Source organism: Camelus dromedarius, chromosome 2 (genome assembly GCF_036321535.1).
Source record: "Camelus dromedarius isolate mCamDro1 chromosome 2, mCamDro1.pat, whole genome shotgun sequence".
NCBI lineage: Eukaryota > Metazoa > Chordata > Mammalia > Artiodactyla > Camelidae > Camelus > Camelus dromedarius.
In genome coordinates, this window is record NC_087437.1 from 23,902,042 (window position 1) to 23,974,130 (window position 72,089).

A 72,089-nucleotide genomic window follows, 5' to 3' on the forward strand; every position below is an offset into this window, starting at 1 on the left:
GGGTTTACTTCTGTTTCATGCTGCAAGATGGTAACTAATGAGCCCAAATTTTAGTGAGAGTCTTCTATTAGCTTTTCCTCCTTGATGGACCTGAAATTTATCATATGTTTTTAATACTTATGCAGCAAAGTTTTCCAGTGTTTGCAGAAGCTTCTGCTTGTGGTTTAACTTTCTGACTGCTGATTATCTGCTGCAAGAGGGGTAGGACAACTGTAGTGATCCACTACCTTCTATTTTCAATGTTATTTTTCAAACTCCTCCTTGGTGAATTTTTTTTTTTTTGAATCTCTAGATGTTTCTGTTCTCTTTTAAATGGAAGAAATCTCTTATACCTTGCTTAGGGTGGTATATACCATTGCCACATTCTCTCCATGGAGATGGTGAAGGAGGGTGGGTGAATATGCCTCCGAATATCAGCTTTCAAGCATTTCTCATTTTGATTTCCGATTTTCAACTTTCTTCTCCCTTTTATTTGAAATCACTAAGTCCTTAGTCTCTGGGATTCTGTAGAGGTAAATTGGATCTCCTTATTCTGACATCCCTCTTTACACACTTCTGACTTCCCGTGTCTTGCAGTAGTTACCACATCTGCCTCTTTGTTCCGTTTTCTTAAATTTGTCAAGATTTTATTCCCCTGTGTATATTAACATCTTTTTTGTTGTCTGTGTGATTTTTATAGCTTTGGGTTTTTGGTTTGTTTTGTCTTCTTTTAACTGTTTTTGCTTCAATTTTTACTAGGCTCTCTGAAGAAAAGTACTTTTAATTAGAAAATATCTAGGCATAGTATAAACTATTAGTTGCCGACTTAGAACTCAGCATCCTCTTTTACATGGTAAATAGTGGTTTTCAAATTTTAGCATGCATCAGAACCACCTGAAATTCTTGTGGAAACTCAGTTTGTGAAGCCCTACCGTGAATTTTTCTGAATCAGTAGGTTTGGAATAGAGCTCGATAATTTGCTTTTCCAATAAGTTCCCATGTGATGCTGATAATATTGTTCTCTGGACCTGACTTTGAGAACCACTTGGTAAGGGAATCCTATTTTGGTCAAGTACTGGGGAACAATGTATTCATGGAACAAGCGTCCTAACCCAAAGGATGAATTTCCATTAGTAGATAATCGTAGTGACACCAGCCTGCCTCCTTTGCCTGTGATTGGTGCACATGTGGGAATATTACTCAGATTTGGTAGAATAAAAGAAAATAAAGATCATTTTAGTGACAATTCCAGATACACAAGAGTACTATCCTGAAAATTAGTGAGATAATGTTTAATGAAATTAGAAAGGAGGAGATGTGTTCCAGAGGCAGGAAAAATAAAAAGATAGGTGCTGCTTAGAGACAACAGGTTTGGGAGAGGGAAAGGGAAGGGAATTATTTTAAGAATGTCTCCATTTTTAACAACTGGGTAGCTGATGGTGCAGATATGTAGAGATCACAGAATGATATTAAGAATGGAATCTAGTTAGATTTGTTGGGTGTGAGATGGCTGTGGGACATGAAAGTGGAGCCAATGGGTAGATAGTTACGATATTCCTACCTACTTGTTGAGAGAACTTGAAATATATCCAGTAATTGAAGTTACCGAAACAGGTGGACCCACACCATTGAAATTTTGCAGCATGAGCAGTGGGTCTGGAATGCAAATGAGAGACACCAGGATTTCAAGAGCATGAGCTCTGTATCCTTTGCTTAAAGAAAACTGAAAGGAAGGAAGAACAAAGAAGGCTATGTAAAACAGAAGTGTAATGTTCCTGAAACTAAGGGGGAGGAGACTTTTATTGAGGAGATGATCGATGGCCTCACAGCTGCAGGAAGTGAAAGAGGTTGCGGTTGTGATTGTGAAGGCCGAGTCATGCGCTGAGGTCTTAAGATCGTTTCCTTTTGACTGAATGACAAGAAGGAAGTGCTCATACAGACTTTCTGGCAGTGTCTAATTTATTGTGCCCTCCACTTCGTCAGTTCCAGAGGGAAAGGGAAGTCACTAAGCAGAAAATAAATCCCACATTCTTATCTATAATCCGAAGCCTTGTAGGTGGATATTAGCAAAGTGGAAAGAAAGTAGGATCTTACTCTGTAATTTCATGTTCCTGTGGTGTACTAGGTAGGAGAGAGGGAGAGGGAGACGGGGAGAGAGGTGCTGAGAGCTGTTTCAGGGAGCAGCGAACATCTGGCCAGGCTGCTGCATCAGGTCACCTTGAGAGGTGGCACAGAACTAAATCTTTTCATGAGGCTTCCACTTGTAGCTATAGCTTTTTCAGTCATCATCTGATGAGCTTATCTGTTCTGGTTCTCTTTGCACGAGTCAAACAATGTTCACTTATCCAAAATCCAAACTAGCAAAACAAAACCAAATAGTTCAATTGGGGGCCTAAATTTTCTACTTATTTAGACATTTTAAATAACCATCTAAAGACATAATCATTAGGTTTAAAAGAAAATCCAGGAAATCTAAGCACAAAAGAGTTTTTTTTTTTTTTTCTTTTTTAATATACATTTGTCCTGGCTGTCAAAGATGTAAAAGTTTCCATAGGGTCTAACAAGTAAAAGGCCATTACGAATCTCAGCAAGGACAATTTTATTGAAATGTTGGGGATGGAAACTACATTTCAGGGATTTGCAGAATAAAAAGGAAGGCAGTTTAATACAGACAATAAAGTTTATGATTTTTTTAAAGTAAATAAAATGACTGCTAATCAAGCTTACTTAAAAGTAATTGTAAGCAAATACAAGATTATTAACCTTGACGATGCAATGGAAAACCCTAAAGGGGATCAAGTTCATTGGACTAACCCTTTGTTAACTGAAAACATAAACTTTCTTGGATGTATCAGGATCAAAAACAAGAGAAGAGACATTTTAATTAAACTCTAAGAACAATCAGAAACCCTGTTAACTGAAAAACTTCATATTCAGATTAAAAGGGCTCATGTTTATGAAGTACAACTATTCAGGTACTGAGTCAGGGGCTGAGCTTGAGTATCATACTCCTTTATGTATGCCAAGTCTGAACAGAACAGTAGTACATTACAAACAAAAAACCATAGAAGGTTAGTAATGCTTTCATTTCCTTATTTTCCCATAAATCATTCTAATAATAATGTCATATGACAGTCTGAGTTCAGTATAGTTACTATATTGAATAAGATCAATAGATAAAAATCTCAGTTACTTAATTACTTTATCATGTTTGCCCTTTGCTTGCTTTTCTTCTGATCACATTACAGCTTATTTGTGTCGCCTACAATGGAGTCACCAGTGGAATGAACATTGAAAACAAGCAGTAACACGTGGCAGCCACTTATAGTTTGGTCAGATGTTCGCTCTGCTTTCACCAGTTCAGTATGGGTGGTAATTCAACATTTTATCCTCATTTTTAAAAAGAGAAAACAAAGAAAACTTTAGTCTTGATCTTTCCAGTAATGATGTGCTATTAGTTATGTTTGTGTGTGTGTGTGTGGTGCAAGGAAGAAATTGCTTGGTACTGAAGCAATTTGAAAATTTGCAAACTGAGATGGTGAACTGAATTCATTTGCAAAGTAATATTATTTAAATTCGTACCAGAGAAGGATTTGCATTTATTTATTTGGTCATATATTCATTTGTAAAGAGATGACAGTGAAGACAAATTTTCATAGCCATGAGTGATAAGCTAAATATAGTGGTATTTCAAGGGATGTGATTTGCACTTATTAGTCTGGTAAACAGATTCCAAACCATCCCTTCAGTGAGGACTAAGTTTCTAATTCACTCTTTAGGCTTATAAGGTTAATGTAAATTAGTGCATTAAGAAATTAGGGATAATCTGGTTGTGTAGATGAGAAATTCAAACAATTCAGGATAGATGCTAATAGATTTTTTAAGCTCATAGTTGAATGAAATTTTTAAACTGGAAGTATATATCCATCATTTATCTTTTTTTTTTTCTTTTGAATCATCTCATGAGGATAAATTTCCAGGTGGATTTTGGGGTCAAAGTGCTTGATCATTTTAATTCTCTTCATATATCTTGCTAAAATCTTTTCCAAAAGAGTTGTACCAAATTAGCTTCCACCTGAACATGTATTTATATTTCTACTTAAAGAATGAAATATATGAATAACAGGTTTTTTTTAAATGAAAACTGATACACATAGTGTTCATTAAGTTTTAATTTAGACGGCTAAATCCAATTCTAATGATACAAAATAGTTTTGATGAATGTCGTCTATATCTATATAATTTTAGAATAATGAATTCAATTAAAAACTTTCTTCAGATACATAAACAAACTTTATTTTGGTATGCCTAATATTCATATAAGGCAATTAGAAAAGCATAAATATTTTGAAAAGGAAAGTCAAACAATTCTATGTAGTTGTCATTTATATAAGAATATGACTTAATATAAAGAAAAATTAGGATAGCAAATTCCCAATGGTTTGTGCTCTTGTTTTTTACTATCTTACTGTCTTCAAAACTCATGTTGTAATATGTTGGAAAACAAGAAGATTATTTATTGTGATTTAAGAGAGGACTCACGTTCAGTGTTCAAAAAATGCTCATAAGGGACCTATGCAGGACTGATATGAAGGAGAAAAGTAACAAGGTGCCAAGTCCAAGTGATGATTCTAGGGTGATCCATTATAAACCTAGGGTTTTCTTGACACTTCCATATTTAGATATTCTTAGAATTTTTGTGTTCAAAGAAATGTGAGATCCTTTAGATCAATTTATTTTTGAAGATGAGGAAACCAAGGTGCTAAAAGTTCAATTTGGCAAAGTAATATATAGAATTAGTGCCATGTGTATAAATAACAAACAAATTCTACAGATTCATGTTCAGCGTTTTTTTTTTCAATCAAATTGCAAAGTGATATTATATAGAAATTTTATAAAATATATAAATAAGAATATATACCAATCACTAATAAGCTTATCACACATTAATAACCACTATAATGTAATGTATTTCTTTCCAGTCGTCTTTGTATGTGTAAGTATATGTGTATTTTTAATAAAATCAGGCTCAGACAGTTGACACAATTTAATATCCTGTTTTCATTTAGTGTATAGAGATTATTTCCTTCAAAAATCTATTCAAAGTTTGCATAATATCAGGTAATAATTGTCATGATTATATTTTATTATTTATTAGTATATAAAAGTCTACATCAAACATGTGAGCCTCTAGAGTGTGTTGAGTGGGTTAGAGTGCCAGGTATGAAATTATTAAGTATCAGCACTATTGGCCCTTGCCACTGAATATGTGTACAGAGTGAGACTAGTTTACGTGGTAGTGAGTATTCAGATATTTAATTTATGCCATTTATGTTATTTGCTTGTAAATAGAATGTAAGAGGAAATATGCAGCAACACACTTTCTGTATTTCAGTAGCTAGTTGGGCAGTAATACTAGTTTCAGGTAAAACATTACATGGCATAGCCAAGGCTGGTAGTTAGCAGTTACAGTGTGTAGCCTTCTGCAATTCTACTCATAGGTTGGGCATTTATATTAGATTCTTATTGCTGCTGTAACAAATTACAATAAAATTAGCAGCTTAAAATAACACAAATTGTATTTCATAGTCTGTAAGTCGGAAGTCAGGGTTGGCTTGACTGGGTTCTCTGGTCTAAGTCTCAAAGGCTGAATCAAGAGCTCTTAACTGGAAGCTCTGGAAAGAATCCACCTCCAAACTCATTCAGGTTGTTGGTGAAATTCATTTCATTGTGGTTGTAAAGTGAGGTCCTGGTTTCTTTGTTGGCTGTCAGCCCAGTCCCTGCCCTTAGCTCCACATAGGTCCATCCATACATCTCAGGCCATCAATTGTGTGTTGAATCCTCCTCATGCTGAGAATCTGACCTCCATCTCTGCTGCATCTTTCTTACTGCCTCTTCTTCCTCTTCTGCTTCTTAGGCCTCATGTGATTGCACTGGGCTCACCTGGATAATCCAGGAGACTCCCTATCTTAAGATGAGCTGATTAGTAACCTTAATAACTTCCCCAGCCCAACCTAGACAAGTATTTGATCAACTAACCAGAGGATGGAAAACTGGGGGAGAAACCTTTAGAAATCCATCAACCTTAGCATTTATTCTGATTACTTTGGTCTCATGCCATCCCAGTTACACTTTTGGTAATCATTCCTGAATCTAAACTAATACAGACAGCAGTGAGATGTGGCATAACCTTACCAGTCAGCCCAATTCCTTTTCTCACTAATCTTGGTTGAGAAAGCACCACTTACTCCTCTGTCATGGTAGGTATTAAGGTCCAAACTTGGTAGTTGTGGCTGGTTTGTGGACCAGTCCTGATCTCCACTCAGTACTTTCCAAGAAGTTCTGCAAGGCTGACTCTCTCTGAGAGGCCAGACTCTCAGAAATCAAGCAAATTAAACTTTATCATCTGTTGATACTTTAAGCTTTGAGATTTGGAAGAAAGCTGCTTGTTTATTTGATATTATCCTTGGGCTCAAAGATAATTAAGAAATACAGGTCTTCTTTAGCTCCAAATGACGTCAATAGGTCTCAGTATGGTGTGCTGTGGAGGAAATTATTTTTTTAATTGAAGTATAGTTGACATACAGTGTTGTGTTAGTTTCTGGTGTACAGCATAGTGATTCAGTTATATATATATGTATATACTTCCTTTTCATATTCTTTTTCAATATAGGTTATTATAAGATATTAAATATAGTTCCCTGTGCTATACAGTAGGACCTTGTTGTTTATCTATTTTATATCTAGTAGTTAGTATCTGCAAATCCTGAGAACTCCCAGTTTATCCCTCCCTACCCCCTTTCCCCTCTGAACCATGATTTTGTTTTCTATCAGTTTCTGTTTAGAAAATAACTTCATTTGTGTCATTCTTTTTAGATTCCACATATAAGAGATATCATATGGTATTTTTCTTTCTCTTTCTGGCTTATTTCACTTAGCATATAATCTCTCAGTCCATCCATGTTGCTGAAAATGGCATTATTTCATTCTTTTTTATGGCTGAGTAGTATTCCATTATGTATACATACCACATCTTCTCAATATTGCTAATTATCAGAGAAATGCAAATGAAAACTACAATGAGATATCATTCAATATTTGATTTGAGTTTCCTTAATTCTGAAACTGTCTTTTTAGTTTGTGCACAAAAACCTTTTACTAATGACTACTTTGGTGATTAATTGGTTTTACTTCTGTTGTTTTTGTATAGCCAAAGTAAACTTGGATTCCCTTCTTAACAGGATGTTCAAATTCACCTTTTTCTTTCCTTTCAATTCTATTCCTTTTCCTTCCCCTCTGTCCTCTCACATCTTTCTTCCCTATTTTCTTTCTTGGTATTTTTTTGTTTTTTAAAATTTGTGAGAAATTTTTCTCAATTTATCTTTCATGCCCAAACTTAATTTAAAACTTTTGCTATTATGATTCAAGGAATTAAAAAAAAATTTTGCTATTATGTTTTCAACTTCTGCCCCGCCATCCTAAATGTTCTTCCTTATAGTTTCCCATTCTTGTTTTACAGATTATATTTATGTCTCAGAGGATATTAATTATGGGTGTGGGAATTTTTCTCTGTTTTTTTCAGCAATGCCTCTTCTTTTTTCCCAGTTTTGCTTTCCTTTTTGTTTGTTTTTGTCTCTCTTGTCTGAAGCCTTCCTTAAGTGTCTGATGATTCTTAGATAACCCACTTATATATATGCCAGAGGCAGTAAAAATAGCAGATTTCAGTGGCAGGCCTTGTTGATTTGTTTGCCTCACTGTCTGGTTAATGGGTTGAAAGCTGCATTTGTTTTCTTTCAGGTACCCCAAAAATCTAGTTTTTTCCCTTTGACTATTCAGTTTCTCCAGGGAACAATTTTCTCACCATCTGCATGGAAGTTGTTGTGAAACTATTGTACCATTCTTGCTTATTGGATGATAGAAAGTAATTGGAGGGCTCACTTTTATATGAGAGAGAGAGCCTGAGAGAGGGAAGAAAGAATGAGACTGAAAGAGAAAAGTGAACTTGGCCTGGAGGTGCAGTAGAGCTGCCCCATCTGCCAGGTCTACTACCAGCCCATGGCCCTTGGCAGCTACGGGTACACGTTCTATGGAAAGTAACTCCAACCATGCCTACACGTGCAGCCTCCTTTGTACTCCCACCCCCAAAAAGAAAAATATACTTGGACATTTTACTAGGAGAGGTACACAGGTTTACCTTGTTCACTAAAAAAGGAGGTAACCATTGCAGCCAGGGTTGGACTCACCAACAGACCAAGCTACCTAGTACCTAGTTAAGTGGTTACCAACCTCTTTATGCAAGGGACAGATAAAAGTGGCTAAAAACCAACTTCCATGCAGTGTCTAGTCATTGAAATCACAGCCAGTAGAGCTGCCCAGAAACACACCCTCAGTCAAACAGTGCTGAGCTGGCACTACTGATTGAAATCCTCTCCTCTCCTAGGACAGGTATGTCTAGTACAAGCCTTTATCATCCGTCTACCAGGCTCAGGGTTATTTAAAAATGAAAACAGCCATAGAATCTCTCTCCAGCATCTGGCTAGCATAGCAGGATTCTGAGAGAGCTGTTCTTTCACAAACACCCTCACTCTGTACTGCGTACTCCTACAAGTCCTTTCGTCTGGGTGTAAGGAAAACACACGTAACACATGTTGTCCACTCTAAAAGGATCTTCTCAGATGCTAGTGTTTGACCTAACTAACTGGATAGAGAGAGAGATGATATAAAGCTGTAGATTTGTGAAAGGGCAACAATTAAATTATTAGTTCTAGGATGACTGTGGTTTCTACTGCTACCATTATTATTATGACTGCTTCTACTAACAACTTTGATAGTTCAGAGTTCTTATCTTAATTACATACAATGAAATTAGAAATGTCATTTTTTTCACACTGTTGAGGCCAAAAAATTATAGAGGAAAACGCTGATGAAATTTAAATGAGCCTTTTCAAAAAATTAGAAAACTGAAAAAACGGAGAATTTGCAAGGAGACTTATATTTCACATATTATTAAAATCATACTCTAGTGTGTCAGAACAGAGCTTTTTTCATTGTCTTCCAACATATAAAAATTTTATCAGCTCTGTATGAGATGAATGCTGGGTTGCTAGAATAATTTTTTGAGGATTAAGGATTAGTTAATTAAAATATAGCTAACTCTTTGTCCTTCATAAGCTTAATGGCAGAATAACATGGAATAAAATGATTTACTAGAAATCAGTGATTTTTTTTTAAAAAAACTCCCCAAGTAATCTTTTCTGGGGATGTGCCTGAATGTTCTTCATAATGCAACAGAAACAAAGGTGCTAATATTTATCTTTAACGACTTCACACTAAGTCTGGGGAGGATATGTTTAAGAGGCAAGTCTGCCATCATTTTCTTCCCTGTTTACCATCTCGGCCCTCAGGAAAGGAGGTGACCTGAGGTCAAATCTCCTTGGAAGTATATTGATGACAAGTCCAGTGCTGTTTGCTAGTGGGAGAGTCCTTATCTATGCAAAGCTTACCGTAGGATGGAGCTGGTTCGTCTAGGATCTGCACTGTGAGAAAATGTAGAATTTGTGGATTTAGGGGGCACATTTCCCTGGAAAATGTCAAACAAGCTATGTAACTATTTGGGTATAAAATGGAGATGTTTCAAACCAAACAACTCCATTCTGTTAAGTAATGTAGCGGCATAAATCACCTAGCAGTCTGTCATGTTATTTTTGGCCAGAGTGTGGCCTGAAGGGGCAGCAAAGAGCCCAGGGAGTTGTGTCAGGGTTCCTGGCCCTCTTTCTGCTTTACCTCTGGTGGAGACTGGACTTTTTGTATCTTGAAAATTTCTAGTCAAGTTTGATACTGGGTAAGATCTCTTATTTGTATGGGTCTGATTTTACATTTGGATTCTTCCTGTTATCTCACTTATTATTTAGTAACATTACAGTTAGTAACTATGTATTTGTAGTTTTAATGAACATAGTCTGTCACCTGACTACTATAGTCCAACTTTTACCACTGAAGAGGAACAAGTAAGTAAGTTAATTTAGGTTGAGCTGGTGTGTTTTGAGAGATATCTGAATATCTAGGTAAATTTTTACTTGTGGGACTTGGAACAGAGCAGCGCCGGTATCCGCCCAGGTCCCCTCCTGTTGACTGGATCCTGGGGGTTCCCGCGTTTCTCTAGGCCTACCTCCTCTGTCTTAGGAATGCTCAATAAGGAGGCCCACTGAGGATGAAAGGTGACATCTAGGGAATGAGGGAAGCTTCTCCAAGGAGATCTCAGTCTGCCTGACTAGGATTGTTGGACAGTAAAGTGGCTCAGAATTAATTCAGATAATGAGGTTCTTTGGAAGGGAGATATCTCCAACCTAGCAGCTCAGCTTTGCTCTTGTTTTACTATGGAAAGTAGCCATGATTCTAATGTGTAAGTTTCTCAGTTTAGTTGAGTTTACAGGATGTGTTTGTTTGAAAGGCTCATTCTGCGGCAAAATATAAGAAGTCCTCTTTCATTATGCCCGTCAGGGAAAAGAATCTCTATATGAGATAAATGTAGTCTACCACTTCGGCACAGCTACCTTGCCTTTTCCTTAGCCACCTAGTGTAGGTCACACAGGAAATGAAAGGAAAGGATGAGGACAGATCCGTCAGTAGACGCCTTCATCTTTTATGGCTCCCAGAAACTAGGTGGCATCATTAGTACTTCTCCACCCTCATTCTCAAAAAGAAAAATTTTTCTAAGTTGATGACCTCATGCCTGAATGGGTACACACACACACACACACACACACACACACAGATGCACACACAAATATATGTATAGATGCATGTATGTTCACAGCTACATTCATTGACCTAATTGGCCAATGGACTACGCCAAAGTCTCACACTCCTTAACATTCACTACTAGTTGTTCACATATGTCTAAATATGGTGCGTGAACATTGCTGACTTGGTGCTGACTCGAGGGTGAAAACTCTGCAGGGAAGATAGTGTACTCCAGCACCACCTCTCTGCCTCGGTTTCCTCATATTTTGTCTCATCTCTTAAGTGGAGATAATATTATAAAGATACTAGAGTCAGAGTAGTTACTATAGAGTGCTTGGTAGGTTCCCTAATACATAGTAACTCTTTCTCATTTTTGTTAGGCCCTATTTTGGAATGAGAATTTTCCCATTAAATGAGCCATGTATATAGTGGGCGAAAGTACAGCAAACTAGACAAACCAGGGGGTAAATGTATCACCTTGGAAAGATGAACACAATGCACTAACCAGCCACATTCCTTACATGTAACTTGAATTATACTCCCTTCAATCTTTATTTGCTTTGACATCAATCTTAGCAATATTTTTTTATCTCTCTCCTCAGGCGAGGACAACAGAAGAAAAAATAAATGATACTATGTCATACTAGAAAGCTTTTGCATAGAGAAGGAAATTACTAAAAAGAAAAAAAGGCAACATACTATGAGAGAAAATATTTGCAAATGATGTATCTGATCAGGGGTTAATATTCAAAATATATAAAGAACTCATACATTTTAATATTAAAAAAAACCCATAACAATCTGTTTAAAAAATTAGCAGAGGACCTGAGTAGACATTTTTCCAAGGAAGATGTACAGATGGCCAACAGACACATGAAAAGATGCTCAACATCACTGATCAGGGAAATCACAAATTAAAACTACAATGAGATGTCACCTCGCACTATTGTCAAGAATACAAGAAAAAAAACTTGTTGGCAAGGATTTAGAGAAAAGGGATCCCTCATGCACCGTTGGTGGGATTGTAAATCAATGTAGCCATTACAGAAATTATATGGAGATTCTTCAAAGAATGAAAACAGAACTTCCGTATGATCTAGTAAATACACTTCTGAATATTTATCTGAAGAAAATGAAAGCACTAATTCAAAGAAGTATATTCACCCTTATGTTCATTGCAGCAATATTTACAATAGCTAAGATATGGAAGCAACTTAAACTTAAATGTCCATTTGATGGGTGAATGAATAAAGAAAATATGGTATCTTTATACAATGGAATATTAGCCAGAAAAAGAAAAAAAAATCTTGCCATTTGTGGTAACATTGATGGACCTAGAGGCTATTATGCTAAGTGGAATTAAGTCAGACTAGAAAGATAAACACCATATGGTTTCACTTATATGTGGAATCTAAAAAAACAAAGAACAAAACAAAACAGAAACATACTCATAGATACAGAGAACAAATTGGTAGCTGCCAGAGAGGGGAGGGTTGGAGGGTGGGAAGAAATAGGTTAAGCGGATTACGAGGTACAAACTTCCAGTTATAAAGTAAATAAGCCACTGGGATATAATGTAGAGCACAGGGAACATAGTCAATAATGTTCCAATAACTTTGTATGGTGACATATGGTTACTAGACTTATTCGTAATGTATAGAAATGTCAAATCACTATGTTCTACTCCTGAAACTAACGTAATATTGTATGTCAACTATACTTCAATAAAAAAGAGAAATTAAAAAATGAAAAAATGTAAGAAGTGACTCATAAACAGAAGATAAATAGTTATAATGTACAATATAGCATGGTAATTTTCATGATAACTATACATTTTGACATGAAGAGGATGGAGAAAGTAATATAGACTGAGCAAAAATCAGAGGAGGATTTTGAGGCAGAAGCAGTTTTGGCATTCTGTTTGGGTAGGCAGGAAAATGTGAAAATGTGCTGGGGTGGGGATGTGTATAAATAAACGTAGGGAGATAGAAGTGCTTAGAGCATAGCTGAATTTGAATCAAGCACATCAACCTCAGATTACATAAAATGTAGATATTTTCATGCCTTCTGCTTCAAAATTCAATTTGAAAAGTTTTGTAATGATGTTTTAACTTGTTAACAGATTTCACTGCTTCCCTCTGTTGTGCGGCTAACAGATGTACAGGTTTGTTTGTTTTTGTGTTTGTGTTTTTGTAATTGTGCACAAATTTATGAAGGGCAGGAATCCAAATCTTCCAACAGTGTGGTGATTGTTGATGCCTCCTTAGCCCTCACCACTGTCCCATTTGCTATTTGAATAGCTGAAGTGTTCCATCCTGCAAAAGGATTTACATTTTGGCATTCTCTGGAAGTCACAACCAGGCATAAAGCATTGAGTGATGCACCCGTGTAAAACTTTTTGCATTCATAAATGCACATAGTAAACCCTATGTTATTGGAAGAAATCTAATGTGCACCTCTAATTTACTCTAATGTATATATCAGGAACAAAACTATATTTTACTTCCCACAATAGACAGTCATAAAACTTTGTAGTATAGTGTTTACTTTGAGAATCAATCACCATATCTCTTTCTATAATTATTTAATACACATTTTTAATCCATTATGCTTTATTCCTGTTATTAATTTTTATAAAATGTATGTTAATGACAATATAAAGCAATACAGTAATGCTTTTATACATTTGACTCATATATAGTTGCATAGTCCATTCATAATAGTTATTAAAGACTGTAGGTAAGTAGAAACAGTACATATGTTTAAAATTTAAAAATGGTAAAAAAAAAACTAGGTAAAGAACATATTAATTTCCTGTAGGTTGAAAAGTTTTTATAATACGCTTATTTGTTAGGATTCTGCATTTGTTTCAGAGATAGTAACATTAAAATCTAAGAGAGGAACTAGCAGTTTGTCAATTGTTTATATGGATTATTTATAGGGATTTTGCATTTATAATTTTATTCTTTTATAGTTCTATGAAATAATACAGAAAAGGAATTAAACGCTTTTATTTTATTTTTATGTGCAAATGTGGCTCTTAATTCTTATGCCAAAGTACACAGGAATGACAGACACGTTTATTAAAGACATGTAAATTAAGCATTCAGTAAGTGATTGTATATTTTGTTTATGTATAAGCCTTTGCTTACTTTTTCTCTTTTTGGTTAATGATAACTTTATTGCTATTATTTGCCTTCATCTAAGAATGAAAGATTTACTATTTAAAATTTGCTAATTATGCTACTTATTAGTACTTCTAATAAATATTTCCTGGAAAGGGAGCTAAAAAATCTTAGTACAAATAGAAAATTCGGGTTTTTCCAGATTATGACACTAAACCACAGGGGTTCCAGGAATGTAGTAATATGTTAAAATAACAAGAGCTCTTACTTTTATTTGGTTTTTCACAGCCTGCTGTTTTTCATTGGATGTATTAATTTTGCAAATTCCTCAGTATACACTGGTTTTGTTTTTAGAGTTCTCTTCTGTTCCCTGGCTTTCATTTGTTTCTCTTTGGTCAGCAATTTTTTTGTTTATTTAGTCTTTTGTTTCTCCATATATTTGGCAATCCTCAGTTCATTCATATTTGAGAACAGAAGACCAGTAACCGTTGTCATGTGCCTCTGCTAGCTCTCTCCCACGTGTAAGACTAGGGTTAGGTGCTCCAGTATGAACTGTATGGACACCTTTAGGGTGAGAAGATGGGGAAACCACTGTTTGGATGCTAAAATGGGGAGAGCTTCACTCCGTGGTACTGGAAGCCATACAACTACATTAGAAACCTTATGCTCATGCAGTTAGTTAAATTCTTTAAGAGTGCTATTAAGATGCCTGGGAGCATAAAGTTGGGCTGTATATTGTTCTGTGCGTGTGGAGAAAAAGGAGGGGTTGGAAAGAGGTCAGGATAGGGAACTTAACTAGCATAATATTTCAGAAGACAGACTTTTAATTAACCCTGTTTTTAAACATTCTTCCTACTCCCACCTTGCATGACGCTGCTGTCTGTGATCCAGGGACCTCCCTGGAATTAAGGGCTTTTCTCCACTGTCCATTGTTCACGTGTACTGGAATGCCTTTTGCTGGCTCTGTTTTACCCATTAGTATCTTCTTTACTATAATTTTATTAGAGGTTTAGGAGAAAAGGGAGATAAATTCTTATTTTTAGTTGTTTTGCACTGAAAGAGACATTTTGAGACACCCTCTTTAAAAAGCCAATCTATCAGTTCTATGGAAAATGGATTGTAGGAAGGAGGGGTTTGTGCCAGGGACCTAAGTTAGCACGTTCAGAAATAAGATCATGTGATAGTAGAAATGGAGATGAAGAGAGAAAACTGAAAGATAAAAAAAGAATAGAATTTATAGCATTTGGTGACTAATTAGTTCAACACTGGCAGTCGTAAATACACAGGAAGAAATAATATCTTCCTTTTGTGTGATCAATAAACATTATTTTAATATAAAAATAATATGTAAAACTCCAGGCCACATGTCTCTTCAGAATTGCTTTCTAACTGTATAATTAGGGTGTAAGTAATTAAAATTTGATCTACTGACTTTAATTGATACATTATATTTTCCAAAATCTGATATGGTGCCATGATGTCTGGATTTAGATGTAAACACTGTGGAACAATTCACTGAAAAGTTGGAAGCCAGAATTCTACAGCTAGTTCTTCTCTGTTCCTTTTCTCTTACTATCACTCTGTAAAATAGTATTTGAGGTTCATCCTTTTAGCTCAGATTAATCAATGTCTATGCTCTTGATTCTGGAAGAAGTATCCCACTTTTATCAGAATAACAGGTTTATCCACCTGATTTTTTTGTGTGTTGTTTTTGGCATATTATTCTATGGGCTTGCTTATGTAATCTCCCATAATGATTCTGCAGCATAACACTCCCTGCTCAATTAAGACCTGACATTACCATCCTCTTCCAGATCCTTGTGATTGCGGATATTTGCTGTCTATATTAATTCCAAGTTTTTTAGTTACTTAAAAACATTCTTCACTCATTTCCTCTATTTCTTTCTTTTCATCATGCCCACACTAAATTAAGACCCTTAACAAAATGCATTTAATACTACCTTCTCTAAGACCTAACAATATTTGAAGGCCTAAATCCAAAGAAAATAACTAAATCATGTCTTACAAAAAAGAAACTCAATGTAGCATTGAACGTGGTTAATCAGTACGCCCCTCATAGAAATGTTCACTCTCTTAGTTGCTGTAGCATTGTTCTGTGTTGTCCTTCCCACTGGTCTCTAAGTAGTTCAGCTCTGTCTTTTGTGGACAATTCTTCCTCTTCGAAGTTTTAAACCATGGTGTTCCCAAGGCTTCCTTCTGCTTCTGACTCTTTTCTCTTTTCATGCAATGTATTTTCAGTAGGTTAAGTTGTGTTCTCATGGCTTCAATTCTCAGATTTAAACGTTTGAGCTGAAGCTCTCTCCTGAGAGTACCTGCCAATTTCCTTCACTTTGATGTTTCATATGAATCTTGAAAGCAGTCCACTAAGCGATGAACTTCCCTTGCCAATTTAACTTCTGACTGCATTTCTTATGTGGGCAGAAAATAGGCTAGTAATAAAAAAGATTAAATGTGTATTAATGATAAATTAGATACCAGGTGACTTCGGAATGCAAATTTTGTCCTATTTAGTATTTTGACAAAAGGATATTCATCCTTTCCCATCTTGAGTACTCAGTGTCCATTGATACAATCTTAAATTTGACTGCTACTGAATTATGTGAAGGGGAATATTAACAGGCTAGAATTTAAATATGTTGGGTAGTATCATAGATCCCAGGAAATCTGGTACATGGACTGGACATTATGGCAAACAAATCAATGGAAAAAATAGGAATAGATACACATAAAGGATGGGCTTGTTTAGAACACCATTGAAAGGAGAAGTTTGGAAATAGTCATAAGAAAAAAAAGTTCTTATTTTTCTTAATTTTATCATTAATATTTTTTCTATGAATTTAAGAATATGTCACAAATTTTCCCTATGAGGCAAATCTGAATAATTGTGTTTAAAGATAGTTTCACTTTACCCATTGTATGTGGGGGAGGGGTTGTGTGTATGTGTGGTGTGTGTGTATAGGTATGCACTGGGTTTATTCAGACATTTCAGAAGTACATAAAATAATAATTCCCTCATTATGCCTTCCCAACCCTGAAATAATCACTATTAAATTTTTGAAATGTATTCTTCCCAATTTGTTAATTTAAGAATATCTTATTGTATATAATTACTATTTTTTTACAAAAAAAGAATCATAGTTCTGCATAATTATGCTAAGTAACTTGCTTTTCCTCTACTTTGAATATTAGAAATATTTTCCATCCTCCTTTGCTATCTTTTGCCCCCATCTCCTGTCCCCCATCTAAATGGATATCAGTCTATCTAATTTTAAGAAAGAAAATTCCCTTCTATTTGTGAACAATTATTTATAAACTAATCTGTCATTTGTGAACAATTAGCATATCTCCATTCATTTTTATTGTGAATGTTTAAACAGTTTTGCAACTAGCACCATGTCTGTATCTGTGAGAACTTTTTTGGTTATTTAAAATATATTCCAAGAAAACCAAGTTGCTAGCTCAACTAAAACGTACATTTAACATTTTTTACACTTGATGCCAAAATTTCCTCCTGATTGATATCAATTTACTCTTCTACCAAGAGTGTGTAAAAAGTGCTGCTTCCTGAGCACTTGGTAACAATGAGTAACTTAAACTTTTGAATCTTTTCTAATCTGATTCATTTCTTTAATAGATGTACTTGAACATAATTTTATTTTTTACTGGCCCCTAATATTTTAAATGAATTTTATGTTCATTGTTATGCCTCTTTTCTTTTAAAATATTTGGCTCATATACTGGTAGAAGCACTTTCCTCATTATAAATTAGCACTATCTGTGTCTTGTTTTATGTTGCAACTTTTTTTCCTTTGTCTTAATTCCTGTTGTGTTTTGCAAAACAGAAACTCTTAATCTTCTAAAATTTTATGGTTTTATTTTTATATCTAAATTTCTGTTTATATGTGACTTTAAATCATATTTTAATTTTCTAAATTATTATATCATATAGCCATATTTTCAGCTTCATATTACAGTCTATTTATTTTTCTTTTTTTAAACTTTTTTTATTGAGTTATAGTCATTTTACAATGTTGTGTCAAATTCCAGTGTACAGCACAATTTTTAAGTTACACATGAACATACATATATTCATTGTCACATTTTTTTTTCGCTGTGAGCTACCACAAGATCTTGTATATATTTCCCTGTGCCATACAGTACAATCTTGTTTATTCAACATTTTGAACTCCCAGTCTGTCCCTTCCCACCTCCCGCCCCCTTGGCAACCCAAGGTTTGTATTCTATGTCTATGAGTCTGTTTCTATTTTGTATTTATGTTTTGTTTTGTTTTTTTTAGATTCCACATATGAGCAATCTCATATGGTATTTTTCTTTCTCTTTCTGGCTTACTTCACTTAGAATGACATTCTCCAGGAACATACATGTTGCTATGCATACATAATGCAAATGGCATTATGTTGTTGGTTTTTATGGCTGAATAGTATTGCATTGAATAAAGATACCACAACTTCTTTATCCAGTCATCTGTTGATGGACATTTAGGGTGTTTCCATGTCTTGGCTATTGTAAATAGTGCTGCTATGATTCATGTTACAGTCTACTTAAATACTAGTGGCTTAAGCAATCAATGATCTCTTAAGCACAATAATAATCTCAATCACTTAATTTTGGAGATAGTTCAGGACAGTTATACGAGCTACATCATATCATCAAAGACCCATATTCCTTCTATTATTTGAGTTGCCATTCTTCGAGTATGAGCTTGGTGACTCATTAAAATTAGTGCTGTATTTCCAGGCATCACATCAGGTTCCAAAAAGGAAAAAGTGGGCAGAAAAATAGCCAACCACATTTGTCTTTGTTAACAGAGAAACAGAGGATTTACTGCGAGCCCTAATAGACTTCCAGTTATCTTTCATTGACAAGATCTGCATTATGTGGGGATCCCTGGATACAAAGGAGCTGAGAAAACAATTAGTTTTTGAATAGACGTAGGTCCATAAGATAGACCTATATTCTGCCTGTCATGCTTTTAAACATATATCTGAAAACATTTTATATGTCTTCTATAATTGCATGCGTCTGCTTCTGCTAGAGCAAATAGAAAATTTAACCTTTTGCACTTCTCTCTCTTCTCTTTCTCTTTTTACCTACAACTCACATGTAATTATCTTTGATTTTACCCAAAAAATGATCATAATTCTGCATACTTCTGCGAAGTACCTTGCTTTTCCTTTACCTACTATAATATAGATATTTTCTATCCTCTCTGTCCATATATCTATGTATTCTAACGTCTGGCTGACTTACAATCTAACTTTAAGAAGACAGAATACCATTTTTTGTGTGAACCATATTTATTCATCTATATTCACCATTGCTGAGCATTTTACATATTTATTAATCGTTTTTTAATGTTATGGTAGAAGGACCTCAGGATGTGAAGTAAAAAAGTCTTTAATCACAATATTTGGAAGTTGTACCTAGTCATCCACAAACTCTGCACAATTGAAACTATTTTCTTGCGAGGCCCTGCTCAGGTCATTCATATGTGCGGAGGTGCTTTAAAATACTTTAAAGAATTCTGCCGATATGTAGATGGTACCACCATTGTCACTGTGATTTTGCAGTCACTCAGTACATTGGAAATACGATTCGAGGGCAGCAGGCTAGGGATACGCAGGAGGATCCCAGAGGGACAGGAGTGTGCTCTAAAGGGCTTACACTACAGGAAAGTTTATGTAGGTAAACTAGAGACGAATTACTCAAGTTTTTGAATGCCAAATTTGGGATCTGGACTTAAAAAGAAAGTTTATACTATTTTTGTGTTGAATAGGAAATCGTTTGCAACACTGGTTAAGCATTTGTATTACCAGAAATATTTTTAACACAGAATACATTGGCCCAGGGGACATTTGTAAGGATTTTGACTTAATTGTTCTGGAATGAGGCCTGGGGCATTGGTATTTTAAAAAAATCTACCCACACTGGTATTTTTAAAAGTGTGATTTGAACACTCAGCCTGGGTTGAAAATCACCCCTACGGGATAAAGTTGATTGTGCCGTATTTTACATGGTGTTTTCCCTACTACTGCTGCTCCTCCTCCCACCATTCTGGATAGAATATTCATTACCACTTTTGTGTTTGTATCACTTTATCATCTTAAAAGTCTTTGTGAGAAATGGTGGATGTTCCCATCTGTGATCAGGGCTACTCACCGTTGCTTGATGACCTTGAATCACCAAATCTGGAAGAGGTTTAACTCCGTGTGTGTGCCGTGGCTCTGCCTATACACTTCCTGTGAAGACGATCAAGATGCAGCACACAAATGACCTCAGCAAAGACATTTCCTGCATGATTCTAAATCGTTTTAGATTTTGTGCAATGACTGTTTAGCTCTTAAGTGAAAAACAGCAAATCAGATTTGGGAATCTACTTATTATTATATGCTTAATCTTTATGGTTGCCTATAACTAACTATTTGATAACAGAAGATTACTCAGTGTCCTTGGAAAAATGGGAATAGTTACATTCACGAAATTGTTTGAAATCATAAAATTGTATGCAGTCTGTTAATCAAAAATAGTAATTCCTGATCTTTTGTGTTGTGCATGATGCATCTATAAAAACGGTCTGTTTCTTGTTGGATAGGAAAAAATAACATCGAATTTCACCCTCCTACATACAAAATCAGCACATTTTCTTTTCCAGATTACAGAGAGAACAAAGTGAGTATTCAGTGGAAATTGTATTTCCATGAGTCTGATGCTATAGCTGAGCAGAGCTGATAATGTGAAGTGTTGCTGCCACCTGCAGCATGAAAGGCATTAAAAGTATGTGTTACCTAATCCATATAACTGGGTTTTGAACAACTCACTTAAGTAAGAATTGTTTAATTTCCCTATTAGCCTTTCTATGTATTTTCTACTGCTAGCTTTCAACATACTTAAAGTGTAATATATTTTAAAACATTCAAAGTACTTGTGAATATGATATAGGTACCAAAATGAATCCTGAGGTTATGTTTATTTTTTAATTACATTAAAATTAATTTCTAAAAAGCAATTAAATGGTAGACTAAAATAGCTTGTATGATTTATTGATACCAGGAAATATTTTCTAAATCTATTGCTTGACAAAGTTTAAAAAGTGACTTCAAAATATCTAAACTTACTCTCCAAGAGAATTTTTTCCCCAGATTTGCTCATTATCTATTTATTCTGTTATATGCAGTAGTAACCACAGAGGTATTCACAAGAATGATGCCAGAGGTATATTATTAGTGGATAAAGGATTTCAAGTTGCTGTTTATGTATTGTTTTCCAAATAGAGATATCTCAGTGTTGATGAGAATATAACTTACTCGAGCGTTATAGGGATGAGTCACCTCTATCCTAGGTTTCTGAATTCTCATTCTGTGTATTTTAAAAGTCCTTCTTCTGCCATTTCTTGTGCAAGCATATTCTCATCTCGTTTGTCAAGGTAGACTAAAAGCTAACAGCTCTGTAAAATTTGGCAAATTACTTAACTTTCCTGAGCATTGTTCCTGTCATCTGTGCCTTTGGGCTTATAATAATCATTTTGCACTGAAATAGATGAGAATTGCATGTCAGAAGTCTAGCACAATGTCCAAAACATGCTCATTAATGTTAGCTTTTATATATTCATCAAAAATTGTTTGATCATATTTGGTATTGTTTCAGACAAAATGCCATATTTTTGTATTTGAAATCTCTTATATTTCTATTGTAACTGATCTTTAAAAACCTGATATTTATAATGAAATGGGAAATGTCCAGAAAATACATTTTCAATTAATTTGATAATAATATTTAGCAGATAAGTCATAAAATACTGACTCAGACAGCAAGACATAATATGGTTTTCTCCTTTTCTTTAACAAGATTTTAGTTCCTTTATTTTTTTCTCTTAAAAATAAATCATAGATTCCTTAAATGATTTAAATTATTGAAATCTGTGATGTCTAAATGTAAGACCTGGGCAGTTGGATGAACAGTCATACATGTCACCAAGTACAATGCTCACTTGTTTTGGGAGCAAAAAAAAAAAAAGGTCAAAGTATAAGAAATAGACAAAATCCATTTGCATTTATAGAATTTTTATTAAAAAGGTGTTTTCCTTTTAAGATAACCCACAGATCCCAAAACAAAATGTTAGAAGAAAGGACAAAATTGCTGAAGTTGAGAACTTAAATTATTATAACCAATTTATTTTCCCTTTAATTTTAACAGTTAAAGACTATGAAAGAACTGAAAAAAACAGAAATAAGGTTTTCAATTTACTTTGCCCAGATCCATCAGAGGAATCACTTTCTGTGGTGGCTATAGCCTTACAAAGTGCATTTCTTAAAGAATAAGACTTGAAAGTTGAAATTACTCCTTGATCCATGGGCTGCAGAATGGTTGTTGTGTTAGCAGGCATGAAAACAACATTAATCTCATTGTATATCTCTTCAGAGCTCTTGGGTGACCAGATGCATTGTCAATGAAAAGTTTAGGTCTCAACATTGGACTTAAAGTATTCAGTAAACCATATTGTAAATAGATGTACTGTCATCCAAGCTTTGTTCCTCTATTTATAGATCACAGAAAGAGTAAATCAATTTAGCATAAGTCTTAAGAGCTGTAGGATTTTCAGAATGGTAATTGAACATTGGCTTCAACTTAAAGTCCCCAGCTGCAGTAACCCCTAACAAGAAAGTCATCATGTGTTCTGAAGGCAGGCATTGGCTCCTTCTCTCTAGCTATGAAAGTCCTAGATGACATCTTCTCTAATCATCTGCATTGACAATCTGTTGTTTAGTGTGGCCACCCTCATTAATGATCTGAGCCAGATCTTCTGGATAACTTGCTGCGGCTTCTACATCAGCGCTTACTGCTTCCCCTTGTACCTCTACGTTGTGGAGATGGCTTCTTTCCTTAAACCTCATAAACCAAACTCTGCTACCTTCAGACTTTTCTTCTGTACCCTCCTCACCTCTCTCAGCCTTTACAGAATTAAAGAGAGTTACAGCCTCGCTCTGGATTAGGCTTTGGCTTAAGAGAAGGTTGTGGCTGGTTCGGTCTTCTATCCAGACCACTCCAACTTTCTCCATATCAGCAATGAGCCTATTTTGACTTCTTATCATTCCTGTGTTCACTGGAGTAGCACTTCTAATTTCCTTCAAGAACTTTTCCTTTGCATTCACAGTTTGGCTAACTGGTGCAAGCAGCCTAGCTTTCAGCCTGTCTTGGCTTTCAACATGCCTTCCTCACTAAGCTTATTCATCTCTGGCTTTTGATTTAAAGTGAGAGACATGCAGCTCTTCCTTTCATCTGAACACTTAGAGGCCACTGCAGGATTATTAGTTGGCCTAATTTCAATACTATTGTGTCTCAGGGAATAAGAAGGCCCAAGGAGAGAGAAAGAGAGAGATGGGGGAACAGCTGGTTGGTGGAGCAGTCAGAGCACAAACAGTATTTATCAATTAAATTCACCTCCTTATAAAGGCCTTGTTCATAGTGCCCCCAAAACAAGTATAATGGTAACATCAACACTGATCACAGGTCACCACAACAAATATCATAATAATGAAATGTTTGGACTATTACAAGAATTACCAAAATATGACACAGAGAATGAGTTGAGCAAATGCTGTTGGAAATGCTGTTGTAGACTGGCTCCATGCAGGGTGGCCATGTAACTTCAATTTGTAAAAAGTGCAGTATCTCTGAAGTGTGATAAAGTGAAGTGCAATAAATGAGGTGTGCCTGTATCAGACTGTCGTCAGTCAGTGATTGATTACAAACTGCACACTCTTCTGAGAGAAAATCAGCTACATCCCATGCAATCGACCCCTGAAAATCAGATAATCAGCAACGGCTTCCATCCAGTGAACAGATAGATTTCTGACAGTCAGCCAGTCAGCACAGTCTTACTCTAGTAAACATGTTTCCATAGCTAAAGTCCACACTCCAACTTCCAAACTCCACACTTTTCCAAAACCCTAATAAGTTCTCTTCTTTTCTTTTAAACTGTGTCTTACAAGCTCAGCTCTCCCTTGCCTGAGCAAGCAATATATTCAGTTGTTTTAGGTAGTAAATGATAGAATCTTTATCAGTATTTGTGATCACCTTTGCTTACCTGATATTTTTGTTATCTGTGGGTTTATTTATCTGTATTAGGATGTAAGCTCTACGAGGGCAGGTACCTTGTTGCTTTGGTCACTGCTGCAACTTATTGCTGACATAGGTACCTAGCACATAGTATGAACTTCACAAATATTTGTTGAAGGCATCTTTACAATATGGTCACTTAGCATAACATCTCCACTGCCTGATAGAGTGCCTAGTGCATAGAAGGAATTCCATAAAATATTATTTAGATTAATGAATGAATTCATTGTCCATGCATGTTTAAAAATATTTGTTATGGACATCTTTGAAGTAAACCAGAGATTATTCAAATCTCTGTGGATCCATATTATATTTCTCATAAACTCACTAGATGAAAACATGCCCATCTGCCCATTTGACATGCCCTTTTGGAAAACTTAAAGGCAATACAAGTTTAATGTGCTTAAAACTGAATCCATGTTCTTTTTCTACCACCAAACCAGATCCCCTAAACCAGATCCCCTTCTCATAGTTTGTCTGTCACTAAATGGTGTAGGCCAGAAATGCCCTTTCTCCTTTGAATCTCCATTTTCAACCCAGCATCAAGTAATGGTGATTTTACCTCCTAAGAGTATCTTGAATCTGCCCACTTCTCTCCTTTTATGAGTGCCACATTAATCCAAGCTACCATTCGCTGTCACCTAAACTACTTTAGGAACACTAATTGGTCCACGAGCATCCTCTCCAGCCCTCTCACCAATCTAATCTTTCATCAGTCAACTCTATCCTTACAACATTATATCAGATGCTTTGCTAATAGGACAGAGTGTAAAATCTTTACCATGGCCTACAGACCCCATTCATCCTCATCTTGTACCACATTCTTCTTCATTGTCTGAACTTTAGTCATTGGCCTCCTTGAAGTCACTTGAGATTGTCATGTCTCCCTCTTCCTCCATCAGAGATACTTTTGTAAATGTTAGTACCTCAGCCTAAAATATTCTTCCTTCTGCTCTGAATTATTCTTCACATATTAAATCCACCATCATTCTCTCACTCCCTGACCAAGCCACATACCCCTACCTTACTTAAGACCTTGTCTACATTCTGTAAACACTTCTCATCTGTGAAATCTAAGTTTTGCTTGTGTCATTATTGGATCAGTAGCTGTCTCTTTAACTAAACTGTAAGCTCCATAAGAGGTGGGGGGCGACTCTATTTTTTGGCATATTAAGAGTAAATATGTATTTGTTAAAATAATGAAAGAAAGAAGGAAGAAAGAAAGAAAGAAAGAAAGAAAGAAAGAAAGAAAGAAAGAAAGAAAGAAAGAAAGAAAGAAAGAAAGAAAGGCATTTGCATCTTGTCAAGACTTTGCCAATATATTTCAGAGGAAACAGAGTTGGAACCTCTGTTCTGAGAACACAGTGGGCCAAGGAAAGGCAGTGATTGATGCGTAGAGGACCCATCTCATTCTAGACCTGCATTCTTTTCATTAAAATGTTCACTGAGTAGCAAGAGTCTTGCTAGTCTTTCATGGGCTCATGTTTGGTAGTAAAGGTGGTGCATGGAAGACATTTAAAGATAAGTTTCACCTTTCATGAAGAAGGGGAGAAAGGATGGGTTCTAATTTGTCGTATGTGCCAATGCAGGAGCAAATACCATAGCAGGTCTTTAGTTAATACAGCCAACTTTAAAATGAATGCCATGTTCTCAGAAGGATTTTCATACTTGGGAAGTCTCCATGAGATGTAGGTATCAAGTAGCTCTTTTCTTTTGTTTTAGGGTATTTGAATTTTGTTTCCTAAATCCAAAAGTTTGTCATTAGAAGACTGTATTTACAAATGGTGTTTTCTTTCTCTCATCTTTACCCCACTGTGAAAGTTTCAACTGCTGCTGCTGTGACAGCAATTACAAAAAAATCTTTCGTTTTAGAAATTAAAGTAAAGGACAAGAAGAAGCTATGAAAGCAGGATCATCTTTAGGGAGAAAATTTGGGACGTGGAGTACAGGGTGGGGAGGGGGAAGGATGGGTTGCCAGGCAGTCTTCAACATATTGCCTGATTCTTCTTTATTTTCATTTCATTTTGCTCTCCCACCAAGAATTCATAGCAAGCCTAATGTCTAGCTTGTAATAAGCCTGCAGAAAATGTTAGCTATTCTCCCCATTTTATTGGTTAATAAGCATCAGCTTAAAAACTGCCATTTCCTTTAGCTGGTTGTAAATGACCATAAATCACACACACGTTAGTAAGATAAAGTAAGATAAAGAGGAAATAGAGGAAAAGCTTCACTCCCCTAAAGCATCACAAAGCTCTGCAAGGTAACATACTGGAAGCCTGAGGAGGTTCAGAAAGACTCCATGCTCGGTTTATGGATGCACGGCTAGCACACGGCAGAGCCAGGCTCAGGGTGACGTCTATCACAGCACATAGGACTTCTGTTCCCTTCCAGAAAGGCATTCAGAAAGGTGTCAAGTAAGGATGAAGAATGCTAAAGGAAACTGAACCAGAAAATAGAGGAAAGATTCTTTTCCCTTCATCTTACCCAGTCAAAACCCTTAATCCAGAACCCAGAACCAAACTGATGTGGGCTATCTGAGGAACTTAACTACCACATACAAGATTATTTCCAGATGATAAATTCCTAATTCCAAAGAACTAAGTGACAGAGGCTTGGAACACATTCCCTTTACTAAGTGGGCGATTATCTGGAGATTCTTTAAACACCTTATTTGTGGATGGAGATTTGGGTAGTATTTGTGTAATTCTAAAGTAGAGCCTACATGGTGCTTTGCTTAAAACAAATTTGTTTCCTCATTTTGAAAAGAGGAGAGGGATTATTGTTATTCACAAAAAGAAATTTTCCTCTTTTATGGACGTGGGGAATGTGCGGATAACTAGATGTAATAATCTGGACGACTCTGAAAACATTAGGATGGAAGGCATTAATTAAGTGAATTGGCAGTTTCCTGACTTCTGCATTTGCCTCATGTATTAAGGTTTGTTTGTTTTTGTTTGCTTGTTTTTAAGTCCTGGGAGTTGTCCATTTTTTCAGAGCCTTAGATCCTTTTTGGAATGAACTTTTTCTGCAAATAGATAAAGTTTCTACTCTATCCACTGCTTTTACCAACTTAGAAGTCTATTAATATGCTTATTTAAATCTCTAGCACAGGTATGCATTTAAAGCATGCTTTGATTTGTAAATATTAGCTTCCTTATAGAAGGTAAGCATGCCTTTTGCCACTAGAACAAATTGATTTCGTCTATCTTGCGTCTCATTTTTAAACATATTATTTACCCAACTTTTAACTTTTCCAGTATAACGTAAAAACGTCTCACTGTAATAAGATTAATAAACAGTAAAAAAGACTATGAAAAAAATACTTTAGAAGTCCAGTCCTTTTGATCAGCAAGCAGCCCTAGTACCAGAAAAACTTCAAAGTGCTTTCTAAACATTGAATTTTCATCAATGATGCTGCAAGCCTTAGCTCTCATCTTTCATGCTTACCATGCAATAACTTCAAAGGATAAAAAGAAAGAATGCTCATCTCTCAAAGCAACACTGTGCTGGGGCCAGTCATTGCGTCTTTAACTATCATGCATTCACAACCAGATAATTGCTTCATTACATTATGCTTTAATAAATATAATAATTAACATTTTGTTACCAAAAAAAAAATCTAATACTCAGACCATTCAGAAATGAAATCCAGAGCCCAAGGGATTTCTAGAAGAAAATGAAAAAGAATTAGACAGCGTCAAATATGGACATCTTCAAAGGGAAAGAGATCATTTAAACTTGTCTTTTACTTACTGAAATATGTTCTGCATATTTTATTGTTTTTGTCATCTTGCTTGTTATAATCCAGCCAGTGAATGTTCAAAGAACATAAAATCCTACAAATAAATAAGTGGGATATGAGTGAATTTACAAAGAGGCAACAATTAACATCAAGAGTCTCACATGTAAGCTTTGATTACATAAGGCAATTTTGTTTCCCAGTGGTGCTCCAGGAACATGTGATTTATCAGTAGGAGAAAAATCATAAAGTTCGAGCTTCATGACACATGTCTAATTTTCAGAGTGCAAGTAACTCGGAAGCCTCATCTGAATCAGCATGGTATCAGTCAAAATATGGGGTGATCAAGATGTTTTAGAATTCAATTACGGAGTAGTCTGGGTCAGCGTGGGAAGTTGTAATAGACACTGACCTTTGAGCAAGAGTTAGACGTATCGTTTTGGACTTTGTGGTCAGTAACCAGGCAGTCATCTGAGGAGGTACTGAAAACTCTACCAGAGGGAACTTGTGGGGGAGGGGTCAGAGCTGTGCGTTGTTCAATGGTGAACTCAGACAAGAAGAGACCAAAAATTTTGTTATACTTGTGAATTTTGTGATTTAGTTCAGGGAATATCCTCATGCCAGTGGCTTTCTGAAGATCTCTCACCACACGGTAATAAAATGGAGACAGCATTTAAAAATGAAAACATGATTCTTGGTGAGAAATTGTCCTAAAAGCTATATTGGCAAAGAAAAGTGCAAATATTTTATAATAATATGGTAAACAGGGAGGGAAAAAAAGGATAGGAGCCGTCTGATAGTCTCAGTGAGTGTGTTTCTCCCTCAGACACTGGAGTTAAAAAGTTACCTTTTTGGATGATTGGGATGTTATCTACATCAGGGCTTCTTCAATTGATAGTCATAGGAAATTGTTGACAGTGTCCATTTTTGCCATCAGCGTATTACATACAATAGGTCAGTAGGGCAGGTTAAAGATCATTTTTTAAAATATAAAATTAAGTAAGGGGCTTAACCAGAAAGGCCAAGTTAAGGTTTTGAGAAAAGGGCATGTTTGTGTGTGTGTGCATGCTTGCATTTGAGAGAGCCTACATGTTTGATGCTGAAATGCAGAATGGTCCAAAAATAGAAAAGGTGAGCAGGAAGTGGCAGGTGAAAAGCCCCATCAGGCACATAAGGAGAATGGGGAATTGAAGAAGTATTAGGTGGCTGGCAAGATTGCCTGGACAGGTTGGATTTGTAGATGAAAATGGGAATGGAGGGTGACTGCTTAGACAGGACAAAGACCTAGCACTCTACATAAATTAATTCTACCTCTACCAGTGAGAGGGAACCAGTAAGTTAAAATAACTTCTCTAAAGCTTCTGGGGAAAAAAGTACCAAAATATATTGTTAATTAAACTCTAAGTATTCATCAGTGGTATCACTAGGGGATTATTTTTAGTTAATATAATTCCCAAGGATCTTTAGAAGAGAATAGTGAATAGAGCCACTTCTTTTCCCCCACAGCAGCACTTATGAATATAACCGTAAGATTTAGGATCCTAAAACCCCGAAGAATAACAAAATATGAGAGGAGGAATGTAGGTTTATTTTAAAATTCCGTGAATTTTGGTGAGAGCACTGAAAACGGTAAGCAATGAGGGAGATATTAGAGGGAAAGTCAGAAACAGAGAAAAGCAGGCCAAGATTTGGCACAGGTATGATTTGACTTCTACAACCAATCTAGAAGAAAATGTTTTTAGTGAAACCGTAAGTTGGAAAGAAAGGACAAAGACATGATATCTGTCGACTGAAATAAATGCACAGCGTGGAAGTTGAGAGTTACGTTTTATCTGGCGGGAGGACTTAAGCTGGGATGATTGTTCCGAGAAACTGCTCCAAAGAGGTAGGGGAGGAGCTAGGATACACAGGAATTTTACAACAAAGACCAGGTAGTTGGAGCATTAAAAGATTACTTGTTAACTGAAGAAAACCAGACATCTCAAGTTAATGAATTTAGTGCTTTTCTATGTATGGGAGGGAGCAAACATTTGGGCTCATTGAATTCATTCCTTTGATAAGCACCTAGCTATCTAGGGCCAGTATCCTGTCCTTTCTTATTCTGAGTCCCCTCAGGGTGCACCATTGTGAGTGGCTGCAGAGTCTGGGCTGCAGGCTTGTCTTCACTGGGGGGTGGCGGCAGCCGCTGATGACTTGATGGCTTCAGCATTCTTCGTTTACTGATATGGTTTGCAGTATTTTTTGTTCACATATCTTTTAATAACGGAAACTAATACGTATTAACTCATCCCTGTGGACTCAAGTATCTATGTATATATTGAAAAGACAAGAAAACTGCTCTTTTCTCATTCTGAGTATCACCTAATGCATTGGTAAGCAATGAAACAGTCCTAAACTTGACCCAGGATAAATAATGTGGCTTTGCTGTTTACATATTTTTTCAGTGGAAGTGAAAATAAGCCAAAAGTCTAAAAATTGAAAGAGAAGAGTAATTCAGGTTTTGAGAAATGGTGAGTTAGGATGTGGATGGGGTATCAATCCTTGAGAAAGAGTGGGTGGGGAACCACTGGAGGAGGGCTGCCAAAAGAAATGCAGGCTCCTACATTCTGGCTTCTGAAGATTGGTAGTCCCAAACTAGCATTCTGTGCATAAAACTCACTCTTAGGGTAAACGATGTGTAAAATGGGATTGGCTAATTAACAACTGAAAAGGAAGGAAATAAACCACCTACATTCCTTAAGACCATACTTACAAAGAGAAAACAGGCACCAATCATCGATGCTTTGACTGTGACATCTAGATCTGCAGGAACGTGAATTCCGAAGTTGTCAGCATTGGTGAAAACGTCATTTACAAAGCCCGACCAGTACTTTGAAATCTTTCCAATTGTAAGCTTTTCGTTAATAGTTTTCACCTTTAAAGAGAATATAAGACGTTGTTAATTTGAAGGTGAAACTGAAGGTTTTACTTTGTATGTTTACTTCATGAGAGATAGGAATTATTTTATTCATCATCTTTAAATGATAATTCGGTGTTATTCAATCCTTCATATAAGCATAGTTGTGAAGATTTAACTTCCCAGTTTACTCTTTAGGAGTTTTGCTTTTCTGACATTTTTTTGAATCCATCATAATTCCTTTTTTTTTTCTTTTTTATGCAGATTGAGAATTTAATAACAATAAATAATTAAGGCGAAGCTACCACAAGATGGCAGCAGGTGCATAGTCTCAATTATATGGTCTAACCATGTTGGTAATTCCTTTACCTGAAGTCCAGATTTTAAACCAGAATTCTTCATTTAAAAAAAAGAAAGAAAGAAAGAAAAGAAAAAAAGAGTATTTTTGAGAAAGATTTTAGGAAGAATTTTTAAAAGAAATTAATTTCTAGATATAAATTTTTATTGCTGAGTTTATAATTATTAACACGTTTAAATATCACCAGTCATTGCTTAATCTCATTTTTCTATTACACTCAGACGTTTACTAGGTCATTCCTTTATAACTAACCCTAAGTTCTATTTTTCACTTAAAAATCCTCTGGGCTAATGTATCGCATGGGGAATTCAGACTAATCTGACATGAAAAGTCTAGTTCAGCTAGAAGGAGTCTACAATTAAACTTTATCAACTACTCATTTGCTTGCCCTGTTTCCCATTCAAAAGGTTGAAAGTGATTCATTATAAACTTTCACTTTCTGTATGGAGGTAGAAAATAGAAAATAGAGAAATTATTTAGGACATCCCTATACCATGAATACTAAAACTCAAGTTCTCTTCAATCACAGGACATATTTTTATCTTTTATTCTTAGGAAAGCCATGCCAAGTCTCTTTCGAGTGGGCTGGAGTTAGGACAGCTCATTTGCTAAATGCACATTGTATTCTAGATGAATAGTGTTCCCTGAAGTCCTGCAGACTGAAGGTCCTAGGTAGGATAGGCATGAATGAATGGAGTGAATAAATGAAGAAGAAATATACATGTGAAATTAGACTGTCTCCTCTGTCTAAGACATATTTCTAGGAAAAGTTTTTAAAGATAGTTCATATTCTTACACATTGAATTTGGAAGTAGTTTTTGTTTTTAAACATCCAATTTACACAAATATGTTTTATACGAGAATAGATTGTTTCACAAAGTGAAGTTAGCAAATCTTATGAACATGGATTTTAAATTGGTGATATTTTGATGTAGTGTGCTCCTGACATGATATCAGAACTGGGATATGTTCCCAACAGGGATACAGGAAAGATGTAATTTAGATGATTCTAAACTATATGTATTTGCTTTATGCCATAAGAACTGTAATGCCACATCAATCAAATTTTTGTGGTATGTTTTAAAAAAATTTTTGGACTTAGTATTGCTGGAATTATGAGTTATTATTGCCAGGTACAATATGGACTTACTACATTATTTCACAAGTATATTATTTTCTAAATTTATTTCAGACATATATTATGATTTGAACTTTAAAAAAATTGAATTATGTTGCAAAAAATCAGGACCTAAGTGAAAACTTCCTTTGTTTTGTCAATCATACCTCAAAATCCACATCGCCAAAACAGCCACATGTCGCACAAGGACCAACAATTTTCAAAATATCTTCTTTGTTTGCATTTTGAATTGTGAATTTAGGCAGAAAGGGGTCCCACTTCTGTGCAACATAACCAACTATAGTACCAGGAGGGGCTTGGATTTCTAACTGTAAGAAGAGATAATAATAAAGTAAGATTTTCTAAGGTTATTGTATTTTAATTTTACTATAGTGTCAAATTCTAAACAGGATACTATTATGAAATTATTTTTGTACTCTACAAAATAGACTAAATATCTGCTTCTACGTTCTGGTTTTTTCATGATTTATAGAAACAAAGATATGCACTGTATCGATACAAGTTCAGTATTGTGTGCTAAAAGTCCACGTCTTTGATCTTACTTTCCTAAGGAGAACTTATCCCAGAGCTGTCTTCTGATGCTGGGACACTAGCTTTGCCATTTTTGTTCCAAGTACAATAGCTGGTTGAGCATTGAAGCTATTTCCTATAAGGTACTTCATATCCACTCCCTTTCTGTTGTTGTTGAAACACATATCTAATTTTAATCCTCACTTACCAATTATTAAGCATTCATGATTTTTTTTCTCTTCAGATTGTCAACTTCTAGCCTTTCTGTGTTCAATAAAAAACAAATGCTTCTTGCAGAGTTACAGTCATTACACACCAATTTGATTTCTGTTTCACTTCGTCCAAAGTGTTAAAGAGTAACAATTGCATTTCCAGGCCTGAGTTCAGTATTTTGCCCCATTACCCTTCATTCCCCTAATTTCTTTTTTTTTTATTTGAAGTACGGTTGATTTACAATGTTGTGTTAGCTTCTGGTGTACAGCATATTGGTTCTGATATACATATATACTTTTTCATTATAGGTTATTTTAGGATATTGAACATAGTTCCCTGTGCTATACAGTAGGAACTTGTTGTTTATCTATTTTATATATAGTAGTTTGTATCTGCTAATCCAAAACTCCTAATTTATCCCTCCCCACCTCTTTACCCTTTGGTAACCATAATTTTGTTTTCTACTTCTGTGAGTCTGTTTCTGTTTTGTAAATAAGTTCATTTGTATCATTTTTTTAGATTCCCCAGTAAGTAGTATCATATAATACATGTGTCTTTCTCCTTCTAACTTACTTCACTTAGTATGATAATTGCTAGGTCCATCCATGTTGCTGCAAATGGCATTATTTCACTCTTTTTATGGCTGAGTAGTATTTCATTTTATATATATATAAATATACCACTACTTCTTTATCCAATCATCTGTCAATGGACATCTAGTTTTCTTCCATATCTTAGCTATTGTAAATAGTGCTGCTATGAACATTGGGGTGCATATATCTTTCTGAATTGGAGTTTTCTCTGAATATATGCCCAGGAGTGGGATTTCTGTATCATAAAGTAACTCTATTTTTAGTTTTTTAAGAAATCTCCGTATTGTTTTCCACAGTGACTGCACTAAACTACATTTCCACCATCAGTATAGGAGGGTTCCCCTTTCTCCATACCCTCTCCAGCATTCATTGTTTGTGAACTTTTTAATGATGGCCATTCTGACCAGTGTGAGGTGTTATCTCATTATAGTTTTGATTTGCACTTCTCAGATAATTTAGGATGTTAAGCATCCCCAATTCCTTTATTGTCCATCATATTGTATGTCAAAATATTTGTGTAGCCAAATCAAATACTTTATAAAATAACCTAGAGGTGGGTGAAAATAATAAAAAATGTTTGCTTTTAAATCAAACCAGTTCTCCATCATCTGATCTCCTGTAGTCTTTTCTTATTTATTAAAGTTCATAGTCTTATGTGCATGTCCGTAGTATCCTTGGATAGACAAAGGTGGTTTCAACCAGACTGCTTAGAATTATATGGATTTGTTCTGGGATCACTTTTAAGGTAATTGATTTGATTTTGACCAAATTAAAAAATACTAGTCAGTGTTAGGATACCTCTTATATTTAATTTATATGACACTGGGCTACCTTGAAATAAAACGTCAATTATCAGAAATTTTCAAAGGGGCATATATTCTGGACTATACTGATTATAGTCTCTTGAGGCATATTAGATCTTGGGTATCCTCAGGAGGAGGAAGAAAATTCTTGGGCTCCATGTGTGAGTACCTTAGCCATCCTGTCACTTAGCCAGGGAAGTGCCTATAAATAGTTGAAAAACTAGCTTCAGTATATACTGTTAGCAACTTCCCTAATTAATCTCCTTCCATATTAATATTTATTTCCCATTGTGCTAAGTAGAATATTTATACATAAGTCCTCAACAGAGAAACTTGGGCTTGAATAAGGACGCCTGGATCAAGTCCCATGTATGATCATTCCTAGATGTGTGATCATAGGTAAGTCACCACTGCTCTCTAAGCCCCAGTTTCCTCAGCTGAAAAATGCGAACAGTAAAACCTGTTCTAACTCATAGAGGTGCCATGATATCAGTGACATCAAAGTAAACGCCCCATATCAACTTAACTGCATTTTGTCAATGAAAGTTATCATATTAAACAGTGATGAAAATCCATTATATATTAAAATAAAATAATTAAATGATTCTCTCCAGAACAATAACATAGTCTTTGCTAAGCCTTGAAGTTTATCGTAAATGGTGAAGGGAATGTGAGATTCTGTTATCAAAAATAATATCCAATCCAGAGAATATCTTAGAAGAGTTTAGTATCACTCAGCACTTCCTGAACTTTGCCTCAGTAAGAGAAGACAAAGGGTAGATTTGCTTAGTGGTAGAACTCAGAGATACAATTATGTGGCTAGAATAGAAATTCAGGAGGATGTGTCTTGTTTACACAGGGCATGAGCTGTCTTCACCAATTAACATCACGGAAGCCACTCTAGTCTTTGGTTGGAAAGGAAAAAATTTTAGTGAATCACCAACTCCTTAAACTGTTCTGATCCTAAAGGAGCAATGTATTAATTCAACCAGTTGAAAGGTTAATTGCTCCATATCTCCAGATGAATGCCATTTATTAAAGAATTGCTGAACTTTCCAAACGTGTAGAAATAAAAGCATGCCCAGAGCCGATGACTAACCTCTTGTAGGTAGCAAGGGCACCAGCAGCTGTTACACCTCAAGGGCCTGTTGACTGTGATGACCTCTCGGCCTGAGTTGTCGGTGATCTTCAGTGTGCAAGAGCGCAGCGTAGAGCAGAAAGCACGGTTGAAGCAGATGCTTTCCTCCACTGCAAAGTAAATTCTTTGTCCTAAGCTGTTTTTAATCTCGTATTTGTTGCAGGTCTCAGTGCCAAGTATCACTAATGGAGGAAAACAAGAAAAAAAAAATTAAAAACCACCAATTATCAAAATAATACTTCTGCTTAGTATCAAATCTTTATACGAGTAAAATGGGCAGTGTTATTAAAAGAAAACAGAGTGACTTATCAGTTACTAAGTATTTGGTATCTTCTTCACATCAATCTACTTCCATGCTCTAAATTTTGAGAATTTAGACATAGAAATCAAGGTAAACTCTGAGAACAAAGCTATGCAATTAATAAATTTTGACTCCAGATGTATGACCTACTTGGAAACATGTGGTAACACTTTTTAATTAGGGAAGCAATGCTACAAATTAGAATCTAACACTCAAATAATAGTTCTATCATGTATATCACTTATATATTTAATTAACATTATAGGTTTAGTATATTATTGATTATTAAATCTATCAATATAGCCATATCTATGGAATTTACTGGGACAACTCATAGAGTAATGATTTTGTCTAAAATCTCTATTTGGTACTATATTTACAGATGCATGCTATCTATTTATTACAATTTTGATATATCTTAGGAATAACATAAAATATTAAGGATAAAAAACTCTTGAATAATTTGAATTCAGTTAGTCATCATTGTAAATGTGTGTATTGTTAAATGATTTGCCTATTTAATGAGTCACTGACAATATGATAAAACAGTAAATTGTTTTGATGAGTTTTTGCTAGTCTCAACCTTGACTTCTATGTCTGAAATTATTAAGAAAATTTAAATTATTAGCAGCCATGGAAATGATCAAATATCTTTTATTACCTTAAAACTGAAAAATAATGTTAGATTCCTAGTGACAATATCATCAAAGACTTAGAAAGTTTAATGCTTTTAGATTTATCTATATCAGACTAAATATATTGAAGTATATATTGAAATATATAATTCAATATTTATTTTAAAAAAGAGACCTCTTTTTGATCCAATTCTAGCCTAAACATTTAACTTTATTGTTTATAAAATATTTAGATGTAGAGAAACTTCTGCAACTTAAAATGTTTTTGACAGTTTTAATAATTACAAAATATAATATACTTACTTCCAAGAAGTTCCACCTGCTGGTGTATAATTATCAGGTCTAACTGTTAAAGGATGACATAAAGGAAATAAAAGGTGTTACATCACAGTTCTTTGAAAACCTTTGCAGCTATTAACCTGTTTACTAGACTACATGAAGTTAGGTGATTTCCATGTTCTCTATTAAAGAATGATTGAAAACTGCTCACATTTTATAATGAAAAAGAAGATAATATGATTTTTATTCAAGTAAAAATTTTTAAAAAGTACAAGAACCCTGAAAATTTCAAGACAGAATTGCCCAGAATAAGAACAGAAACTGTGGTTAGCTCTGTGTTTTTTCTGTTGTAATGCGATAAAAGAGCAGCTCTTGGAAACAATATCTTTGCAGATATTTTAAAACAATCTCTGAATAAGAATGCCTGTAAGGTTTTAGATCTCTCTCTCTCTTTTTAAGAAATGAAACAGTAACAACAAAAGACAACAATGATCTGATGCCTAGCTTCTCTCAGCCCTACCTAGCTCCGCTTTCACTATGTCACGCAGTAACTCGCTGCTCACGGTGATGAGCTGTCTTTGTTAAATCTGAAAAAGGCTAGACTTTAAATTTTTCTCCTTCACACCTTCCTTTGGACTGCAAAAAACAAACAAAACAAAAAACAACAACAAAACCCCCCAGAAACCCTGCTCATGCCAACAAAATTCCAGTTTAAGCAGAATAAGAGTTAAGCCACTAAATGCATGATGTATTAAAATTTACCTGTGTAATTAGAAATAAAATCAATTTACAGAGATAAAGTATCCACAGACAGTTGAGAAATGACTATATTAAAAAAGTATAGAATACAAATTGTCTTTTAAAGGGACTATTTAAAATATGTTCTTAGAATGAATTTTGTTTGTGTAGATTTTAGTTTTGATATTTAGTTCTTAAAGATTCACTAAGATGAAATCATGAACACTGAACACAGTGCTGATTATTGTCTTTTTTAATGCTTCATTTTCTGTTTTGCCTTAAAATTTTCTTCACTTTATTCTCCCTTCACAAATAATAAATTCACTGGTAACTGGTAAAGGGAAGTAGTCATTACCAATATTTGGTATTGGTTAAGCATCACAAACCCTGAAAATATGGTTACCTTATTTCCTTCATTTATATTATTTCTTCATGGTATCATTTCTTCTATATAAGTCATTATTGATAAAACTGTGCATGTAGCCTCCTTTTTAAGATTCACAAAAAAATTTTTTTTTCAAAAGTAATTTACGATTTAAGATATTCTAAAACATATTTTAACAACCATGACAAAGGCTTTTTAAAAAAAGTTAGAATTGGTCTTTTGTAGTGTAGTGTTGTTAGCTCTGTTCTCCTCTTTTGAGGAAAAGGGAGAGTCAAGAGAAAAGAGGAGTAGTAAGCTTCAATAAGGACTTCCACGATTTTTAGCCATGGATCCATGTGGGAGTAACTTAGGGATGGAGAAGAAATATGGGGGCGAAACTCAGGTTTCAGTTGAGGAACTTTGAATATTTGTATCATGGATCAAGATTCCATCTTGAAATTTAGAGACTATTAGTTGAAAAGAGAAATTGTACCTTTCTAATATCTAACAATAGAGGCTGTTTACTGAGGTAGTCACTGTGCTAGGTATTTTGACGGTGTCTGATTTAATCCTCACACACACTCAGAGAGTTAGGTATCATTACATTTAGTGTGTGAGGAGACAATCCCAGAGAGAGAAAGAAGTTTGCTTAAGATCACAGAGCCTGTAAATGGTTAGGCTGGGATTTGACCCAGGCAGGGATGCCACCGACTTTGACATGCTTTCTGCTCTGCTGTACCAGCATCACTAAAGTAACCTTAGGACCTGGGAGAAACAATTCTTAAGTGATGCTATGGGACTTTGAGTACCTTGCCTCCCTATTTACTCTCAAACTCACCCATCCTCTGTAATAACATTTGATTTGCTCTCTCTGTGTGGGAAAACCTCCTGGATTTGAGGGTCTTGTTTTTGGTTATTTTTGTAATTTCCTTTGAGTCCCCCTGGGTCACTTCTAAACCATGGTCCAAAAGAGCCCTTTTCATCTTTTGCTATTAATTGATGGACTAGGAATTTTTGGAAACTTTAAATAGACTGCATCATGTATTTGAGCATTAGGGCAACTGAAGCCCTCCTCAAGTACGAAAGCTGTAGAATGGACACCTAATGACAGCCTTGAATATGTAGCCAAGAATCAATTCTTATATATAATTTATCAGGTTTACAAGTGTCAGTGATTCCATTTAATATAAGTACTTAAAAATAAATGAGGTCTTTACATGTGTCTTTGTAGATTTTAACTCAAAACTCTCCCCTATAGGTGACTAAGTTATAATCGTTATCCTTTGATGCTTATGAGATAAAATGTTATTGACTATTATGAATATGTTAATCCAATCTGGAAAGAGAATGTATTGGTTTTATTCTTAGGCTTAACCTACATGAACAACATATATGTATACACATATACATATGTGTATGTATATATATGTATACACAAACACCTCCCTCCCCTCACCTAGGGGTTTATTTTCAAATTGTTAATGGGAACACAATTTTCAATAGTCATTGGATAGTCTTGATTAAAAGAGAATAATTCAAAAAAATTTTACATTGTTTTTTTAATTTAGAAGGATATTTATTGAATAATTTTGTGTTTGTATATTGAAGCATATACTATTTTCACATGCTCATAATTTTATTTAATCTTGTGGGATTTTAGATAAAAGTTAGCACACAGAATTCTTTATATATGTTTCTTACAAACAAGTAGAATTAAACTTCAAAAGGCTCATTCATCCTGTTCTGTATGCACCACTTTAAAGCAAGTAAGTGTTCTGTTAGTATGAAGATTGTAAATTGTCTCCCTTTGAAGTAAAATAGTCACCAATTTTGTGGCATATTTTTGTTTCCTGAAAAAAAAAAAGATTACCAAAGGTATATTTTTGGAAAATTGACTTCATTTTAGAACGGAAGCCAATGGGTTCATATCTCTATCTACCGAATGTGAAAAACATGTATTTGTGTCAAGCATCTGGCTCCTGGTGTGTCATCATTCATGGATGGAAGAAGAATATGTGATGACCATATGTGGTTATCAAACCTCAGCCCTCTGGCACTGGTATATCACTTTTATACTTGGCAAAACCTTGTCTGACAACAGTCCCAAACAGCTTGCAGCAGTTAATCAACTCTAGTCAGCTATTACAGCTGATCCTTTCTGCAGATGGAAGATGGTAGGTTAGCTTTTCCAGCTCTTTTACATATCTCCCTGAGCTCTCCAGTCTCTAAAGTACATTTGTCTGCCAGTGGGTTTCTGGAGACGGCATCTGCAATTATAAACATTTTCCCAGGAACATATGCTGCATGCAGCTTAAACCCTATCAGGCATAACCAAAATCTCTTGTACCTTCAGGGAATTAACACAGAGATTTGATTTTGATAAAGGAGATAGACTTTATAGTTTGAAAGAATGCCAAACAAGCTGAAAATTGCAGCAGATGTGCTGACATCTCAATATTAGTGTAAGTGTGTTTCTAATCTTTTGTAGGATAAATACAAAAGCAACAAGAATGTACGTAACTATCGGTTGCTTTTTATGTGCCCTAGAATTCAGATGATGATATTTCTTGATTATTTATTATAAGGCTTGAATCATCGCTTACCCTCTAAGGAACCGAACAGTGGCTGGATCTAATAATAATAACTATCTTCTGAGCAAATTGGCCCGGAGATGCAACAGTATAAGGAGACAATAATGCTACCTTGATAACTGGCTTTCTCTTGGATTTCCAACCACATTTTGAGATTCAGCTGACGATGATGAACTGTACTCATTGCAGAAGTCTCTCCTGAGTACTTTGATCCTTAACAACCTTGCTCTACTCTGTACACCTGCACAAATTAAAACTGTGTGCTCATCTGGCTCTCATACCCAGCCTCGCACTTTTTGTCAACATTTTTTGTCTTTGCCTGTGAGGTTGCAGAATGTTTGGGTGAGAAGGACTAGGTTTTATGCCATTTATATACCTTGATTGTAGCAGGTACTCAATAAATATTCTTTAATAGCTGTAGGTGACTAGACATTTTAGACAATTCCTCCAGGATAAATTTGCTGACACCTTGAGCAATGAGCAGAAGAGGGATGCATGTGCTAAACAGCTCAATCAAAAAGGTTTAGTCTCCTCACTCTGTCGAATAAATAAGGCAAATAGAAATGGTCATATAGGAACACATAAGCTTCTTCTCAATCAATGGAAATAAGTAAAATACACATTTTAGAATTTCATGATTTATAATGCTTTTCTGACCTCAGTAAGTTATTTGTTGAAGTTCTTCAATCTTGATCAAAAGGCAAGAAACCACAGTTGTATTCATTTTAAGGGGAAACAGTTCATAGAAATAGAGAAAGTCACCTGGCTTAAATATTCCAGACCAGGAGGGAGACTGCCTGGTGGAGGGAGACCCGGCTGCCACACTAAGTTCCCTGAATTGGACGGTGAGACGTGAACGCCATGGTCTGGGTCTGGAGCTCCGGGAAGAAAACTGGGCAGACCTCTTCTCTGGTTCTGTGCATCTGCAACAGAATGAAAATCCCAGCCCATATTTAAAGTTAGGCCATTTTATTTAGTTTGTCTTATAATCTTTGTTACTTCTTAATTCCGACGGTAGGATGTCTGCTGCTGCCTTTCCCTTTAGTGCCCTTTCCTTCAGAGCAAGGAAGAGGAATGTGGAAGACTACCAGAGGTGGTTGTGAGAAAAAGTTGGGTAACTTGGGCAAAATACATGATTTTAAAAAGATACATTTTTTTGAAGGCAAGTTAAACTTCTATTCAAAGAGCTGGAAGATTATAAACCACAAAAGGAAAAGTGATGGTAAAAGAAACTAGACATTCTCCACTCATAAAAGGAGAGCCTTAGAAATCGGTTCTGAATCATAAGTATGACTTTCAAGCTTTTCCTCCCTTCCTCAAGTATTATGAAGGTGCCTTATATTTCCAAGGAGATTTTCTCTCTTTTTATCAATCATGCTGCTAAGGCTATGTTTAATTCAGTGGTTCTTAACTTTAGCCTGCACCAGAACCACCTAGAGGGCTTGTTAAAACGCACAGGCTGGGCCCACTCCAGACTGGCTGGCTCAGTGGTTGCGGTGGGGGTGGGGCTAGAGAATTTGCATTTCTAATAAGTTCCCAGGTAAACTAATGCTGCTGGTCTGACGATATATCCTTTGAGAACTAATGGTTTAATTCTATATATACTATAAGATTCTTATAACTAATGTATTAGTTTCTTAAGAGCAGTGTAATATCTAATTTAACTTTGATTTCTCAGTATTTGGTATAGAAGCACCCTCAAAATTTTGACAGTATGAAATCCTTTGTAGCTCATTCAACATTACAACTTTATTATTATGCATAAGCTCTGATGTGTGGTGCATGCGAAAGTCTTCTTTGTTAAAAATATACTTTACGGCTTTTCTACTATTATTTTTCCTGTTTCTTTTTTCACATGACTGCTATTTGGCTATCTCCCTCATTAGATACCAATATGCATATTTTTAAAAGACTATCACTGTTTTCACTTCTCATCTTTATTAAGCCAAATTATAAGAGTTCATATATGTGCATTCATTTGGTTTACACTTTGCTGTTTTAGATTGAGTGTAGGGGTGGAGCAAGGTTCCTGACAGGTGTTTTCAAATAGTAGAGGGACTGTAATGAAGACAGGTAACTTGACTATTTTAAAGACATAAAAATGGGAGGGACAAGGAAACTGGTTCTGGATTAATATAAGGAAGAAATTTATAACAGCTGCACAAAGATTTGGATAGGGACTCACTGTATGTATATTAAAACTGGAGTGACATCTATATAATTCACAATAGATTAGAATGGTCTCTCTTCAGCACTGTCACCAAGTCCACACAATGTGTGTGTGGAGGGGGGGTAGGTGGGTGGTGGGGGTGGGTGGTATTCTTATGAATCTTTTAAACCTCTAAAATTAAATTTGAAGAAAGGACTGAATTTCTTTTGGAAATTATAAGTTTCCCTTCATTAAGAGAATTCAAGGATAGCCTGGATAAGCACGTGAAGAGGACTTTAAAAAAAACAACTGGCGAAGAAACATAGGCATCCAAGGGGTGGGCCTTTGGACACTGACATAGACTATTTCTAGCAATGATAGGCTCAGTAAGGTCGTGTGTACGGGTGGTGTTAATGAGGGACACTAATTGCCAGATGATCTGTTTGCTTATTTAACCAGAAGGATGTAGGAATAGACGGAGATGGATCCCCAAGATGATACTGGTCTGAGATGTTTAGAATTTGGACATGCTTTAGGGGTAGGGCCACATGGAAACAAACTTGTCATTTGGCTCCACTAACACAGAGCTCTATACCGATGATAATACAACAGTTTGCTTCCCCAAAGGCCCCCATCCTGAGCTTCTCTCAGATCTAGGCAGACATAAAGGGTATAGGCTTTAGAACTCCTCTTGCTCTTGAGAATGAGACCCCAAGCGGTAAACTGAGAGGAAGACTATGTATCACCATGTCAGATTTAGGAGAGGAGCTAATGCCCACTAGGGCAATAACTGGAAAATAATACAAGGCAACAGACATCCTTTCTTTGGCATTAGTGCCAAAACCACTGCTGTCGTTGACTTTCAGAGAAACAAAGGCAAATTGTGATCTAGGGAAAACTAGTTCATAATGATGAAATAGTAGGCGTTCATCTTGGGAGTGGAGGTGCATGGCTATTGATCAAAAAGGGAACATTGTGAGGTACCAGAAATGTTCTGTGTCTTGATCTTCATGGTGGTTACATGAGTGCATCCTGATTTTAAGAATCATAGAACTTAAGTTTGGTGCCTTTTATGCACTTAACTGTCCACATGTAATCCTTTGATTAAAAAATAATGGGTAGGGATTAATTTCTGATAATAGCTGATAGAAGATCATTAGATTCTCTCTCATTGTCAATTGTATTGTTAAAAAGATTAGCAAACTACTCCAGTTTAATCTTGTAAACTATTTTGCTGTGACAAAATGCATCCGGTAGGTTGTTGAGTTTCTGGAGGGTGGCTCTATATTCCTGACCGAGGTTTTTAGGTTGTTAGATTTCGCAGCAGGTCCAGAAGCATTAATGCACCAGGGCCGAGAGCAGAACATGCCCATTATCTTTAGTGGGAGCAGAGGCTCAGTCAGAGACTGCTGAGATCATTTCTCTTCTGGGGTTTCAGCTTACATCGGAGCAGCACTGCCTTTGAAGCTCTAAACTGAAGCTCCTGTTCAGTTTAGATCATCCTGGAAACTCTTGTTTTTCTCAAACTTAAGAGACCAACCCATTCTTCAATTTATGTTTATTTATACTAAACCAGGGGACTTCCAGACCACACAAATACTTCTGTTCTAATGGCCTCCAGTCTCCTGGCTGATGTAGTGATGCTTACTGAACTGCCTACGAAATGTAAAATGTTGTTAGCCTGCATTCCCTGGGAAAACACTAAATGCCAGTGCAGACTCATGGGTCAGAGAGCATCATGATGTTATAAATAATGTCTTTAAATATCTTTGAATAAAACTCCACAAAAATATTTTCGGGAAATGATGATATCCTGACTTGCCCCTCAAACCGGATGTCTAATTCCAAAGAAAACTTCATTTTTTTTACTTTTTTTTTTTTTTTAGAAAAGGGTCTCTAACAAATGTTTTACCCACTTCATCTGTTAAGTATTTTGAGTGGGTTGCAGAAAGAGTGTTAGTTTTCCACCTGAAGTTTTACCTCTAAGTTTTGTCTTGAGTCCTTGTGATTACTGAGCATCGTAGCTTTTTTGGAAGATTAATCGTATTTTGATCATAATATTGCTTTCTAGTCACAAGTTTCTTCAAAGACTCAGACCACCAGATGAAGAAGGAACTCCTTTGAATTTCTATCTACTTTTTTAAAAATGTATAACCAGCTTATAAATATTTCACGTACTCTGCAACTCTTTACCTCACAGGCCACAGTTGTTGCTGTGGCTTTTAGAAAGCGATGAAGTGTTTTGGACTGAGTCTTAGTGTCAATCTTAAATGAAAGAAAGGACTTGTCAAGATTTTGTTTGTCTGTCTTCAGACAGAGAAATGAAGCACGTATATATTAAAATTCATGATTCTGATGTTTCATGTCTATATTTTACAATTTGTTTGCACTCTCCCAATGATACTCAGGGACTGGGGTACATTAAATGTTGACAAAAAATGAAAAGATTGCTTCCTTTGTTCCAAATTGAATAGCATCCAAAAAACAGAGTTTGATAAAGGAAACAAATAAGTATACACATTTCTTTGAATGCATCATTAAGTTAATTCAGGATATTTTAAATCAGTGGGCTCTATTATCCTATTTGCAATTAGGTTAAAAGGTTTCCACCAATTATACTAATCATAATTCTCCACATTAAAACTTTTCATTATAGCCTAGAGTTTAATGGTTTCTTCTGATAATGGAATGAAAACACATTATAATTTCATTTTTATATAATTTCACAAGTGTTTTTAGTGAGATTGCAACCCATTATCTTAAAACAAGCACATCCCTAGTCTTTTGAGAAGTTCTTTAAAGTAACACTGATGATATTTACATAGTTTTAGGCATTTGAGGAAAACCTACCAGTTCCTCCTCGCAAAGTCTTTAATTAATCTGCTCACTTAAATTAGTTTCTGTTTGCTTTTTATATATAATTTACCATCAAAGAAATTTTGAAAGATTTTTTGCTAGTTCAGATGTGTTTACTTCTAGTCCGTTACATTTACTAGAATTTCTCCATAACAATGTTGAATTCTCTATGATAAATGGCTGTATCACATATTTTAAACAACAAATGGGAAATTTAAGAATACTGAGCTATACTTTTACACATTTTAACTTACATGTGAAAAGTTTTCTTCAAATGCCTTTAAACTTGAAATATCAACTTGTCTTTGTGTTTGACATTAAATATTTCTACTCTCAATTTTGCTATGCTGCTTTTCTTATTAAGTCACTAGGTGTATATTTATGGTAACGAAAACATTGTTTCGTTTCTTCACTGTTTCAAGTCTTCACTTTTACATTCTATCAGCTAGAGTGGTTTTCTTTAAAATTTAACACAACATGCTCCTTGGAGTTAAAATTCAAAAATTCCAGTGTTCAAAAGCACTAAGTGACAGGTTCTAAAGTATCAGTCTCACTGATTAGAACATCCTTACAACTGTGTATTTTTAGCCATAATAAAAGCAAAATTTTTTTAGCTGCCTATATCCACTCTTACCTTTAGAGGCCATGAAGATGTCTGAGTCCCTTCTTCAAAGGCAGTCGGGTTAAAAGAAGAAGCTTTTCTTCCTGAACCAAGGGGAGAAAATACAGCATGCAGGAAACTTCAGAAGGTGTCTGTCTAGAGGAAGGGAGTGCTTTGCTGTTTCCAGAGGGCTGTATTTCATCATTTTGAACAACAGGGGGAGACGAAGCTATCATCAAAAGTAAACACTACTCAGAAACCCTAATACCACTTGGTGGCTGAAAGAATTTCAAAATAATAACAACCAGGAAGAAAAATATACAACACTCATTTTTATGGCTCTTATTTCCACTTAAGTTTAAAAAATTATCACTTGGAATACATATTTTTTCATTCATGACTATATCTGAAATACTCTATTATTTTTTCTAATTTCTCGATCTCTCTTGTACCAGAGTCTGTGACAAAACATTCTATCACATGTAAGCTTCTGATAGTTCTAAATAAGTTTTTCTGTATTTTGAAAATGTTTGAACATCCATATTCTTATTTTTTCTCAAGATTTCTCCCTACTCTCTCTCCCGATAACAAACAAGAAGAGGATGTTTTCCCCACTATTTACAAACAAATACATCTTTATTTTCATTTTTAGTTGAATTTAATGAGTCAGAAGCATTTGAAAATACAAACCTCCAATAACCTCCCAAATTTAAACAAAATATACAGGTAATAATTAACTGTATTGTGTACTGAGGAGGAAAAAGAAACCAAACCAAACCACTGTAACCTGCATATTTCTAAATGCAGCTAACCAAGTGACCGTGGAGATTTTGCTCACAAAGTCAATTGCCCTGGGTGGCATGATTTGCAAAAGTTGAACCTGAAGGATATACTGGGTTATCAGCAACACTGTCTACTTTCAAAAATAGTTAAGTGGTGTGAAGAGGCATGGATAATGATGAAAGATTGTAAAGCCAGCTCACAGGTTGTAGACAGCCAAAAATTTGGGTTCTTCTGATTTGGCAAAGAGATGTTTCTTTTTGTTGTTGTTTTGAAACGTTCAAGGTTGAAAAGGGCTGCCGTTATTTGTTACCATTTTGCAGAAAAGGTGTTTAAATATATTTGTAGTTTATATCTAAATTCTGTGTTTCACAGACTTCTTAATGTTGGTCATGGGCATTTGGAAAACCTTTGATCCAAAGAACCTAAGTTGTTATTAGCACTATCAACCATGGTATTTTAAGTTATGGTCCTAATGGACCAGTTAATTTTGATTTTTCAACAGAGCACCAATTATGAAACAAAATATAAACATCTAAATGAATTAAGCATGAAGGAGAAGCTCACAAACCTTCCTTAAGGGACCTCTGGTACGTTTCAAGTGGCCTATTACCAAGGACTCCCACCCTCCACAAGCTAGCCTCACCTCCGGTCCTGCCTTCCAGGTGCCCTCACTCCATTGCTCCTAACACTTGCCACCTCTGGAGGAGCACCAGGACCACTATCAATCCTCAAAATGGTCACACTGTCCTCTTGTATCTGTGCTATGAAGCCCTTGGCTTTTTCAAGCAGCATCAGATTTATTTTGTCATCAGTGTTTTATTCTGCTCCCTGAATCCCATGAAATTAAACAGTACAAGGTAGGCCTGTCCAGCAGACATAAGCCAAGACTTGAGGATAGCGGTGGGGATTGCAGTACAAAAGATGAGATGTGAAAGTGAGTATCAGAAAACCTCGAATCAGTGGTCTGCCCCTTCCCAGCAAAACTCCCCACTAGCTTCTCTCTCCTAATCTTGTGCCCTGCTGCTCTGCTGCTTGGGTGTGCTCATCTTCTTAGGATGCCCTGCCTTGCTTGTCCTTGTTCTCCCCTCCTTCCACCTTGAAAGAAGAATTTCTGTATCCCCTATCTTCAGTTTCAGCCAAAAGGAAATGGAAACACATTGCATCATAATCTGGTGCAATCATGCCCTGCCCGTGGCCTTTGCACAGGATGTATCACAGCTATTTCAGAAGATTTGTCCATTCAATGTTACATCATTGTTCAGAACTTCCCTATCATTTAATTCTTTAGCTGTTAGATACTAGACTTAAATTTTCATGGCTGAAAGGGCTCACTAAAATTGTCTTACTCAGTACAAAGGGAGAGACTGTCAATTTATTTAAACCTAGATAGTGAGAGAAAAGAAATGCCACCTGTTATAAGCCAAAACAGAACAAAGTCAGCAATGTGCTCTGGATGACATCCTTTGGGGAGAGAATGCAGAATGGATTAAGATGTAAGCCTACAGATCTGGGACAGGACCAAGGACCAGGACTGGGAGTACTGGCTTTAGGAATATTTCATTAGCTTAATGGTTATTCTGCCTCTGGTTTTACTATGAAAATATGTGTCCCTGGAGGGGAAGGGTATAGCTCAGTGGCAGAGCACGTGCTTAGTATGCACGAGGTCCTGGGTTCAATCCCCAGCACCTGCATTAAAAATAAATAAATAAATAAACAAACCTGATTACCTCCCCCCACCAAAACAAAAACAAAAACAAAGGTAAAAAAATGTGTCCCTAGAAATTATATGCATACATGCATAAATATATACATATGGACATATATAACTAAGTATACATATATATGGAATATGAGAGAATTACTTGTTTTTCTTGATTTATATAAATGTTATTTTAAGTATAATTCTAAAACATGTTTTACGCATTTAATATTGTGGTTTTTTTAAATTGACAATAATGTATAAAATTACATTGTTTTCAGCCACTGTATGTGATTACATTTTATGAGTATATTGAATACAATTTTTGCCCATTGCCATTTTAATGGACATTTGGTGTTTCCATTGTGGAAGACAATGGTTCGTATGCACAGGTGTAACAGTCCTTTTGAAGGTATATATCCAGGAGTAAAAATGCTGGCTAATGGGATAGGGAGGTCTTTATCTTGGTATCACCAAGTTGATCTCCAATGTGCTTGTGCCAATTCACATTCCCAGCAGTAAGGGATAAGGGGTCCCATTTCCACATATCCTGTCCAACAGTAGCTTGGTCAGCATAGTGGGGAATTAACTAGGGGACTTAATATTAATTTATGAGAAGGCAGCATCTAGAGGTCTTAATGACATTATAATCTGAGAAATGTAAACACCATTGTGTGTATTTATGTTTTCAGCTGTTTCTATCATGCCATATCATACAAGAATAATTAACAGCAAATTTATGAATAGCTGGTCATAAAAGTAACCACTACAGGTGGGGAATCGTATGTAAATGGACTACAATTTAGTGGTAAAAATAACTTCTTTCATTCAGTGAGGCTCACCGTATGATCTGCTAAAATGTGAATCCGCTTTTAACAGTCTTGCAGCACTTAAGGTGTGCATTTCTATGCATAAATCTTATCCCTGGGTTTATAAATTCCCATACTGAAATTTACTGTGGAACAGAGCAGGGTGTAAATAAACAAATGAAATAAAGCAAATAGGGGGAGACTATCATGATTAAATAAATCTTTTCCAGAGTTATTTGATTTGCAACTACATTGCTAAATGTAAAATATCCAACTCCTTAATGCAAACTTGGATGTTTCTTCCCTGGGAACGGGCAACTCCAGTTTCAACAGCCATTATCCACACTTTGCAGACTTCCTGTCAAAGTGTATTTCTTTACTATCTTATTCAAACCCACCCTTTACGTGCAGTGCTTCATTCATTCTTCAGTAGACATTTATCAACTGTTTACTATGTGCGTATCAGTAGACAGCTTATTGAGATGTAATGCTATGGCCTCCTCTCTTGGGGAATGAGGACTTCAGTGGAGTATCACAACACAGGGATGCAAGAGTCCTTCAGTATTTTTAAAAGTAAGGGTCAGTTCCCACCTTCTGAAAATCAGATGATGTAACTCATCCTCTCTCTGAAAAGGAAAGCTAATCAAAGTCAGTAATGCATCATTCAAATGAGCAATTCTTTGTTCCACATCTACATGTCTAAGTTTCCTTTCCTGTTACTTTAAAACAGAAAAATAATAACTATTAAGATATTTTTTCTTAAATACGAAAGAATAGTATATTGGATCATGCTTCTTAACTATTAATAAGAGATTTCTTACCCTCTCTCTTTCTGCCTACTTAAAAAGATATTGATTTAAATGACTAGAAAAAAACATAGAAAAGAATTCTAGATACAGAGAAGAATCTGTGAAACTGAAAAAAGCTGGTTCTGGAGCAAATATATCTTGAGGGGTCCCCACTCACTGAGATATGACACAAAAAAGACTCCTAATTTAGAGTCCTGTGCACAGACTCCACGGGACAAAAGGTATTCCGTAATCAGTAGATTGTAAAGCCCAAGGCAGAAGCAAAAGTTTAATTTGTATGTAGAAGTTCTTTTTTTAATTTTCAGCCTTCTACATTTTCTCCAGGTAGGATGAAGTTAAGTTGAATGGTGGTCTTTGAAGTCATCTGTCTTTATTGTACTTTGTCTTCTGGCGTTTGCCTGATCTGCTATACATAATGCAAACTTTGGCAGTTCATAACGGCATTTTCCCTTTAAAGAGTCTAAAAATAGAGGAAATATTCTGAGAGGTTGTGGCTTATTCCAGGCCATGTTACTAGAAAAAGAGACTGGCATTCCAAGCAGAAAACTGTACGCTACAGACATATGACATATCAACAATTATTTATTTCGATGTTCTTCAGGGTGTATGTGTGTGTCTCTGAGAGAGAGAGGAGTGGAAGGAGAGAGAGAGAGAGAAGGAGAGAGAGGGGGAGGGAGGAGATTGGAGCTACTAAGTAGATTGACAGGGAGAATTAAGAAAACATTAAAAAGCTTCAGAAATCCCAATGCTCCACACCAAGAACGGCTTTACCATTTTGAAAATCTCTTTATTTCTATCATTTATTTTAAATATGCTTACCTTGTGCCGTGGTTCTGGTGCCTTACTCAGTGTGGTTGCTTTGTTCTCCCAACATCTGCCTGCATCTTCAGACATCACCAAAATACTGCAACCAGCCCTTCGGGAGCCGCAGCTGACAGCCCAGCAGTGCTCTGCATACAATTGCCTTCATTGACAGCAGCCATATCAGGCACGGCAGGCAGGCGAGTGCAGCTGCAACCTGGTGCCAGCTAGACTACACCAATTGTTTTCTGCAGCACGCTTCCTTTGCATTTCCAGCCTCAAAAATAAGCTTCCCCAAGCTTGGATCCCCCCGTCAAGAGCAAAGTTCCCAAGAAATTCAGATAATTATTATAACAAATATATATTAAACATTACACAGCATACATTCATTTATGCTGAAGAGTGCATGTTTATGGGGGAGGGTATAGCTCAGTGGTAGAGCACGTGCTTAGCATGACTGGTTCAATCCTCAGGACCTCCATGAAAAAAATAACTAAATAAGCCTAATTACCCCCCTCAAAATAAATAAATAAATAAAAAGAAACTGGCGCTTTAAAAAAAAAAGAGCCTGTTTAGTGTTTTCTTCTGGTGCTATTTATAGGCTAGATCATCCCCCAAATGTTATTGCATTTAAATGCACGTTTTTCAACATGGTGGCAGAAAGAGTGGGATGGGACTGTCCCCTAAGCCACGGAGAGCCCCTGAATGGGGCTGGGAGGGGGAGGCCTGTGTCAGTGCACATCCTTTTCCTTGTCTAATGCAGGTCCTGACCCGTCGTAGGCATTTGTGAAATGTTAGCCAGAAGAATGATGGAATAGATGTTACCAAAAGCGTTGTTTCTGGTTTGGGTCTTCTTCCTTTTATTATTTTGTCTACAGGCAAAAGTATGAACAGTGAGAAATGAATGAGAATTATGATCTTGATCCTGACTTCAAATGATAGTTGTGATTTGAGTAAGATGTATACAAGTATGCTTTGTGTTTGGGGCATAACTAGAAATAATGCTGCGTTTGCTTCAGGGAGGTATATTGATGTTTTGTATAGTTGTATTTTTTCCTTTTGAAATCTCCTTAGTTATGTTTTTCTCTAGTTAACTAAATAGATTCTAGTGTAATGTGGTCACTAGAAACGCATTTTGAAGCACATATGTAATTTAAAACTTTCTAGGATCCACATTTAAAAATTAAAAGAAACAAGTGATATTAATTTAAATAATATATTTTATGTAACCAAATATTTCAAACAGATTATAATTTTCACATGCAGCATTAGTCCATTTTCAAGTGCTCAATAATCATGTATGGATGGGTGGCTACTGTATTAGACAGAGAAATTCTAGATATTTATCCAGAAAAAGGCTTGGCTGGTGAACAGATTAGAAGTTGCGTGTGAATCTTATGTGTTTGTTTTGAATATATATGTGCATTAAAATAATTTTGAAGTTCAATATTTAATTTCTATTTTGAAATAATAGTAACACATTGATACTGGCAAACAAGTTGAAATTATACTGAAAATGATAAATGAAAAGTAAAAGATGTGTATATTTTTAGGTTAAAAAAATGCTTATACTTATCATATGGGAATATATATTAAGAATTTCTACCTATATGAAATGTTATACAAACTGACATGCACTGTGCTCAACTTTAGTAGTAAACAGAAAAAAATTAATGAGATACCATTAGCCACTTACTAGAGTGGCAGAAATTAAAAGGGCTGACAGTACCAAGTGTTGGCAGGACATGGAACAATGTTAGCTCTTACACACCGCTGGCAAGTGTGTGTGTTGCTACAATAATATTGGAAACAGTTTGGCATTATTTAGTATAGCTGTTCTTTAGAATCAGAGGGGATTGTTTCTAGGAGCCCCTAATAAGCCAAAATCTGCAGATGCTCAAGTCCCTTTCATAAAATGGTGCAGTGCAATGAATACAGTTGGCCCTCCATTTCCATGGGTTTTGCATTCACGGATTCAACCAATACCATATGGAAATTTTCATGTGTGGTTGGCCAAATCAGTGGATGCAAAATCCTCAAATACAGAGGGCTGAATGTATATTATTGAAACATCCATGTATAAGTGGCGCCAGGCAATTCAAACCTGTGCTATTTGAGGAGTCAGCTGTATATTTGAAGAGACACATACTTAAGCCCTAGCAATTCCACTTCCAACTATATACGAAGAAACCCTTGCACATCTCCAACATGAGAAATACGGAAGAATACTCATTGGAAGCATAGATCATTATAACCCCAAATGGGAAACAACCTGTTGGTTTGCATACTGTCCCTTGTACATGGAAGGCAAGGAGAGACCAAAGAAAGGCAGAACTCTCCAGATTGGTGGGTGGTAGTTTTGATACGCAAGGGAACTTATTTAAGTGGCATGTTCTTGGGTAGCTGGAAGGTGAATCGATTTCCACAACTGCTCACCTAAACTTTAAAAGTTATATAGAAGCCTTAACAGGGCTCAGTCATGTATACATCCAGATGTTCTCAGCAACAGCTTACTGTCTCAAGGCTGTGTCCTTGCAGTAGCATCTAGCTTGGGGCAGGCAAGCAGAACATACATTCCAAGGATGGGGGAAGGACTGAGGAACTGAAATTTCCTTAACCCCTTAAGTATCACCCCTAACCTTGAATCAGGAGACAGATTTGAGAGGCTTGCCTCCTGTCTCCTTACTGGTAAACCTCGAAATAATACTCTTTTCTCAAAAGCCGGTGCCATTGTATTGGCTTCTATGTGACTCAGGCAGCAAGTGAGCCTTTGCTTGGCAACACTCTCTCTGGAATGCTCCTCTACAAGATGTTTGCAGGTCAACGCCCTTATCTCATTTATGTTTTTACCTAAATATTGCCTATTTTGTATTTGTTTCCATGTCCTAGTTGGCTGGGTATCCTGTTTCTGTTTGGGGGTGGACACCCTTGTATCCAAAGTGAAGTGGGCTCCTAGAGCCCTCATCTGCTTCTCAGAAGGTTAGGCTGATTATTTCCCTTGTCCATTCTTCCAGCTGCCATTTCCACATTCTCACCGAGTGCTGGAATAGAAACACAATTGAAAACTGTTGCTTTTGCCCACAGCATTTCTCGAATGACTAGTCTATGATCCAGAGGGTTAGAGTTTGCAGGGTTGGGACATCGCCTGGTAAAGGAGATGAGGCGACTGCCGTCAAGGTGTCCAGACCCCTGGCCTTTAGTGCATCCCTTTCACGGGTCCTCTTTCCCCTCTCTCAGAGGGCCTGCCTTGCTTTTTAAGTTCTTTGTCTTTGACTGCTTTGCCTTCCAGCTGGAGACAGTTAACTCTGGGGAAGATTGTTCATTCTATCTTTCCTTTAAACATCCTTCCCGCTGGGAAGATCTAAATGAAGAGTCTTAGACATTCTTCCTGCTTCTTAGGTGACTCTGACACAGTGGGGAGGGGCTAAGCATCTAGAGCTGCTGTCCACATTTGTCCTAGCCTGCCTGCACGTCTCTTTAGTGTGCTCTCCAAATGGGAGGAAATATCTTAAAATCAAAGGATTCAAGGTACAGAAAGAGACCTTAACATCATGTATTATAGTATTTTCCAAGGAGTAGCTTAGGTAGTTATTCAGTTTCTGTGTTACTTTTGATAGTAAGCACTGATAATTGTAAATAAAATGATATGCCTAAGTATATGCAAGTAGCTACAGAGATGTCCCTGACTTTGATTTCTTAATGCTCTTATCACTATCCTTCTGTTACACCATATTATTTTTCCCTACTCAAAACTAGAAAACAATAAAGAGCAATAAAAAAAGTTTCTTTTAGCCTTTTGGATCATTTAAATTTTTAAATCAATTATTAAAATTTTAACCTAATTTTTAAAAGTTCTCCATAAACAGTCTAACATATTTTGGCCATTTAATCAAGAGCAGGAATTTTGGCTTTCAGATTCATGCTGTTATAAATTGAGATAGTCTGTCCAATTTTTTATGAAGAGGCAAAGGGAGGTTTCATTAAATTTCAAAAGCCTGTCTTGTGTCTGACCATCAGTGTGCTATTATTACACTTAACGTCTCTTTCCTCATGAGGAAAATCTTTTTCTTTTTTTTAAAATCCCTGTCACTTTCCAAATCATCATTTTTGAGAATCTACCAATCAAAGGAAATTGTAATTCTTTGAGCCTCTCAGCTGTACTCTTAGTAACCATGGAAACCAAGCCAAACTGTTACCAAGGTAACCTTCCTAAAGCTACAATTTCACTCTCATTAACAATTTTTTTTAAGATTAATAAATTCATTGAAGGTTTAACATAAATAACACTGTATTTGTGTATAATTTATGGATTAGAGTATAATTATTTTAAATTCTCATTTTAAATTATATGTAACTGAATTCATGGTTCAACATAGAGAAACAAGCACAGTCATGTGGCAATGTTTGGAGCAATTCATTGAGTATCTGGAAAGAAAATTAATTTGACCTTGATGCTGAGAGTATTCTCCCTTTGGCATATATTTAGCAGCGTAAGGATACTTGTCTCCTTTTTTTTCCCCATACAACTTGATTCTAAAGTATTGAATACCATATGATAAATGCTATTCTTGGTCAGTTTGTGTAATCAACCTATGGATAAAACACAGGACATGGTTATAGATAAATAACATAAGGTAAATTATAGAAACCTTGAAAACATAACAGCAGTTGAATATATTTATTCATATAATGTTTCATGAAAGCAAATGTAATTTCATTAAATAGCTAATCTAATATTGATTTTATTAAATAGCTAATCTAATTTTGATTCAATAGGTACTGTTTAAATTGATAAATCAGGAATTGAAAGCATAAACATATTTTAGGATAATCTTATAAATATTTTCATATATTTATAATATTTACATATTTGGATTTTTTAGAATACTTTAATCATATTTTCTAATATCCATCTTGAAAAAATTGTGAATTGTTAAAAGAAAATGGAACCAGGAGTTGGAAGTTCGGATATAAGACTCATGTTTTAAAACGTTTGCATGATTTGACATTTATGTTTTGAGCACTATGCATTTTAAATAAATACCAAAGCAAGATTTTTGTTGTTCTGAATTTTGGAGTGGTGTTTTTCATAGTGAAAAGGAATGTGTAGGAATTTTTATTTCTCTCTGAATTGAATGTGAACATAAATACATGTACTAGATTTTCTGGGAGGGTCCTCTTCCCCATAAGTATTTCTCTTCTTTTCAAATTGTCCATTTATTTCCTTTTTTTTCCTATTAGGGAGAAAGTACAGAGGCATGGATCAGTGGATCTGCGGCCCTGAATCTGGAGCATGAGCACAAACAAGGGCCAACACATGCACTGCCTGTAAATGAATGAGGAAGGGACCCCCAGCGGTCAGGGTACCTATGAGAAACAGAAGCACCTTCAAAATAGAACAAGGTCAGGAATATTTATTTACAAAGGCATTATTTCTACATTTGTGGGTGTGGAGACCTAGGACAAATACCCCTCAGTCTGCTAGTCAGCCAGAAAGAGAGAGTCAGGTGGGGCTGACTGCGGGAGAGGGACGTAAGAGGGAAATAGCTCCTCTGACCTCTCCCTCCCTGACCTTCCCGTCTCCCGGCTCCTCTCTGGCTAAACTCCCACAAGAAGACAAAGGGTTCTATTTTGTAGAAAAAAGAAATCGGTTTCTTTGGGCAGAGAGCAGGGTAGGGCTAGGTGGAGATGGACAGAGAATGGACTTTAAGGGGCCAAAGGAGAATATCTGTCATGAAACCCCTACCTTGAGTCCCTTTTGTGATTTTGTTAGAACTGGGATTTTACTCTCATCTGTCAGAAAAATGGTTGCAATCAACATACAAATCTGCCATGTCTGTAATATGAATGGCCTTCTCTTAGGTATGACAACAACATACATGACACCACCTGCAAAGCCATGGGTTGCTGCCTTATGTTTGAGAAAAATTCAGAATATCGAACCTGGCCTGACTCCACTATTGGCACTTTTTATTTACAATGCAACACTAGCCTGTAAAAAGAAGCTACGATGAATTTAAGTTTCATTGCATTACCAGGGTCACACTGATGGAATTCAGAAATGGGGAGCTAACCCCATCGAGATGCTTCAGGTCCCAAAACTCCACCATCAGAGAAGTCCTTTGAACCCCATTTTCAATAGTCCTTGTTTAGAATACTTACTCCCCCCTGCTTGGAGAAACACAACAAAATGATTCTTACTGCAGAAATCATGACTTTAAATACAGGTTTCTTCTTTTAAAAAAATCTGGGGCATCACTAGAGTGCATGGTTCACATGAAAAAGGCAGTACTTGAAGGAGGAAAAGGGGAAGGAACAAACTTCTCATGCTCTTGTTAACCTAAAACAAATAGGCTGCCAGTTATTTCTCCAGCAAAAGTGAGTTTATTAAGGATCAGTGAAGAATTGCAATTTGGAGTTTGCAACCCTGGGGAGACATGTGGAAGTCCCCAGCATACATGAAGAGGTGGACTCTTTTATGGAGGGAAAAAGGAAGTTGGGAGAGCTACAGTAAACAGAGTCTGCGGCTTTTCATCCACTGTTTTGTGACTGTCTCTCCTTCACTGAGCTTCTTGCCAGGCAAGAAAAGGGGGTCCTCCTTCTTCCTGTTGGGCTCTGCTATCACGGCAGGGCATGGGAACTCCCCTTTCTGGTCTCCAGACTCCATTTAATTAAGGTCTTTGTTTATTAATTTTTATACCCTTATCATCTTTTGCATCTGACATTATGAGAGAAAAGTAAATGTATGTTTAATTTAGTTAATCACAGCAAATTGACAAGGTGAGTAATTTTCCCTCATTTTACAAGTGCTGTGTATGTTTTCTATGAAATTTGGTTCCAATCATGTTCTTTGCTATACAGTTGAAGGTGATTATGAGTCATAAAACAACCAGCGTTAGGAGAGGAACAGAATGTGAGAAGGTACTAGACTAGGTCAGTGAATTTCAAAATGTATCTTGGGAAATCCTCATGTTCTAAGGGCAGACAGGTCTCTCTGAATTGAATGTGAACATAAATACACGTACTAGATTTATATTACTAAAGGCTTCTGAATACAAAGGGCAGGGCAGGATGTGGGACCCCAGTGAGGCTGGGCAGAGAGACTCTGGACCCCTTCTCTCCTTTAAAACAGAGAATCTTTGATTTCATCTGTGTTTGAAAGTTCTTTAAGAACAACTGGTCTAGAAATTCTAAACATTGTGTAACCAGTTTCTTAATATTCACTCAAAATCACTTCTAATAAAGCTTCCCAATGATATTATAATTAAGGAGAAATAAAGCAATAATCAGCTTGCTATTCACATGAAAACCAGCATTGCCTATTTTGTTCCACGAACAAAGGTTCATTAACTCATTTAAAGCCAGACACTTCATTAAACAAACATGTGATCAGACACAAGCAGTCCTTTCAGAAAGTGAAAGAGAGAAACAGAGGAGAAGGTGATCTCCCAGGCTAGAGGCTATTTTTCACATTCCTTCTTAAAACCTGGTATTTGTCTATTCTTTTGGGTCTCTTTTTGTCACCCGCTTACATTTACTAAGAGGAGAGTTTTGAGAAATTCACTGAAATAACAAGCAGCCACAATCTGTCCAGTTACTGTATGAGTATTGCATTTTGATGCCTAGGCTGAGTCTAGAAGGGATGTGTAATTTTGCCCGGGCAGGTGGAGGTGTGAACTCTGCCTATCCAGTTTCACAGAGCCTTACGTGACCTTGTCACTAAGACGACTTGAAGAAAAGAATTCCAGTTTTCTTTCCTTATATCACTATCTTTATTATTATTTTTTTAGTTGAAATGTAATTGACATATAATGTCGTGCAAATTTAAGGTATACAAAATGTTGATTTGATACATGTATATATTGTAATCTGATTAGCACCATAGAGTTAGCTAACACCTCTGTCACGTCACACAATTATCATTTCTTTTTTTGCAGTGGGGACTATTAAGATCTAGTCTTTTAGCAACTTTGAAGATTATAATACAGTATTGTTGACTACAATCACTATGTGGCATGTCAGCCCTCCTGGACATATTTATTTTGTACCCTTAAACAACACCTCGCCATTTTCCCTCCTCACCCCAAACTCATTACCTGGAACCACCATTGCTGCTTTCTGTTTTATGAGTTCAGCTTTTTCCAGATTCCACATATAAGTGCTATACAGCATTTGTCTTTCTCTCTCTGGCTTATTTCTCTTAGCAGGATGCCCTCAAGTTGCATCCGTGTTGTCCCAAAAGGCAGGATTTCCAAAACAATTTTTCTCTTGTGTTTGTAACTAAAATGAGATTACCAAAGAAGGAGACCATAGGACATCTCACAGAAGCCCACCATGTCCTTTTTGTTTTATTTATATTTTTTGTTTATTTATTTATGTTCTGTCCTTTTTGTTATATTTTGTTATATTTAGCCAAAAAAAAAAAAAAAAAGGCGGGAGATCACATGAGTTTTCATCTAGTTTTATTCTTGGGCTGATTTAATTCATTTATATTTGCATGCATTAACATACAAGAGAACTCATAGACTAAAACCAATTATGTTAAAGTAGAAATAAACAACGGCAAGGAAGGAATGTGACAACTGTGGTAGAATTTGGCTTCGAGTATTTGCAGATGAAGAAATTAAGGTAAGGGCGTCTGTGTTTCTGTTTCTAATTTTGCCCCTCGTTTTTTTATATTCTTTATAACCAGAAAGAATCTGAGAAATGTTACATTGGCCTTTCTAAGTTGCTTCTCAGAAGGCTAATTCAAGTAAAACAAAACAAAACAAAACAAAAAAATGAATGCTGGTGCTGCAGAGTTGTCAGGGGTCTCCAGGATTTAGGTGTTTTACCTCCTTACCCTCAGGCATATCTTACAAATAATTTGGACAGATAAACCTAGAGGAAATGTGATTCCACAAACCACTTCTGGTAATTCGCTGTGACGCTTAATTGACCTCCCTTTCCTGGCAGAGATTTCTTAAATCTGTGTGCAGATTTATACTTGGTGCAGGAATTGAAGTGACATGAAGGAAAATCTGGAGCAATATTTCCCTCATCTGTGCCTGTGTCATTTGCAATGCTGGAGTCTTTGTCTCCTTTGTTTGAATAGAAGCTTCCTGAAGTATACATCAGTATTTGTCTTCTCAACTTCCTCTGCCCACCCACTGCCTGCCTTTCTCTGCCTAGACAAACGCAATCTGGGTTCTGCTTCATAATTCAATGGTCTATCACTGCTCTGAAATGGCTGTCTCCAAAGTAACATATGGCCTTCTGGTTTCCAAACCTAAATATGCTTTGAAATTCTTATTCATTTGACCTCTCTTGGCACTCGACTGGGTTGACAACTCCCTGTTTCAAAACACTTTCCTTCTTTGACTTATTTGATATTATTTCTTCCTGGTTTTGCGTTTATTACTCTGAGGGCATTCTTGTATTTACCTAAATTTTAATTTTGAAGTTACCTAGTCTCCATCCTTGGTCTTCTTTTTTATTTTTTCGTTCTGTACTCTCTCCTTGAACAATCTTACCCACATGCTGACTCTAATTTCTGTCAACTCCAAAATTTATAATATTAGTCCTTACCTCTCTTCTGATCTTTAGATTTGTATAACACATTTTATTAAAATGTATAAATGATTATACATATTAATTATTCAAAAAGCTCTGATGCTTTATAAGTTTTACATACACACCGTCACCAACCACCGACTCCATAACAAGTTGAATTGTCAACACAAAATCTCCATTACGTGCCATTCTATTGGCCAGTCATCATGCTGGACGTGGGAATTAGAATCAGATAAAATACACACGGCCCTCCAGGAGCTCTAGGTCCAGAGACGCTGAGCACCCTTGCAGGTTTACCCCGTAAGGGCTTCTTGTCCTTCCTCATCATGGCTGCTCCCATGTGGTGCCATCACTGCCTGTTTCCTCATGTTTGTCCCTCACTCATTGTGTCAAAAGGGAAGCAACCCCTTCTATCCTGTCTGTGCCTCTTTCAAACTCATTACAGTTTAGTTGACTTAAATGAGCAGATTTTTTCCAAGTGCAATATACCCACCTAAATATTATACATATTTGATGTACAAAGAAAATTCTTGTTTTTTCCCCTGAGTTTCATTTTCATACTTGTGTAATTATTTTTCTTGCATGTCAAGGACATTCCTTTTAGTCTTTCAAAGCAGGTATTCAAAATTTCTGAACACAGTGGAAGGGCTCATGTAAAATGCAGTGACTTTTGCTAAATGTATAGCCTAGAGGACCACAGCAATATACTTACAGAAAGATAGCCTCAGATGTGCGAGAATTACCAGCTTAAGCATCTGGGATTGATTGGTACCATTCCAACTACCATATGAAAGAAGTGACCATTTTACTGAATCTTTTTATTTAGAAATTCCATGTATTTTTATTGGGCCTATTATTTTAATGAAAAAACGTATTCATTGATACTAGTCTGCACATCACAGTGGATATCTTGATTGTAATTTCTGAGATCTTTACTTGCATTAGGGTGAGGGTCTTCTGCAGAGTCTTTGGTATTGCATATAAATGTTGGTATATGTACACAAGTTACTTTTATTGGGTAGGCTCTTGGAGCTTTTATCAGATTCTCAGAGGGGTCTGTTTTCCTCAAAATGTTTAGAGCCATGATGATAATAAATGTGTTGCTCTGGATTTTATCAAACAATTACTAGTGAGGAACAATGTTTCAGAGAAATTGTCAAATGAATCCCTTCAGCAAAAAAAAAAAAAAAAATCTTTTTGTTTTTGAAATTTACACTACACAGAAATGCAAGCTCTCTTGATGCTGACCCTACAAGGGCATTTCTATTTGTATCTGAATAGATTCATTTCTAAATTTGGAGAGTAGCCCATGTTCCATTACCATGCAGCCCACAACATGCTTGAGATTGCTAATTAGGGTGCAAATTGCGGTGGTATTTCTGGTGACCTGGACATGTGTTCAATAGAAATAGAAATGAGCCCCTCAACTCATTTCACATAGGCCAGAAAACATCTGCCAGATGGTTATAGCTTTCAGTAACTATTAAACTGGATCACATTTGAACAAATGACTTAGATATATAGCATTTGAAAGCTTATTCTGAAATTTCTAACATATCCATGGAGATTAGTCTTAATGAAAAACTACATTAATCTTCCTCACGCATTGTGATTAGCCTAAAATGGATAATTTCTTCTCACTTTTGCCAAAGTCAAGCTAAGAATGCCTTTACCCACTTCTTACAATGCTAACAAATCATCTGGGAGATTGATAGATATCAGGGTACCTACTAGAACTTCAAAATTAATTTCAATTCTCTGAAGTATCTTATTTTAACTAACAAACCATGATCCTGCTTTATTAATTAGCATGCTGAAGGAATAAGTTTGAGATGAATGAATTCTAACAAAACATTTATCTTCTAAAAAATTAAAAATAAAATGAACAAACTCAGTCTAATTTGTTTTATAATCTTAATAATACTCAGGAAATTCCATCCAGAAGAGTAATATAATGAATATTCATTATTTTTAATTTAAAGCTTTATTTTGGATGTGTATATTTTTTCAAAGCCTCATGGTTAGTGGTACCATACTTCTAAGGTTGCATCTTTTAAAGATTATTAATGTGGCTACAAATTCATTTAGTATTTTATACTATTAAACTTTCTGTTGAGTATAAACTGCATATTTATCTCACTTCCAAAGTTTCTCTCGCCACCTTATGAAAATCTGTTATGCCACAGGGTAGGACCAGGAAGAAAAGCCTGTAGGATCTGTAAATAATTTCCTGTTCTGCCCAAACATGATTTCTGCATAGCCATATATTTTACTCTAGATTGCTGCTACTGGTATATTCTCATATTTTGAAGCTTATCTTAAATACAGCTAGAACATTTTAGGCAACAATATAATTTATAGATGAGATTAATAGTGCATCTGATATCCTTAAGAGTGCTACTATAATGTAGCATGTTGAACAATTTCAAATAATTTTGTCTAGTGTCAAGCCACAAATGATGGCTTCGGGCAGTATAAGATTAAGGGAACTGGGCTGTGAAAATCTTAATGGCATCATTTGAAGCTCCTCCTAGAACTTTTCCACTCACGTAGCTGTTTTGCTGCAAACATGTTTGTATTTGAAGGTACCACAGAATTGTTCTCAAATAGAACCCCGGAAAATGGAGTATATTTAATTAATATCAAAATACAAGGGAAAACAATCAAGGCATTGTGTATGGTTTCTAGTTTCTAGTTATGGAATCTCCCATACTGATAACCTACACTGTAAAGAGTCAGGAATGAAATATTTTAGGCTTTGTGGTCTAAGAGGCAAAACTGGGACTATTATAGAGGTCATTATATAACAAATGAGGAAACAGGAGTCCACAAATCTTATTGATGAAATTCAAAACGTAATAATGGAAGACATTTTTTGGATAATACAAGTATATTAGTTAGAATAATGGAATTTTCCTTTGGGAATCATATTTCATTTATTGGGTTCAAAGTGAGTATTTCCTATCATCAAAGTCAGCTTCAAGTGTTCATCTATCAATGCTGACCTGTAATGAGATTTTATGTGTTTCATCTTTGAAAATGTCTTTTCACAGAGATGGGTTCTGCCAAATACTGATATTAACCCCTGAGCATATGAAAGGCACTTATAGAATTCCGTTAGATCCTTCTCTAGATATTTGCCTTTTGGAATGTCATTACATTTCAGATGGTTCACTTCCAATTAAAGGTTGGGTGGAAACTCCTCACTTTTACAGTTAACTGAATTTTGAAATATGGAAATTTCCTTAGAACCTGGAACTACTGGAACTTAGGTTGAGCTTAAAAGTGTATCTTCTTCAGGAATATGTGGTAATGGAGGTGTTCCTTTTTATCTTAACTTTTGACAACCTAGGAAGTGTATAAAACAACTTGACATTATTTATGATTCAAACAATATTAGTTGCCATCGAAATGACACTCCTGCAGTGCAAGTTTTGCATATAAGTACTGATATCAGTACTTATAATTTTGCCTTGTAATTTTGGGTCAAATTAATTAAGAAACATTATCAAGTCTACTGCAAAATGTAGTCTCCAAATTCATTCAGTGTTCAAACATAGTGGTTGAGGGCAGTTCTTCTTGATCACAAAAGTTTTAATTTTGGCTCTGACCTCAAGAAAATTGCAATAAAATCTCACTGTTGAGCTATAGAACTACTGTGAGGTAGACTACACAGCTTCTCTTTCTGACACACATTCGCAGGTTTAATGACGATTACATCCAAGAGAGCTAATGAAGGTCACTGCTGACACTATTGGTAATGGCTTACTTAATAGAACGTCTTTTATTCTTTCTGTACTTACTAACGATGACTCTGTGTTAGTTTGGGTCCTCAAAGAGGCAGACAGCAAAATGGCGTAGGTGTGCAAGAAATATATTGAAGGACACATCTGCGAGGAACAAATGGGTTGGGGCTGGCGGAGGTGGGGAAAGCCTTCAGATTCTAGTGTAGTTTGGACTCCTGTGGAGAGAAAGAAGGAAGGAGAGAGTTTGAAGAAAGTTTCAGCTAAGCTGGTGGGGAGTACCTGAGCTGAACCCCCATCAGAGGAGTCCCTTCTGTGTCTAGTCTTTTGTGGGAAGCAGCTCGTGCGAAGTGTGACCTCAGCACAGTCATGTTGGTGGATTTCGAATGCAACACCTTGGGCCACCGGTCAATTCCACTTCGTTCAGCAAGAGATTGACTAGTCCATTTTCATGGCTGCCACAGGCCACCACTTGCTCCGCACAGATTTCCTTCTCCACACGAATTTGGGGAGGACCCTCTCCATGGTTCCCATGGTCCTGCCTTCCTGAGGGGAAAAGTGAAAGAGAGAAATTTATGGGATGAACTACAGTCTCAGTCACTGCAGTTGATCCCATTGGTGCTCATCCTTTTCCTCCTACAAAATCCATCCCAAATCTCCCTGGCCCTCCGGTCTCACCTCAGCATATCTTGATTACTTACTTGGTGGTGAGTATTCCTGAGGGTCTGAATGCTTGATGATCTGTAGGTTGTTCTTTAAGCCACTTAAATAAAAACAACAACAACAACAACAACAAAAGAACCCGAGTCTTTGCCTGGAAACACTACATATTCTTTAAAATATGTAAATATGTTTATGAAATTCAGTATTTGGTTAATTGATAGAAAGTCTGGCTCTTACTAAGTGAGACAGAGAACTTGTATTGATAATTTACTGTTGGCTGCTGCCACGCGAATCCATCCAACTGCACAATGAAAAGGACTATAATAAAGTCTAAAAAGACCTTCTGGGGGAAAAAGCAATATCTCTCTTTAACTACATCAGACATAACTTCATTATGAGCGCTACTGTGTCATACCACAGGAGAGCTAATGACATGGCGTTGAAAAAGCTTTACAGATTCTGAAAAACTAAATGACCTTCAAGACTCTCTGTCATTGACCACAAAGCTATTTCTGATTTCAGTCTTGGAGTCCATCTAGAAATTACTCTGCATGTTTTAAATTTATAATCTGTATGGGATTTTTTTATATATTCTGAAATGTTAAATAAATACATGTACTGGGACCATGTAATATAAAGTTAAAATCTGAATCTTGGAAACCTATTTTGAAGTATCTTGCAGACTCTAGTTGGCTATATCTACCTGCTGTCTTGGAAGTTATTTCAAATTGGAGGCTTCAGAGGAAGCAAAGGACATACTCCATAAATAGAAATGATCTTCCTAACAGAGAGCTACCTTTGCAATTCATGTTGTAGTCACCCTCCTGAGCTGGCCTTCTTCACTTCACATGGTCTTAGACCAAACAAATGGCTTATCATGTCAGTCCTCTGCTTGAGACTTTTCTTTTTTTTTTTTAACATTTTTTTTTTATTGAGTTACAGTCATTTTACAATGTTGTGTCAATTTCTGCTTGAGACTTTTCAATGATTGTGACTGTCCTGAGAATAAAGACTGAAATTCTTACTATGGCCTTCAAAGCTTTACCAATTCTGTTTCTTGCCTAGTTCCCAGACTCATCTCCCTCCCTTCTCTGAGTATTATTTAAAGTCCGGCTACAATTTGTAATGGTAAAAAACAAAACAAAAAAGCTGTAAATATCCAAATATCTATTAATCTATTTAACTAGAAAGGATAATTAAGGTAACAGTTAAATTATTGGGAAAGCACGTGTATACAAATATAAATACAGACTATGTGTGGAGAGTAGAATTAAATATATATACCACTTTGAAAGTTATATGTTTTCTTCATGTCTATTCATCAAATTGGGTACATATTTTATCTATATCTTATAAAAGGATATTCTCAGGCATTGAAGGCAACTTTTTCTTGAGGAGAAAATCCTTCAAAGGAAAATCCTTTTCTAAATGAAAATATATTAAAAGATATTGACTCAGAATTGAGATAGTAAATATCAGGTATGAATGGTAGGTAATTTAAGCTGGATGGTGTATTTATTCAGTGGGGGACTCAAGATTGCTGTCAACTTTCAAACCTCTGTACATCTGTCACACACAGTGTAGCTGCCGTGCAGTTTATCAAATCGTCTAAATCCAAGAGTCAAGCTTGAGAGGTCCAAGGCAATCACGGAAATTCTCTTCCTCTTCTCAGTGTTCGGGAACTCAGGCAGAAGCCAGGCAAGTCATTGCCTTCCCCCGGGGACAGTGATTGGTTTAGGATGGCATGTAACCTAAGTGGCCTGATTAGTCCAATAGAATGGAAATTTTTTGTGCTGTTGGGGCAGAGGTGCTTTCTTCCTGTTGATCTGTCATGAACAAAGAAACGTGGCTTTGATTGGTCCTGAGGACCACCTTAAAACCAGGAGGTTGGAAGCTATTTTAGCTTTAAGCTGTTGAGGGCAGAATGGAGAGAGACCAAGAGAGTAGGTCTTTAGTGACACAATAGAACAGATAGATTTTTCAACCCTGGACTGCCTGTTGTGCAGGCCGATACATATCCTGTCTGTTTGGGCCACTATGAGTTGGCTTCCGTGGAATGTGTGGCCTAGTTATCCTAACACATCTGTATGTAGGTAACAGAATGTTCTCTAATAGCCGCCACAGAACAGTGAGCTAATATTCATTATGCTAAAATAACTTTTAAAAATTTGTTTATTTATTTTTGTTTTTCCTGTATGATACACTGAAAAGAACAATAAATATACATAATTTTTAAATTAAGGGGCACTTTCATAATAGAGCCACCTAGTGGTGAGAACATATGCTATAGAGACAAAATTATTACGTTATCTTGAGGTTTCAGAGGAATTTTATGAAATAACATTTAAGAGGTAAGTGATAAATTTATTCTTGTAAGATATAAATAGTATAAAATGAAAATTATAATTTGTTTAATTATAATTATTTGGAAACACATATATACTACTCAAAGTGATGAGAACCCCAGTGTTTATACGTGTGTGCTTCTTACCGCCAATGAACAAAATTTCCCTGAACAGATCTTTTAATTTTTCCCCCTACAACAGGTAAGCAGCACAAAACTTAACCTTTGCTTCTTTACATATTATTTGTCTTGCTTGTAGATTAAGATTATTGATATTTCCACAGATCGCTGATCTATGGAACAGGCTGGCCAAGCTTCCTAACATTTTTGGTTGCCTATGATTTAAAAGTAAATTACTGATAATACAAATTTTCCTCAAGACATGAGTTTATTTTTAGGAATATGTTGTCACATTAGTGGCAACCAGAAAATATACCATTATTTCACAAACATGTGTAATGGTCCTCTATTATGTTTGAATCACTATACTGTATTTGCCCCATCAGTTTCTCTGGGAGTACTGGTTTTGGGATCTGAGTACTAGTAGGGTAAGAGTACAAAAACTTTTATGAATAATTCAGTATGTTTTCTTTCATCTTTGCTCTGTCATTTCAAACATATGTGTGGATTTAATAAATACATAGCTATGCATATATATATTTAATTGACTGTGATGTTCACATAGCCTAGGTTACTTATTATGTCAAATCATAACTATTTTATGTCTAATTATTTCCTTGGAATGCATTACTAACATCCCTTTGAGCCATTATTAACATGTTATGCAAATTGTAACTTAGTCTCAATTACGTATTTTTTTACACCCATTGTTTTATAACTCATGTTTGAATGATAGGAGTTTTAAGCCAAAATGTTGTCATTGGTCAGTTTTTGGAATGTGGTGGTTGGACTGTTCTTCCAATAGCAGTGCTGAGTTTACAAAAAGATGTTGCTGTTTTTCCTGTCTGGCTCTTCCTGATGACTCAGGGTCCCCATCTGTGAGAGGGCTGGAGCCCTACTCTCTGACCATAGAATAATACAAGGATGCTAGCTGATTTCTAGGAGCATTGCGTCTTTGATCTGGTCTACATGTTAATGAACAGAGAAGTTATCAGCCATTATCATCTTACAGATGTGCATGAATGACTAGTACACATATCAGGAGACTTCAGAAACTGGGTTAACTTCCACTGTATACAGAAATGTGACCTGAAGGTATCTACTTGGTAGAAGAGTGTATCACTTGCTTTTATCTTTATCATAATTGTTTAATCAAATATTACTTCTTGGTTCTTTTAAATGTTGTAGATCTAACTGTTTAATTGTCAGTAGTAAAGACAATTGAAGATTATCTTAGAAAACCACTTTGGGCCCAGCTGTCAGGAGAACTGGAATGCCTTATTCCCCCACTCTAGCTGTTTCCACTGAAGCATAATCAGGTTTCCTCCAGTTCCAGGGTTGTTTGCAGTTTGGATGCCAGGAACAGCTGTAGAGTCCAGAAGGATTCTGTAGGATTTTCCCACCAGGGAGGGGTTGCGGGAGGAGCTGAGCTGAGGCATAGATTAAGAATAGGTTGCAAAGACAGCCCTACTCTATGACAGTCTTCAATAATACCTAACTGTTCCAAGGGGAAAAAGCAACAAATCCCTCACACATTGGAATTTAAATTTAACGAAGTGTTTTAAAAGGTAGAAATAAAGTATGCATTGCGTGTAAACCAAATTATATGTGAGAGTGATATACTTGACCACAAAATAAAATGAGTATCTACATACTTGTAAGATTTTAGGTAATATTTACTTTATTATAGAGCAACTGAAGTAGTACTATGAAAGTAGTAAAGTACTATAGGAAAGGAAGCCTTTACTTACTCCCTATCTTAAGTTCTTTCTTTAAATCCAGGGGCTTTCCAGTGTCAAATGGTGGTGTATTTGCATTTATGTGGTGAAATGTTGCCATCATGTGGCCAGTCCATCTATCACATCTTCCTCTTTCCTCTGGGACAGCTGGTATTTGGGACTATTTTCATGTGATGCTTAAGTATTTGGGGGCGGGTATAGTGTCTGTTGGGTCATTATGTTAATGAAATGAATATATAAGCATATTAATTTAATACAGACATGAAAATAAGCTTACTGTTATTGTCACACAATTGTATTTTAATTTGTAGCTTCTGGAGCTCTTAGAATTTCCCTTCTTGGAGGCAGATTATACAAGGTACAAAGCTTAAGCTATCTGGAAATGCTCTTTTAAAAGCCCAGGAGATTTATTTATTTTTTAATGTTTGTAGCTGCTCTGAAAGTCACCACAAGTTACCCTAATGTCCATTTATTTGTATATACTTTGGGAACTATTCCTAATGCATTTCCCATTTTAAACAATAGGGGGCATTATGATGTCACGTTTTTGGTTTTCTCTAGGAAGGCAAGTATTTTATTTTATAGTAAAAACCCTAAATTTTCTTCTGATAAGAACATTTCCCTAAAGTCAAAAGCATATTTGTTTTATTACAACAGTACTAGCAGTGAGTTTGAGCCTCACCTTATATCCTTGGTGGATCTAATTTCTTAAGAGAAAATACTCATCAGTTTTTCACTATTTCAATATATTCACACATTCCTAAATTGGTACAAAAATTCAAACCAATTTATATTTAATCCAGATATAATAATTTTAAAACATAACTTGGCTTGCTTCCTCATTAAGCTGAGAAACATTGCCATTTTCAAGTGTTTTTCAATCCTTTTCATTATGTATTACCGTGAGTACAAATTTTTTAATGTTAAACTTAATTTATGGTTAAAAATCATGAAACTATGTTCATATTATTATAAAAATGGGAATCCCAGACAACTGGCATGTAAATTGTTAAAACAAAAAATATTTTGAAAGTTAATTGATTTTCTGAATTTGTTTGAGGAGTTTTCAATGTATGGCATTTGCGTATTTTATCTTTTCAAGGTTTACATGGGATTTAAGTTTCAGACCAAATATAGAGTAAAATAGGAGTTAGTAGATTAAATGTGAATGTTCAAAATTTGGAAGTTTTGGCAGGAAGAACATATATTTTTCAATGGAAGCCTCTTTTTCTTGTTTCTTTAAGCAGATATAGGGAGTCTGAGGATAAGAGAACTTCCAGAACCATGACTTCTGTCTTCACCCAAAATATGGAAACAGTTTGTTATAACAAACATTATAACATTTGGCTCCCTAGAACATTTTACCCCTTGCAAAGGATACCTGCTCCTAGAAGGATAAGTCAACATGTTCCAGGACAGTAATGAAAACTCTCAGGCTGGGGGAGAACTTTGATACAGAAATAAAGTAGCAAGTTAGGTGTAGGAAAAATCGGGACTGGTTCATAAAGGGATGTAAATTATAGTCCACATTGTTTAACTTTTTAGTCATATTGTTGGTCTGCTTATTGATAGGATAAGAATTTGGAGAGAGATAAGAATTTCTGGAGTTTCCAGAAAACAAGGAAACCAATCAGGAAGCTACAGTATGTGTCTGTGGTTTTGCATATACATAGCATTCATTCTGATAACATGACACTTCAAGTGACCTCTAGATTCCAGACCTATGCTGCCCAACATGATGGCCACTAGCCACACAAGGTATCGAGCATTCAAAATGAGGGTTGTGTAGTTTTTTTAATTGATTGAGCTATGTTGGAAGTGTTAAATATGCACTAGATTTCGAAAATTTGCTCTAAATTAAAAAAACCCAAAATATTTTCTGAATAATTTTTGCTTGGGTAATATGCTAAAATGAATATTTTGGATCTATTGGGTTCAATAAAATATAACATATCTTATAATTAATATACTAGTGCCAGCTATTTCCTTTTACTTTTTAAAATGTGGCCACTAGGACATTTAAAATTACATGGGTAGCTCACAATATGTTTCTTTCTCTTAAGACAGTGCTGCTCTAGAAAGAATCATCTCTTTTTCATTCCGAGCCCACGTGGTTTTGATGTGCTCTGTTCCGTTCCAACCCTAGAGGTGGGAGTGATTCAGGCCTGGCCAATCAGAACAGTGTCTTGGCTTTTTAGAGAAGAATGACCCAATTTCAACCAAAGAGAGTGAGGCACATCTCTTTTTTGATGGATTTGAAGCTGCAGGCTAGAAGCTGAGAACTGGTAGCAGCTAATATGAGCACTTTAAAGACACTGCCAGGCTTAAAATGAAGCCAACACAACTGTAGAGTCCAGAAGTAGAGAGGGAGGGACTCCTAATACCAGACCCTTTTCTGGACTTTTTTGTTTTTTAAGCAGTAGGACTCTTTTTGGCTCAAGCCTGTTTTGGTTCAGATTTTCTGTTATTTTTAAAACAAAAATTTCTTTATAGTACTCAGAGGATATGGTACTAATAAAGGCAGGAGATACTGGAGGGCTAAGGTTTACACAGCAGTGGTGGGAATGCAGAACTGTAAATCTAAGCCACATTGCAGTGAACATGGCCCTGTCTTGACTTAATGAATTCAAGGAGTGGTGATAGGAAAAAGAATATTAAAAAACAGCCTGATCATTGACTGTGTTAAGTGATTAATACAAGTTTTATTAGAATGTGGTGTTAGACTTGTTCTGAAATTTGAAATTTATTCTTTTCTAATGATGTGCTAAGTTCAAATCTTCAATAACCTGATTGTCAGCATTTAAAAGTGATTCTTCTTAGTTTACTCTGTGACCTTCTAGTCATTCTTTCTTTAAAATGCTAGTGTATACAGCGAATCATGTTGTACCCCTGAAACTCATATAATATGTCAATTATACCTTATTAAAAAAAGACCTGCAGTAAAGATTTTCCTAACTATCCACTTGCTAGCTGCACTGAGCACAGGGGAATTTGAGTGAACGGAAGCAGTGTGCATTCTGTAAGGCAGGAAGTGAAGTGTTTAACAAAACTCGTCATAAAGATGTTTCCAACAAGCTAAAACTGTCCTAAATTCTAGTGTATATTTAGTGAGATTAGGAA

At 35.9% G+C, this 72,089-nt stretch overlaps 1 protein-coding gene across 1 annotated transcript; it reads right to left on the reverse strand.

Annotated features, from left to right (window-relative positions):
• Positions 1–25,219: 25,219 nt before the first annotated feature.
• PLSCR5 (phospholipid scramblase family member 5) lies at positions 25,220–51,114 on the reverse strand. Its single transcript, XM_010980575.3, has 9 exons — positions 50,827–51,114; positions 45,941–46,011; positions 41,064–41,224; positions 36,633–36,675; positions 35,355–35,575; positions 32,283–32,444; positions 30,497–30,658; positions 27,759–27,841; positions 25,220–27,671 (listed from the first exon to the last, which is right to left on the reverse strand). Exons 2-8 carry the CDS (start codon positions 45,951–45,953, stop codon positions 27,803–27,805), a joined length of 801 nt encoding a protein of 266 aa, XP_010978877.1. The 5' UTR covers positions 45,954–46,011; positions 50,827–51,114; the 3' UTR covers positions 25,220–27,671; positions 27,759–27,802.
• Positions 51,115–72,089: the final 20,975 nt, after the last annotated feature.

Excerpts from the sequence above, each read along its gene's own strand:
- PLSCR5 (XM_010980575.3), bottom strand. Across the intron at positions 36,676-41,063 it reads GTCTGGAATATTTAAGCCAG|TTAGACCTGATAATTATACA; the intron begins GTGACTTTCTCT and ends ATCCTTTAACAG. Across the intron at positions 32,445-35,354 it reads GCCCTTGCTACCTACAAGAG|TTAGAAATCCAAGCCCCTCC; the intron begins GTTAGTCATCGG and ends CTCTTCTTACAG.